Source organism: Nicotiana attenuata, unplaced genomic scaffold (assembly GCF_001879085.1).
Source record: "Nicotiana attenuata strain UT unplaced genomic scaffold, NIATTr2, whole genome shotgun sequence".
Lineage (NCBI taxonomy): Eukaryota > Viridiplantae > Streptophyta > Magnoliopsida > Solanales > Solanaceae > Nicotiana > Nicotiana attenuata.
The window spans coordinates 20,694-92,782 of NW_017672422.1; the positions used below are offsets into that span (position 1 = coordinate 20,694).

The 72,089-nt window shown below is 40.7% G+C and overlaps 3 protein-coding genes and 1 long non-coding RNA gene across 4 annotated transcripts; 2 read left to right on the plus strand and 2 right to left on the minus strand.

Annotated features, from left to right (window-relative positions):
• Positions 1–4,016: 4,016 nt before the first annotated feature.
• On the minus strand, positions 4,017–6,294 carry LOC109213133. Its single transcript, XR_002065960.1, has 2 exons — positions 6,155–6,294; positions 4,017–5,849 (listed from the first exon to the last, which is right to left on the minus strand). It is a non-coding gene; the product is annotated as an uncharacterized LOC109213133 (long non-coding RNA).
• A 3,803-nt stretch (positions 6,295–10,097) lies between these two features.
• LOC109213126 (50S ribosomal protein L18-like) lies at positions 10,098–13,008 on the plus strand. Its single transcript, XM_019376887.1, has 3 exons — positions 10,098–10,253; positions 12,461–12,613; positions 12,798–13,008. Exons 1-3 carry the CDS (start codon positions 10,098–10,100, stop codon positions 12,951–12,953), a joined length of 465 nt encoding a protein of 154 aa, XP_019232432.1. The 3' UTR covers positions 12,954–13,008.
• A 3,549-nt stretch (positions 13,009–16,557) lies between these two features.
• LOC109213134 (ras-related protein RABA3-like) lies at positions 16,558–18,898 on the plus strand. Its single transcript, XM_019376892.1, has 2 exons — positions 16,558–17,235; positions 18,175–18,898. The coding sequence occupies exons 1-2, from the start codon at positions 16,949–16,951 to the stop codon at positions 18,638–18,640; spliced, it is 753 nt and encodes a 250-aa protein (XP_019232437.1). The 5' UTR covers positions 16,558–16,948; the 3' UTR covers positions 18,641–18,898.
• Positions 18,899–55,833: 36,935 nt separating this feature from the next.
• On the minus strand, positions 55,834–57,782 carry LOC109213132 (AAA-ATPase At2g46620-like). The gene has a single exon (XM_019376891.1). It carries the CDS (start codon positions 57,552–57,554, stop codon positions 56,076–56,078), a length of 1,479 nt encoding a protein of 492 aa, XP_019232436.1. The 5' UTR covers positions 57,555–57,782; the 3' UTR covers positions 55,834–56,075.
• Between the last annotated feature and the right edge of the window lie 14,307 nt (positions 57,783–72,089).

Consider the following 72,089-nt stretch of genomic DNA (forward strand, 5'->3'; position numbering starts at 1 on the left):
GTTATCAATTAGGTGATGACTACCGGATGGGCCACTTGTAAAATTCATATCCGGCCGGTAACCCCTATTAAATATGTGAGCGTTAAGACAAATTCAATACAACAAATATATACATAATTAACACAAATGAAAATTAAAATTTACCACTCGTCTTGTGAGTTATGGAAAGCAGGGTTTAAAGTATTTTCTCGCTGCTCATTCACCGGCGGTGATAAGTTTAAATCAAAGATAACTCGTTCATCCGGAACTTGTCCGGCAAAAACTGTTCCAGAATAACCCCGCGATGACTGGGGGTTATCTCTACTACGCACAACCTCATTGTTTGGAACGTCTTCGACCTTCACGTACATCTCCAACATTGTGATTACAAGAAAATCCCGACATTCGTCCGGAGTCCTCAAAAAATCACTCAAAGTTTCATCATCGTCGATGTTAAACTCCGAGTAAAAAGCAACCCCTTGCGGAGTGACGGAATAAGGATATCTTCCGGTTACTTTAAATATTACGGAACGTTTCCTCACACTCATTTTTTTGCATAACAACGATATCAATGTATCGTACTCCATCGTCAGTGGCAATTTAACATGACACTTAGCAGGTAAACTGTAGCCCACGGAGTTATTCTCCATCACAACCTCACCACCCCAATATAATGAAACTCTTATCCTACGCTCTTCAGACATTATAAAAAAATGCTGGAGAATTTAACAACAACAAACGTCAAGAGTTAAAAAAAATTTTGAATGCATTTCTATGCGATTCTAACCTCTTTATATAGAAAATGGGGAGCCGGGAAGTTTTTTTTTTTTTACATATATAGCGCCAAATAAGTTGGCGCTTTATTTTGAATTATTGTACTGGTCAGGAAAAAAAAGGATATAACGCCACTATTTCTGGCGCTATATCACTGTCAGTGTATAACGCCAGAAATAGTGGCGCTATATCACTCTGACAGTGTATAACGCCAGAAATAGTGGCGCTATATATTTAACGGTGCTGTTACCGTTTATATATAGCGCCACTATTTCTGGCGCTATATATATTTTTGTTACCTTTTTTTTTTACACCTATTTATGTGTTTTGAGTCCAAAATAGCAACATTTTGGTTTCGGACTCCTGTAAAGGCCTTGAGAAAAAAGGACAAGAGAAAGTCCACTTCTTCCAATGAAACTGCACAAAACTACCCTTTACACAGAGGCACTGTTGCTGCAGCTTGAGTTGAACCAAATCTACATGGAGGAAATTGAAGAATTGTTATTCCATCCATTAATTACTACAGATACCAAAGAATGTAAAAATAATAAAAGGGGTGAAATAATATATAAAGAGTGAGATAGAGAGTTTTTTTTTTTTGATAGAGAGTGGTTAAGAAAAGTATAGAGATACAACGTATGCGTTGATATGTGTATTGGAGAGGGGCCCTGCCCTTTTGCTAGTTATGCTTTGTAATAAAAGTGATGGCTACAGTTTTGGTGGTTTGCCTAAGTTTTTTGGTACCACTTTTGTTATGGTTCCCTCGGCTGTTTTCATCTTTTGAAACTGATCATATGCTTCCGTCCTTTTGAGCCATGGATTAAAGTTGTGAGAAGAGAATTTAAAATATAAAAAAGATGATGAATATGTCTTAGTCATCTGTGAGTAATGTTCACGTTCAAAAATACTTTTTGAACTCTTTGAATTTCACACATGCATAATATAGTTTCTTGACAATGGAAATTCAATCAATCATCCTTGGACCAATTACCACTTCCCTTGTACTTACTCTATGAATGTGGATGAAATCCTACTATATGATATTATGTATTAATGACACATGACCAAAATTACTCAAGGCGCAAATTAAGGGAAATGCTTCAGAATTGGAGAAAGGAAAAAGGGAATATGAGTAATAGTTATCACGTTTTTTGTGGACTTGAGAGTTGGGAAGACTGAGCTGTATGATGGTGCATGGATTTGTAATAATGTCACGACGACCCAAATTGCATATTAAGCCGTGATGACTCCCAACACTATTGTTAGGCAAGCCAACACTAATCAAATAGTAAATTCTCATTTGAGTAGTTAGTACGTGATAACTTTCCATTATAGATTAAGGAATTTAGAGTTTAAAAATTTAAGCATATTTAAATGGAAGTAATAAATGCGAATCTCAATCATAAAGACAAGCCAAAACATCATAAGTCTACCAATGTGTGTGCCAAGACCTGGTGTCACAAGTGTGTGGCAATCTAGTAGAATATACATAACCATACTATCCTACTGTCTGGAAAAGGAATAGACAGGAACATAAAGACAAAAGAGAGACTGCAGCTGCTGTAGAACAACTCAAAAGAGCAGCTCACCGGAAAGTCTCAAGTTGAGGAGTCCACTCTATGCGTCGGACTGATGGCCAGATGCACCTGCCTCAAAGCCTGTACAATCAAGTACAGAAGTGCAGCATGAGTACATAGAAATATGTATCCAGTAAGTATCTCGCCTAACCTCGCAAAAGTAGTGACGAGCGGCCGACTCCGACACTTACTAGGGCCAACAAATATAATAATATGAAGTTCAATATTTTAATTCACAATGTATGTGGATAACAACAAGCTCAAACAAGAATAATACTGAAAATCCTTTCATCCAATTAATAAAACTAGCCACTTTCTTCATTTAAAACAAGTGACTTTTCAAGCAATGAATCATATGAATTATAAGGGTTACGGTTCTATTATCACACACAAATACCACCGAGGAAGTTCGGCCCGATCCAACATAAAAGTAAACTGTGCACCGCCGAGGGTCGAACGGCCCGAACCATATATACATTTACTATCCTGCCGAGGCAAACGGCCCGCTCCCATGAGAGTATTGGAAATAATCACCTCGCTCGCGACATATACTTGCGACGCGGTTAAGTATAAATATAACTTAATATTTTCCTCAATTCTTAACAAAATAAATATTTACTTGAAATCCTTAAAATCATAACATCTTCAACATAGTTCCATTCAATGCAAATCAACAATTATAATCGTATAACGGTACCCACAAAGCATGGTGTAAGCTTAGAACTACCCGGACATAACAGGAATAGTAGCTACGTACGGACTCTCGTCACTTTGTGCGTACGTAGCCCCCACAATTAATCATATATTAATTAAGTTTACCTAGGGGGAAATTTTCCTCTTACAAGGTTACAAAAGAGACTTACTTCGTTTCAAGCCTACTTCCTGTTATACCCCATTTAAATCGGGTGAAATTAGAGTATAACATATTAGCAATTCTGAGGTTTAATTAATTTTAAGAGAGTCGCCACCTAATTATTTTATGGTGAATTAGGACACCTATTTTAAAGCTTAAGTCAACTCTGTCTTATGGTCTTAACCTAAATATTCTAAGTAAGGGTTTTAAATATTTTAAAAAGAAGGTTTTTTAAAGCACCTTTTAAAATCCATTAATAACGGTTAACCGACCAAGCTTAGGTTAATAAGTATTGTATAAATATATCAAGAAATATCGTTTGAGGTATTTTGACAAAATATAACTTAGAATAGAGTAGTTTACCTTTGAAAGATTTTAATAAACTTTTGAAGAATATTATTACGTAAACAAAGCTTATAGCTAGTTAATATACATATACAAATTTGAAGGATATAGTCTCTTTAGAAAGACGTTTGCTGATGATTAAAATATTTTATTAAAAAAAGTACCCTTTTCTTTTCTTGTCTTGTGATAAAGGTTAAAGGTTTTTCTAACCTTTCAATTAACAAGAACGTATGCTAACAAAAAAAATCACGTTTTTGTATATTTTTTTTTAATTCACATTTTTCATGATGTTTCAAGAAACAATTGGACGATTCCAGTTGGAGCACGCCCTTTTCTTTTTCCAAAAAAAGATTGATTCAATTCTGAACTTATATGATAGCAACCTGAAATTTAAATGGTTTTTCAAAAATTCTGGAAGAGCACTATTATATAAAATAGATGATATCTACCAATAACCAAGTGAGAATACTAAGTGAAGAAGTCAGAAATAAATCAACAATCCCAAGTTAAATATAGAACTAAACTAATCAAAAGAATATAATCAAATTAATTAAAGATTCGAAACAGAGTAAATGTAAATAACAAAGGCCTCCATAGGCGACCCCAAGCTTTTTGCTTGTCCTTCTTCTAGATGTCCATCATAATCTAAGGCTCAATAGTAGTGACTCCATGCTGGTATGGGTTGAGTCTTGCATTAAGACTCATTGCTCCAAGTGCATATGCCAAACAAAGAAAAAGAAAAGACGAGAATTAGAAATAAAGGTGTTGACAATAAACTGAGAAAGAACAGTAAACTTTAAATTGGGTTCTAAACATACAGCAGGTTAATAAAAGAAATATTTCTTTTTAAAAACTTGAGTAATCTTATACCAGCAAATTCATTAATCTCTAAGTTTAGGCATATTGCCATAACCTAAATATTGAGTTAACAAAACTTTTTTTGTTCATTTGAGATCTAAAGATGAAACTGATTAATCTAGCCGACATGATTATCAGAACTTAGAACAACATGGCTTCTACTTCCATCTTAAGTCTTAAAATTAGATATTAAAATCCTAGCCGCGTGCTTTTTAGTAAACTGACAAAATGGCATCAGACTTTTAGGATCCTTAACACACATTAACACAAAACATGCATTCTTAATTTGTCTTAAAGTATTAAAACTAGATATCAAAGTATTCTAAATGGCATAATACCTATTAACATCGAAAGGAAATGGTAGTATTAGCTTTTTGAACTAATAGTAAACTAACACAACTTCACATGATATTGCAGGAAGCAAATTTTCTAAAGCACCCAAGAACTTACTTAGATAGGTTTCCAATATCATATGTTTGCTAGGTCTCCCCCAACTTCTTTCCATTTTAGTTATAAATCCAATTAAGATGATCACGGTAGGTACTTCTTAACAGAACTATTGTTTGGAGTGTGAACTAAAAAAGAGCTACTGCATTTCATGGATTATTTTCTTTGCAAATCATCCGGATAGCCAACAATCATTATATTAAGTTGCTTCAAACCGGGTTCTCTTAAGTGAAAAAATACCATCCAAAACTAATACATAAAAATTCGTTAACAAATCATCATTCAAACAGTAAGTTTTTTTTAGAAGTTCATCATAGCTTCTTAAAGACATGCTTTTTACTCTTAGACAAATTGCAGTTTTATATACAACGATTAGCCAAGTTTAGATATACTCATTAAAATACAAAAGGAGTATCGAATCATGGTACTCAACAACAAAACGTATAAATTCACTTTGTATTGCAGTCCAGCAAATCAAGAGAATTTACTTCTTATACTATCATTGTATTAAAGTAATTCTTAGACTTAAGTTTATTAGATGATTAGCCTTTTAAATGTTTTTTGCTAACTAACAGAACCAGTCAATTAAACAAGGAAATGTTCACCTCTAAGTTTTCTAAAAAAAATTAAAAGCAAATACGTTTGAATACATCAAACATATTTGTAAGCAAAACTAGCTTTGGGTATGCTGGGAAACATTCTAAGTTTATTATATTAAGAAACAAACATGGGACTATTTTTGGTATTTTAAATCTTCTCTTATTTTGTTCACATACAGCAAAAATACATAATTAGTCATTTTTATACTCAAATAATACCTTAGAGCATACTTTTTACGCATAAAACAAACTATAACTCCATCTTAAGAACGAATGTACATTTACTTCTAATCTAAGAAGAAAAAGAGAAAAAAAAAGTGAGAAGTTACTGACCTTTTGTGGTGCAGCGAACTTGGGCACGTCAAATAAGTCTATAGATTCTGGCTTCGGAGTTGAACTCGAGCTTACAACCGTGAACTTTGCAAAGAAAAATTCCTCTGTTATAGCAAAAAGTAATAGAGGCCACACAACTAAGAATTTTAGAGTATTTTTGAAGAATAAAATTGTTTGAAGTTGGCTCCAAGAGTTATCCTAAATTATTACCAAACCTCAGTATTTATAGAAGAACTACTAGGGCTTTTCTAGGGTTAATTTGGGCGGGATTCTTGAAGGAATTTTCATTCAAAATGAACGTTTTAAATTTGATCGTTGACCTTTCTTGGACGGACTTTGCAGACATCACGTGATTTGGTCAAAAAGGCATGACTTGTTCCAGTCCTTACCCGAATTGGCGAAGCTATGGTCTGCTTCAATTGGATTTTGATGTTGTCAAGCACAAACAAGAAAGAGGAAAGGGAATATCCTTTGGAATATCTAGATACCTAACGAGAGTAGAGAGACTTTTTTTCACAAGAATGGTGCGTCACTCCTCTGANTTCGCAGTCAACACAAATCAACCTTGGGGAGTGATAAAATAGAAAAACCTTTAAAAAAAATAAAGACAATGTTAGTAAGTGGTGGTTAAGTTTAAAAGCAAGTATATCACATAACAAACAAATCACGTAATAATACAAATAAGTCAAGCAATGATAAGCGTGTCCTAGTATGCACGGGACCTCTTTGTGCCAGAGGTAGGCCTAGCGAAAATTTGAGAGATAAACACACCATTATATATCATTACATTGCTCCTTAATCAGACATCCCAAAATAAACTTTCATTGATGATTCAAGCTTAGTACATAAATTAAAAGAGAAATACCAACATTGCCTTAGTCTAAAACGATTACAATGGCATAGCCTTAATTGAAATAAAGATTACAACATAGTTCTAATCTAGTTGACTGAGGATGGTTCTTCATTGCCCCTTAGCCTCTTCACTGCTCTGATTGCCTCATCAATTTTCTGGCGATTCTTCACAAGGTAAACCATGGCTAGCTTTCCTCCTTCGTCCAGTCCTTGGCAATAGCATTCTATGAATTGCTTCTCGAGGTCACCATCCAAATCTTTGAGTCCTTGCTCCATTTCCACAGCTTGTTGTTTCCACATTTCTATTTGTTGCTTCTGCATCTCCTCTCGTTGTCTCAACACTTCAATCTCTTTGTTTTCCTTCTCATGCTGCTCCTTGTGCTTTGCTTCAGACTCGGACACCCTTCTTTTCAGCCGGCGATACTTGATTTCAGCTTCGGCTGCCTTATCTTTGATTCGGCCACCCAGATTAATCCCTCTTGTGACAGAACCTTCAAGGTGGGCACGTAACCATTCTAAATAAAAAGTGTCACATCCAGCTTGGTACCTATCTGGTGCAATTGTATCCCTGACCATAGCTCTCTTGTTTCTCCACATCCTGAGAATTTCCTGTGCAAAAGGAATTTTATCATTATCATAGTCAATTCGATAATGATCCATGTTATCAACTTGCGGTATGACTTGCGTTCTTCCGGCTTGTCTCATAACTCGTAATGGAGCATATGGTTGAAGTCCTCGAAGCCCGATGAGAACCAAGTAAGGTAGCATTTTTCCACGGATTACAAAATTCTCAGATGGATACCAAGAAAACATCCATTGAATCGTGGTGTCATTCAACTTGCTAAGTAACTTGCCCCATCCTTTAACACTATTTAGATGCTTGAATGCAACCACTGGGATCATGTATGACGTGATATGATTAGCACCGTTTTGCTTGTAAAGCTCTTGGCTTCCACTGATCTTTAGGAGATGCCCCATAAACCACAACTGTAGCAATAAATTACATCCCTCAAAATGTTTAAATCCTTTCTTGCAAAGGCCTAAAGCTCGGTATATATCTGCGACAACCATCGGCACTATGGTGTATGGCTTTCCATCAATGCCATTAAATAATGCATCAGTAACCATGACAAGTCGGGTGTGAATCTCCTGCTTTGCTCCTCGGGGAAATACTAGGAGCCCGAGGAAACAAACTGAAAAAGCGAATACCCTTTTTTCACTCCAAGAAGCATGTGAGGAGAATACTTCTCGATGTCGTAGAAAAGCACCTGAACATCCAAAAATGTCAAACATATAGTCAAGGGGTATTTTGGATTCTTTCAAATGCTCTAGCCCAATTTCTTTCTCAAAACCAAACTTTTCAAGGAACTCTTTTATCGAGGGATTTTTTGGAATAATCATGCCAGCGTTCTGCCAAGAATGTATGCCTTTCCATAACAAACTCGCATTCTCTATGAAGCCTCCAATCTCTTCCAACAATGGAGTCATCTCATTTTCTCCAAATCTGAATACGGCCCTTTCTTCATCCCAAAAGGTGACTGCTGCCTCAATAATTTCCCTACATGCTGTGACTTCCATAAGTAACGGTAGATGACCCAGCTTCTTTCTTACTTCGAATTGTGCGCTTTCTCCTAAGTTTCTCCACCATGCCTTTAGTTTAGGAGGGATGTCCAACACCATGCCGATCTTTGGGTAGACAACTTGATTCATAATTTCCTGCATCACAGAAAAGATTAATCCTACCCGTTTCCCATTTAGGAGTAAGTGGTCCACATAATAGGTGTGTTTATCTTTCAAATAATGCACATAAAGGATGAATAAGTGTCACTCGGGGTTATAAACCCGCTTGGACATTTGGATAAGGCTAACTAATGGACTTAATACACCTAGGGTATTAAGCCTCCTAAGGTTGCGTGATGCATGCCCCTAAGAAGGGATTTGGTTTAGCTCTATCCTAGGTCGGCTAAGAGTGGGTTTTCTAGACTGGTCTTTTTCCAAGTCGACAACTTGAGAGTGGAAAGTTGTGACTGTCGATTGCACCGCTGATCGACTTACCCACAAACTTTCCCCCTAAAAGGTGTTTTTTGAAAAAGTGCACGGCCGCAAACCGCGTAACCGTTAGGTCTGTGCTCAGTGTGATTTTCCAAAAGTGGAGAAAGTGAAAATGGAATAACAGTTTATAAAAGATAGCAATTACATTTTACAAGAAGTAGCACATTTTCAAATAAGGTAACAAAGAAAGAAAAAATATTCACAAAAGCCATTTTTATTAACCTAAGTTTGTTATGGTTTAAAACCTAGAGTCCCCAGCAGAATCGCCAAGCTGTTATACCCCATTTAAATCGGGTCAAATTAGAGTATAACATATTAGCAATTCTGAGGTTTAATTAATTTTAAGAGAGTCGCCACCTAATTATTTTATGGTGAATTAGGACACCTGTTTTAAAGCTTAAGTCAATTCTGTCTTATGCTCTTAACCTAAAGATTCTAAGTAAGGGTTTTAAATATTTTAAAAGGAAGGTTTTTTAAAGCACCTTTTAAAATCCATTAATAACGGTTAACCGACCAAGCTTAGGTTAATAAGTACTGTATAAAAATATCAAGAAATATCGTTTGAGGTATTTTGACAAAATATAACTTAGAATAGAGTAGTTTACCTTTGAAAGACTTTAATAAACTTTTGAAGAATATTATTACATAAACAAAGCTTACAGCTAGTTAATATACATATATAAATTTGAAGGATATAGTCTCTTTAGAAAGACGTTTGCTGATGATTAAAATATTTTATTAAAAAAAGTACCCTTCTCTTTTCTTGTCTTCAAAAGGATAAAGGTTAATGGTTTATCTAACCTTTCAATTAACAAGAACGTATGCTAACAAAAAAAAATTCACGTTTTTTGTATATTTTTTTTTAATTCACATTTTTCATGATGTTACAAGAAACAATTGAACGACTCCAGTTGGAGCACGCCCTTTTCTTTTTCCAAAAAAAGATTGATTCAATTCTGAACTTATATGATAGCAACCTGAAATTTAAATGGGTTTTCAAAAATTCTGGAAGAGCACTATTATATAAAATAGATGATATCTACCAATAACCAAATGAGAATACTAAGTGAAGAATATAAATCAACAATCCCAAGTTAAATATAGAACTAAACTAATCAAAAGAATATAATCAAATTAATTAAAGATTCGAAACAGAGTAAATGTAAATAACAAAGGCCGCCATAGGCGACCCCAAGCTTTTTGCTTGTCCTTCTTCTAGATGTCCATCATAATCTAAGGCTCAATAGTAGTGACTCCATGCTGGTATGGGTTGAGTCTTGCATTAAGACTCATTGCTCCAAGTGCATATGCCAAACAAAGAAAAAGAAAAGACGAGAATTAGAAATAAAGGTGTTGACAATAAACTGAGATANCGTTGACCTTTCTTGGACGGACTTTGCAGACATCACGTGATTTGGTCAAAAAGGCATGACTTGTTCCAGTCCTTACCCGAATTGGCGAAGCTATGGTCTGCTTCAATTGGATTTTGATGTTGTCAAGCACAAACAAGAAAGAGGAAAGGGAATATCCTTTGGAATATCTAGATACCTAACGAGAGTAGAGAGACTTTTTTTCACAAGAATGGTGCGTCACTCCTCTGATTGAAAGATATAAGAGTTTGGAATTTTCTGAAAATGGAGAAGGGAGTGAGGCGTCTGTTTTGAGGGAGATAGAGAGAGGTTAGCAAATTTAGGTTATAAAAAAGCTGGGCTGTTGAATCTGTTATTGGGCTATTGAGAAATGATGGGCTGCTGAAATATGGTGATGTAAAGGCTTTGTTTGGGCCGAAAACCATGGCATTTCTTAATAGCTTGGACTCAATAAAATTTCTTAAATAAACACATATTTGCAGCAGTAAAACTAATATATCATTTTTTTTTTAAAAAAGAAAAAATAAAGAAAAAATAAATAAATAAAAGTTACGTTGAGTAATGAACTTATCCAAATATGAAATTCTTTCACCCAATAAATGGAACTTTCCCCTTCCTTTGGCCAAATATCACTCCTAATTATGTTGAATCTCTCCCAAAATTCAATAACTTTCTTCTTTTAATGGAGTCCAAAGACTTAGAGACGTGGTAGAGGTGTATGGATTACCATTATTTGCAAACAACTTGAAAATAGTCCATCGCGCTAATTACACAAATCGATTGACACGATTTGATTGCAATTTATCCACTATAAATTTCCTTGATGCTTCAATGTCTTTTAACTATGACCATTTAAAATAGCAATCATAAAAAAAATAAACATATCTTTCAAAAAATAAAAAAAACCTATGAAATGCCAAAAATATGTGTATAATATAGCACTATATATGGCGTGTTACATAATGTGTGTTTATGCGCATCACACACACACACACACACACTATATATATATATATATATATAGTGTGTGTGTGTGTGTATAAAACTAATACATATATAATGTGTATAAAAATTAAGGTATAATAATAACAACAACAATAATAATAATAATAACAATAATAATAATAGACCGATTAATTCAATAACTATAACAATAATAGTAATAAAAGGTAACAAATAATTAAGATAGAGCATTAATTAANAAATAAACATATCTTTAAAAAAAAAAAAAACCCTATGAAATGCCAAAAATATGTGTATAATATAGCACTATATATGGCGTGTTACATAATGTGTATTTATGCGCATCACACACACACACACACACACACACACACACACACATATATATATATATATATATATATATATATATATATATTAAACTAAATACATATATAATGTGTATAAAAATTAAGGTNTTTAGTTTTAGGTTGTTTTTGTTTTTCGATTCTTCTTTTCCAATTGTGTATATGTGAGGATTTTTTAGTTAGTTCTTTATGGTACTATTTGACGTATTGTAATTTAAGTAATTCTTTATGGTACTATTTGACGTATATATAATATATATATATATATATATATATATTAAACTAAATACATATATAATGTGTATAAAAATTAAGGTATATGCATTTAGTAATAATAATAACAATAATAATAATAATAATAATAATAATAACAATAATAATAATAATAATAATAATAATAATAATAATAACAATAATAATAATAGACCGATTAATTCAATAACTATAACAATAATAGTAATAAAAGGTAACAAATAATTAAGATAGAGCATTAATTAATGACTAGGGAGCACCAGAAAATTAATTAGAAGAAAGGTAGGACAAAATTGGGTATCAACAGGTAGAAAATTGACTAAGGTAAATTCAAAGAGTTTATTGGATTCTTGGCATATTTTTGTATTGAAGTAGCCAACAATGTCTTTGAATTTAACCTAAGGGGTTGATATTTCGTGCATTTCCCTATTACATAAGAACCGTCAGGCTTCGACAACATGGCTTTTCTATTAGGATACTCATATGTTATTTTTACTCACACATTGACATTTAAAACATTGCATATCTCTATGACTAGTAGGAATAAGTAGAGGATTTGTACCTTTGCCCTTGTTATCCATCTTGGCCTTGCCTTTGTAAACTTGTGGCTTAAGCTAGCTTCTCATCTTCGGGCTCAGTTCAAGCTGTCTACAAACATCTTTTGGCTTGTTCCAGTTTGATGAAGTTTGTTTGCCCTTTTCTTGATTTGTTCTTCCCCTTGGCTTGCTAAAAGCAATGCTTAATCTTAATTGTTCTCTAAAATCATTTCATGAACTCTCTCTCTCGCACAAACACACAGCATATACGTATAAATTTATTGATTCACTGTAATCATTAAACTTCTTTTCGGTCTTGGAAGTTTAATGGAACTCCTGAAAATCCAAGACTTTCAGTCTTCTGCTCAGAAAAACAGTTATATGCTACATTGGTAGATGACCAAAATAAGAAGTCCTTGTTTTACGGGAGCACTTTGCAAAAATCAATCCGGGGTGATCCACCATGCAGCACTGTAGTGAGTATCCTTAGCATATTAAGACATAATTACAAATATGTTAGTGCAAATTTTATAGTGAGTGGTATTTCAAGACTGCTTAATTTGAAGATGGGATCTCATTTTTCTATGTCTTCTTGTTCCAATGCATTTTGGAATTTTCAAGTCATAGCATCATCCCTGACTTTGTCCCTCTCAATCACAGGAAGCAGCGGAACGTGTCGGTGAGAAACTTGTGCAGACTAGTGTTGATCTCAACATCAATAAGATTTCATCTTATGATTGCAATGGTTTTGCTCGAGGAGAAAGAATGCAAGCGTTTGAGATTGCCATTTCTCGCCATGGTTTCCTGCCCAGATAGTTTCTTCCTTCTTTTCTATGTGAATTATTTATAGCCTTCAGAAGTCTGAAGCTTTCTCATAGGGGCTAGGGATGACAATAGGACAGGGCAGGGCGGTGCAGGTGAAGTATTGCCCTGCCACAAAATCAGCATGCCCTGCCCTATTTAACAGTGTTTCTCTTTTTCAACCTGCCCCGCCCTGCCCCGTTTAGCTTTTTTGTTTCTTTCCATTCTTTTAAGTTTGGAACTGTAACTATTCATGTTATTATAAAAAGAAAGATGAATATGATTTCCATGATAAATCCGATAACGGTATGGCTTCGGTTTACATGACGTAAAATTACTTTATTAAGAGCATGTCACTAAGGCTAAAATGGAATGATGTCTTTCTTTTAACAAGAGATTAAAAAGGAAAAGAGTGTCGTATAAAATGGAATATCATATCTGTACATGCAAAATTAACATTTTGACGTGGAAGACAGCAAACACAACGCTTTAATCAAAGAAGTTCAGAATCANCGAAAATATCAAAATTACATCTATATATCACCAGCTAATTCTTCTTTTTCCCTTTTAAGGATATTTTTTAGGCCTACAGAAGAAAGTCCGATCTGATTAACGTTATTCCTAAAGTTGACAATGGCATTTCCTACATAAACGTAAGTATGTAGTACTTACTCTATATGGTGTTTGGTTTAGAGAATAAATTGACAATAATAGTGTCGGTGTGCGGCCATTTCGAAGTAAATGTGATTCTCCCACTTTATCTTTTGACCACTCAATCATGACTTTTTACTTCATTGGGGAAATCTACAATTACCATATGATACGTCGTTATTGCACTCTGTTTTAAAAGGTAGCATTGGGACTCATCCGAGGCTCGCCCTAGGGCGAAGCATTCGTAAAACGCCCCTAAACTTATGTGTGATGCATAAATCCGTGATACTTACGCCTCGGTCATCGGGCTTACGCTCCGAACACGCCCAACGTCCGACGTACTGGAGAAGTTTTATTGTGTGTCTCACACAACTTACATTAGTTGTGTGAGGCTCCTTTTTGTCTCACAAATTTGGGCACTCCAATCTTACACTTTTGGGTCCACAAAAATTTGGGTCTACAAAACGGTGAGACAAAAAAGGAGCCTCACACAACTAGTATCAATTGTATGAGACACAAAATAAAATTTCCGACGTACTGGACTGTCTAATAGAACTTCTACGTAAGCTAACCACGCCTCTGCCCTCGGTAAAAGACACCCAATATTAGGGCTTTGGCCGTTGTAACATTGTTTTTGCTTTTCTAGCTTAACTTCTTTCGCCAAAGCGTCAGCGCATAGCATGATGGGTACATTTATGTCGTTATTTGAATTTGCCTGAAACAGTACATTAGACCCCCCACCCCCCCCCCCACCAACTCCCTCTTGATAATTTACGGGATATTATCACCTTTCACCAATAAAAATAACGAATAATTCTGTCCATGGAAGCTCAGATAAATGGAAAGATTTCACCTAATTTTTTTTTACTGGAATTTCAATCTTAATCTCTAAAATTTACACCCATTTGACTGTTAAACCACACTTATGGATGCCATGCTTCAATTATTCTTTTCTTTCAGTTTCCTTTTTTATTAGAGGGGAGGCAGAAACAAGGTCGATAAATATAAGGGGTTGCAACTTGGACAAAAAATAGGAAAAATAGTTACTTATGTTTTGGGTTGGTCTAAAATAATCCTTCAAATGTACAATTAAGCATTTTAGCCCTTTATATTAACCGAAACTGAGCACATTTGGCCCCCATTATAGTTAAAACATATTGAGTTGGTTATGTTTGACAGAATTGGTTCTTTAGAAGCACATAATTAAGCTGTTTAAACTAAAGAAACTAAGAGGCGGACTTTTCCCAATTCATGCCCAATTCCACGTTTAGTACCTTAAGAAAACTCTATTCAAGCAAATTGAACTCACTATATGTTTCTTTCTACCGTCGCAAATGAATTAATGTTGATATATCCTTAGAACCCTCGATAGCACCCTTTTATTGTTGAAATCCTAAAATTAGTTATTTCTTAATATACAAATTGGGAGAAATGAAATCACGAGAAGTCATCATGACTTAGTTTAAACAGCTCACAATTTCGTTAAACATAATTAGACCATGTGGTTTAAATATAACAAAAACAACAGGTGCTCAATTTGGTGAAAAAAAATATCTAAAACTGGCCACGTATACTTTTAAAGGACTCTTAGACTAACTCCTAAAAGATAAGGAACTATTATTTTTCCTCATATATCTAAAAATTGATGCAATAATTGTTGGATTTTATATAACAAGAGATGTGAATGGAAATTAAAATGAAGGTAAAAGATTTGGAGGGAAACGAGAAATTTGAAGTTGTTTCCTTTATTAATGCACTTTGTTCCTCATCAGAAAAAGGAAAGAAAATCTTTGTGCATATATAGAGAAGCACATCTTCTAGCTCTTAAAAAGTTGAGAAGAAGTGGTGCCTCGCGCTGTTGTCGCTCGCTCGGCTTCGGTCAATTGATAATTTTGTGGACCAAATTTATTTCCCGTTTTCCGTTATATATTTTTCTTTTTCCTGATATTTACGCACATATTTTATTTCGCGGATAATTTTCTAACGCCTAACGGTCGTTTTTTAATTAAAAATTCGCGACCAAATAGGTAAGTTTTCTGCCGAAATAGTATCTCATGTGAACAGGTACTCTCACACCTATTCAACCCAGACTGTTTGGCTATAAATTCAAAGGTTTGGTCTCACTTTTAGACCACCTAAATTTGCATATTCTCCCATCTCTCTTCTGCATTTCTGCATTGTTTTGCGAAAGCAAAAACATAAGTATCAGTGTGGTTTATTGCCGTTTATTGAGTTCGACGAAGTTCTGTAATTTTCATTGCCGGTATTACAGATTAGTTGTTCCGTTCTATTCTGGGAGGAATTAATCCAACAACCTTAGGCAACAGTGAGGGGATTAAATTACTTAAGGAAACACAGTTTTCTGTTGGGCTCAGAACGTTATTCATCTGATTCTGTTTCTGCCTTTTGTTTCTGGTTTCGTTTTATTTTGCAGAAATTATATTTTCGAATACAAATACTAACAATAGTATTCTGCACTTGCGGAGAATAATGAGTTTCCATGAGATATTACTCCCTCTGGTCCATAATAAGTGACCAATTTGCTTTTTTATTTTGGTCCAAAATAAGTGTCCATTTATATAATCAAGAAAAAATTTAATTTGTTCTTACAAAATTATCTTTATGTACATATCCCTAAAAAATTTTCTTACTCCTCACATTAAATATTTAATTAAGGGTAATTTAGTCATACTAGGTATTTTTGTATAAAATTTAGTATTTTTTTAATGGGCGTGCCTAAAGCAAATTGGTCACTTATTGTGTATCGGAGGGAGTATCATTTCAGTATGGCTAAGGGACCCATATTGTTGTCAAATGTAGGGTTACAAACCTAACCAAATAACTTTAGCTTTAGTTAAACACTTAAACTTTAATAATTGGATCAAAGTTGGTTGTAATTATAAGGCACACCTCGACAATCATAAGTTTCTTTCTTGAAAGGCTAATTGCTTCACATTTTTCCCGGGCATTTCGCCTGAAATTAAGACCCTACTACCCCACTTAAGAAACAAAGTAGTATATATGATATGAGTATGTGAGAATGAGATGGCAAAGCATTCTTTCAAAAACCAATGAACATTACTCTACAATATTGTACCCATAAATTGAAATTTTGACACAGACCGACATATATACACACATTTACTCAGTGATACAATCAAAACGAGTCATGTCAGGTTACTGTCCAGTGTCACCATATACAACTGTATCAGCCTTTGCGGACCAGTAAAGTAAAGAAGTTAAAATAAGCTCTTCTTCTTCTTCTTCTTTCTGACTCCCAACAGTCAACAGATCATTTGGTACAAAATCATTCTTGAGTTATTTTTGTGTATAGAAGCAGCCTGCAGCTGGTTTGCAACATGAACCAAGAAATGAGTGGCGTTATAGTTGAGGATCAGAAGCAGAAGCAAGAAATGAAAGGTGTGAATGGGGGTGTTCATGAGGATATTAAGATTGACTATGTGTTTAAGGTTGTGGTAATAGGGGACTCTGCTGTTGGGAAAACTCAGGTGCTGTCCAGGTTTGCCAAGAATGAGTTCTGTTTTGATTCCAAATCTACCATTGGTGTAGAGTTTCAGACTAGGACTGTCTCCATTCAGTCCAAAATCATCAAAGCCCAGATCTGGGACACTGCTGGCCAAGAAAGGTTTGCCTCTCTGTTTCTTTTCTCTCTTCTTCTCAATTGTGCTTATTAATTGGTTAATTCATTTTCACATAATGCCTGTTTTGGTTTCCTTTCCATTTAGTTTTATGATGACTTCTGGTTTGTTTGTTTTGCTCATATTTTTCAACTCAATATGATTTGGCTTTCCGCTGGGGCAATTACTAAGTCAATATTGTTGCCTAATAGGGTTAAATTTGAGAGATTATGGTTATGTTTAGTCAAGCTAAGTACAGTACTCCAGCAACATTTTTTGTAGAGTTAGTAAGTTGATTGAACCTACTACCTTTCACAATCCAATTTAATGAGGGCCCAACTCTTATTTGTTTCTGTCGCTACTAACGTATCGTGATATCGTGTTTTCCGACTATGACCACGTTACTTCAGCTACCACATGCCATTTTGCCCTCTCTAACAACTACATTAATGAAGCCGAGGATAGCAATTTCAACACACACATTGTACAGGTTGCTTTCCTGGTCATGTGGTTGTATCAATTAAATGTAATTTCTCACTCAAATTAATTATCATAAACCATCTATATTATGTGGCACTACTATACTATATTCAAGGAGCCGATGAGATCAATTTAAGTTGAATGGTGACATAATAATCTAGATGAGTGTTTTCTGACATCTTGAATTCTTCTGAGTAACATTAGTATATCTTGATTAACAAGTTTCGCAGCCATCCTAGTTATAGTACAATATGTAGAAAGACGAGAGTACAAACTTAAACAGGCAGTAAACCAGTGGCGGATGCGAGATTTTAAATGGCGGATGTCAAGTATGGCAGCGTCCATTACTTGTCACAATAAATGCAAACTTAGTACCAAGAAATTTAATTCTTGCCCAACTTAAGACAGTAGCTATACCCATACTTCCCTGCCTATAATGTACGTATGTTGGTCCTTGTATTGAACAGGTACAGAGCAGTGACAAGTGCATACTACAGAGGAGCACTAGGAGCTTTGTTAGTTTACGACATAACAAAGAGACAGAGCTTTGATCATGTAGCTAGATGGGTTGATGAACTCAGGGCTCATGCCGATAGTTCCATTGTGATCACATTGATCGGTAACAAAGCCGATCTAGTCGACTTGAGGGCAGTTCCAACTGAAGATGCAGTCGAATTTGCAGAGAGGCAAGGGCTGTTTTTTTCTGAGACATCAGCTCTTAGCGGCCACAATGTAGAGTCAGCATTCTTGAAACTATTGGAAGAAATATATAAAGTGGTGTCAAGGAAGACTTTGTTGATAGGTTCTGGTGCTAATGGAAATCACATCAAAGAAACCAATAATGGGTTGCTTAAAGGATTGAAAATTGATGTTATTTCTGGTTCTGATTTTGAGGTCAGTGAGATGAAGAAATTATCTTCTTGCTCTTGTTAATATTACTAGCTTTTGGGTTGTTTGAAATATATATTTGAACGAAAAGAAACTACGAAAGAGATAAATATGACAAGTATGTCAAAAATATGCTGGTATATGGAAATCTTGTAAAGAAGATTATTGCTCCCTCTTGGCTTTGTAGCGACTGATTAGATTATTTGGGGATGTGGAGTGGTTTGTGATCAATTTATTTGTATGCAGTTGATTCTGTACTGAACTTTATTTACATATTAATATGTACATGATTTTCTCAAAGTATCATAACAAGAAAAACCATACAGCAAAAATAAAAAGGAAACCAAGTCATGCCTCCACGACAGAAAAGTTTAGTGTATCAAATTTCACAGCATCAAAATATGTGTAAACTAGAAGCAAAACTTTGAAATGCATGGGTAGCTGCTTGTATAATCTTACAGTTTCACAGAGTGACTTCAAAATTTACAGAGTCAATTATAAAGTAGTTAGACATATCTTATTATATGCTTTCTGACGAAATTACTTCTCGCATGTTAGATGGGTTATTAGTTACAATGAAGCAAACTGCATATATTAATGTAAACCTTAGATAAAATACAAATTACTCTTCCAATACACAGACGCGTAAACACACAAAAATGTCAAGGAAAACGTAACTTTAAACCAAAAACAGGAAAGAAATTCCTCCTACAGTACTTTGTGCAAAATTAAAGTGGTTAAATGTCTAAATTTTAACCCTGTTAACACTCAAAAAATTACAAACGACTATAGGTAGCTCAAAGTCAAAACATGTGCAGTTGATTGTAAGCATAGTGTATTAGCACAGTTGATTGTAACTTGTAAGCATAGAGTGAACAAGAATGATAATGCGTCTGATTAATCTAAAGTATGAATTAAACTCAATATAAAAACAAAATTATATGAATGGAAGATCCGTAATATGTTATACTAATCGTACTATTTGTCCCAAAATGTTATACTCTGGTAAATTTCTTCTACTAGTTATGGAAAATTCTTACATTTCAAATAGTAAAAATAGTTTTCACTAACACTACGTTTAACTTCTTTTAATACGAATTAACTATTTTCCTCTTTTTACTGCACAATTATTAATGGCGCCTACATGTTCTTTTAATAAACTAAATAATTTTGTGTACAACTTTTCTCTTAGTAATCATGATTAATTAAAATCAACAACTATATTGGAATATAATGGCGGAAGTATATATATATTGTATAGGCTAAAATATGTTCGTATTAATTGTTCGCATGAGAAAGCGACACGTGGACCCGAAAACAAAAGACAATTAGGTCTGAAGGCAACAATCTCAAAGAGAATGGTATTCATAACGGCGAATTAAATATCTGCTACTCGGTAGCATTTAATGGAGAATATTTTATAGCATTAAGTGCACGGTCCGTTACAGAGAATAAGGCATTCACTGCCTACCGTACACATTCTTCAATGACCCTCATAATTGTCAATTAAGAGGGGCTTGATCCTAGGGCCTTGTTCCCTAGGTGTAACTATAAATAGTGAGCTCTACAGCCATTGTAAAGGACATGAATTTTCTCACAAGTTAATACTATACTTTGCTCAAAGCTTAATACTATTTTATCTTCTTGCTTATTAATATTGTTCTTATTGTCCCCGGAAGCTCCGCTCTCGGAATCGAGATTTCTGCTATTTTGTTTTATTTTTAAGGCTAAGTCTTACTTTCTTATTTAATTCATTTATCATTTTAGGATCAAATCGATTCACTTGTCTATAAGCCACGTATAAATTCAACTGTACCATTTTACGGGTAAACAGCCACCGTGGGGCTTAGACAGTTGTGTAATTGAGTTGGTCCTTGCATCTATTACTAATTCGTTTGATTATTTGTTCTTAGCAAAAATCATAGAAAATGGAAGATAACGGTGTCAATATCGTACATAACATTAAGGCCCAAGGAAATCAATCTCAGCACGAAGACTCAATCAGTGATACCCGCAATAAGGGGGATGAGGCCACGCCGGTCCACGGCGGGCAATATCCGCGACATGTTCGAGAAGCAATTCCTGATGATGCTGAAGACGAACACGTCGTTGAAACAGTAAGGATCTTGAGAGAGAAACAAAAAGCCATTATAGGCCATCTCTCACGACATGATAAGGTCATGGCGGAGTTGAAGCAAGCATTGTCAGGTGCTTCCAACAACGCGAATGGAGGAGGTCCAGTTCCTCCTGGTGCTCTCGCAAATAAAACAACGAAGAGGGTCGACAACAACACCTCGAGGGGCAAAATCGGCTTCGATGAGGCCGGGGGGAACGGTAGCAGATCCAGTAACAACAACGAGAATGATACTTTTAAAATCGAACTCATGCGGTTTATGAGGGAAATAAATGCCCGAATGGATTAGATTCCGAGCGCACCACCAGTGTTGAAAGGACCGGACTCAAAGAAATATACCAGTTGTCGTTCAAACCAAGCGCGGCACCAGAGTTGATCCCGAAGCGATTCAAAATGCTATACGTGCCGAAATATGATGGGACTTCAGATCCTCAGGAGCACATCACCACCTATACAACGGTAGTGAAGGGAAACAATTTAGCTCCGCACGAGATTGAGTCAGTCTTCTTGAAGAAATTCGGGGAGACCCTCACAAAGGGGGCCCTGACATGGTATTCACTCCTGCTCGAGCATTCCATAGATTCCTTCGAGATGCTCGCGGATTCTTTCATTAAGGCCCATGCCCGGGCCAGACAGGTATAGGCCTGAAAGGCCGACATATTCAGGATTGCACAAGGAGAGGCTGAATTGCTGCGGGAGTTTGTGACTAGATTCTAAAAATAAAGGATGCTACTCCCAGTCGTACCACACGAATGGTCAATAGAAGTATTTGCTAAAGGGTTGAATCCGCGAAGTTCTGATGCTTCCAAAAAATTGAAAGAAAATCTGCTCGAGTTCCAGGCAGCAACATGGGCGGATGTTCACAACCGGTACGAGTCAAAGATAAGAATTGAGGATGACCAGCTCGGTTTCCCAGAGTTGGCCAAGGGTCATGTCGAGAGAAGTACAAAGAGAAATTAAAGGATGATTTCGAGACAAATACGATCTTCAAGGGGTCATTTTTTGCCCTATAAACGGGCTGAAGGACGCGGCAGAGGTTTTCGGCGGATAGATTTGCTACAGATAGGAGAGTCGATCGCGACCGAAATAACAGGTCATTGCAGGACAAGGAGATATCAGGTTCTCGAGATTCCTCCTACCCCAGTCTTTCTGAATACAACTTGAACGTCAACATAGTGGAGCTGGTGTCGGCTATGAGGAACATTATAGAAGCACGGTTCTCGATGCCAATGAGATCCGATCCCAGCCAAAGAGATCCTAATTTACCATGGGACCAACGACCACCAGATAGGGGACTACTGACATGTGCGAGAAAGTGGTAGAGAATTCTTGAGTGATCGGGCTAAAAACAATTACGGCCACAATCGGGATAATGCAGAGCCTTCGAAAGCAGGAGAAGATCCTCCACGTTTGACGATCAACATGATTTATGGGGGGAACGAGATTAATGGTATGACACTTTCGGTGGCAAAAAAGACGAAGGTGTTAGTGACCCACGCTAAGGGACTTCGAGAACTTGCTGAGGACGATATTACTTTCACGGTGGAAGACGCAAATGGACTGCTACTGCCGCACAATGATGCATTAGTTATCTCTTTAAATATATTAGATTTTAAAAGTAAACATGTTTTGGCAGACCGAGGAAGTTCGGCCAATATTATCCAGTTGAGAGTGTTGGAGCAAGCCAAGCTCACCGGAAGTATCATACTGGCCACAAAACTCATCACCGGGTTTAATCTGGCAAGCGTGACAACCCGAGGAGAGATCCTACTACCCACAAACTCTGAGGGGGTGATGAAGATAACCCTTTTCGAGGTAGTGGACGGAGATATGGGTTACAATATTATCCTTAGGAGACCATGGTTGCACGAGATGATGGTCGTACCGTCAACATATCATCAATTTCTGAAGTTCCTAACTTCTGAGGGAATAAAACAAATAAGAAGAGACCAACCGACATCAAGGGAGATAAATGCAATCTCAGTTTCCAGTAGCAAAGGGAAGGAGCATGCAACATAGCAATTACAGGAACCGACGACTGCTCCCTGATCTCGTCCAATTCACACCTCAAATCAAGGATATGAAACGGTCGATTGCAATAGTAGTACCCAACATGAGTCGGGGTCAATTTCTACAGGGAGTTGTAAATGGGAGTTAGGAGTATATATTGTAGTACGTGAGTTTGAACTACCTCAATTTCACTTTCACAAATTGGGGTTGTTTTTACGTCTATTTTAAACTAAGATTGCAAAGTTAAGAAATGAAACCAAGAGATTGTTTTTTGTTGTTTTTCAAGTTTTGTAAAAAGCCTGGGGCTATGACCATCACCTAGGTGTTTGCCTAATGGGATATAAACCTTAATGCTTGTTTTGTTGATAGAGATGTATCGTAGCTATCAACCCTCAATTACCCACTCAACACCTCTCGGTCAGACAATGATTTTGCCCCATTTGGCTTTCTCAAGTCCAAATGGGTATTTGCTCAAAAGGGTTGATAAAAGCTCAAGTCGGGTTATTGCCATCTCTAGGTTGAACCCTTTAATTGGGATTATCAATCTCTCGATTGACCCAATTTCTTGTTAGCCAAGTTTTATTAAACTGTCTTTCTTTGTCAAGTAGAGACCAAGTCAAATAGGCATGAACTAATGTGTACAACCATTAATTCCACAAATTAAAGCATGAACAAGGCTAAATAATAAACACTCAACCATAAACAAGTATTAAATTAAACACCCATAAGGTTTACACACTAGGGTTGGGTCACAACCCTAGTAAAAATCTATCTACTCATCTTTGAAATTGAAGAAATAGAAGAAGAGATGCTAATTAAACTCATATTGTAAAATCAAAATGATAAAATCTATGCTAAAATATCACAAAATATGAAAGACTACTAAAAGAAGCAAAGAGAAACGGCTACTGTAGTTGCTGATGTAAAAAGTTGACCTAATTTTGTGAAACTCGTTTATTTATTCAGGGCTGAAAATTTCGAACAAATATGCCCTTCGGGAGGTTCTGCGGCCGCACAATTCCATATGCGGTCCGTAGAAGTGTTCATCTTGCAGGAGCTGGGATTCTGCGGCCTCACAATTCTCAATTGTGGCCGCGAGGCACTGCGGTCCGGAGATTTATCACTACGGTCGCAATGTGTTGTTCTGCGGCCGCACAATTCTTGTGCAGTCCGCAATCTTGAGGGACTTGGACTTTGGAAAATTGCACACCCTCTGAAGTTGATTTCCAATTCTTCAATTGCGGCCGTACAATTCCTTTACGGACCGTGTTTTGCTAGGAAGCCTGTTGGGTTTTTCTTTATTGTTTGCGGCCGCAGATGAAATTCTGCAGTCCTCACTTTGCAAGTTCTTGTGCCTTTTGTTGCCTTGTGTTTTGATTACTTCTTTTGAGTCGGATTTCACCTCGGGAGTCCAACTTCCAACATTCCTGCAATTTTGCACATTTCATCAGTTTCAGGAACACAATTAAACGCTTTTAGACTAAAACAAAAGCTAAAAGGCGCTAATAAGTAGTCAAAATCCCCACTTATCACTCCCGAGGCGAGCAAAGTCAACCAGGGGTGGATTCATTGGAATCCTATTAGGTACCGAGATACATCCAGGTATCGGAAGAAATGGACGCAACAAAATCCACAACGGAAGAACTTGAACAAGTCACATTGTTTGAAAAGTTCTTGGAGAGGAAGTTTCACTTGAGGACAGGACTAAACCCCCGAGCTCAGGTCTGGATTAATCGAATTCCTTAAATTTAATGTTGACTGTTTTGCATGGTCGCATGCGGATATGACTGGTATCCTACCGGAAGTGGCCGTACACAAACTAAGCTTGGATCCCAACCTCCCCCTGTTAAGATAGAAAAAACGTCCTATTGCCGAGGTCAGAAACAAATTCTTCAAAGAAGAGGTAACTCGTTTGCTTGATATCGGTTCAATCTAAGAGGTAAAGTATCTTGACTGGTTAGCTAACGTAGTAGTAGTTCCAAAGAGGAACAATAAATTTTGCATGTGCGTAGACTATAAGGATTTAAATAAGGCGTGCCCAAAGGGCTCGTTCCCATTGCGAAACATTGATCAAATGATTGATGCGACGGTCGGGCACGAGTTGGTGAGTTTCCTCGATGCTTACTCTGGGTACAACCAAATCAAGATGAACCCAGAGGATCAGGAAAAAACTTCGTTCATAATGAACTTCGGCACATATTGTTATAATATAATGCCTTTCGGGCTAAAAAATGCCGGAGCTACTTATCAACGGCTCATAAACAAAATGTTTGAAGAACAAATAGGGAAAACTATGGAGGTTTACATAGATGATATGCTGGTTAAGTCTTTGAATGCAGGTGATCATCTTAAACGCCTGCAAGAAACCTTTGACATCTTAAGGAAGCACAACATAACGCTTAATCCCGAGAAGCGTGCATTCGGGGTCAGCTCCGGTAAGTTCCTGGGATTCCTGGTGTCGCAATGGGGGATCGAGGTTAACCCCGATAAAATTAAAGCCATCGAAGAAATCCCAGACCAGCTAGCAAGCGTAAAAGAGGTTTAAAGGCAGATAGGGAGACTGGCCGTTTTGAGCAGATTCATTTCCCGATCTTAGGAGAAATGCCATCATTTCTTTGCACTCCTAAAAAAGAAGAATAACTTCGAATGGACTCCGGAATGTCAGTAGGCTTTGAAGGATTTGAAAAGATATTTGTCAAGTCCTCCTTTATTGACAAAACCGGAGGAAGGCGAACAACTACTGATCTACTTAGCGATTTCGGAGGTAGCGGTAAGTGCCGTTTTAGTCCGTGAGGACGAAGGTACTCAATCTCCTATTTATTATGTTAGTTAAATTTTAACGGGAGAAGAAATTCGCTACTCACATATGAAAGAATTGGCCTTACCTCTCGTAGTCGCCACTCGAAAGCTTAGGCCTTATTTCCAATGTTATCGGATAGCAGTGGTGACCACCTTTCCCTTGCAGAATATCCTTCATAAACCTGAACTATCGGGTAGGTTGGTCCAGTGGGCAATCGAAATGAGTGAATTTGACATAGAGTATAAACCTAGGACTAAGATTAAATCACAAGTTTTGCCAACTTTGTAGCCAATTTCAGTCCGGGACTGTTACTTTTGGCTACCAAATAAGCAGTGATGGTGTCAGAATCAACATCAGGAGTTTGGAACTTGTTCACAGACGGAGCTTCCAATATGAAGGGGTACGGGCTCGGCATAGTATTAACCATGCCCTCGGGAGAAACCCTAAGGCAGGCCATAAGAACTGTTCCACTGACTAACAATGAAGCTGAGTATGAAGCTTTGATTGCAGGACTCGAGCTGGCCCAAGGACTGGATTCCGAGGTTATAGAAATCAAATGCGACTCCCAATTGGTATGAAACCAGGTATACATTATCTTCGAAACCAAAGAGGAATGCATGCAACAGTATGTAGTGAAACTCTAGGCTCTGCTCGCTCGGTTAAGGTAATGGTCAATTACGACATCCCGAGGGAAGAGAATGCGGAAGCAGACACGCTAGCCAATCTGGGATTGTCCATGGAAATAAAGGGATCAGACTCCAGTACGGTCGTACAGCTTATGCATTCGATATTGGACGCAGACACCTATTACGAAGTAAATGCAACCAACTTGGTCTGGGACTGGAGAAATGAGATCATACATTATCTCGAGCACGGAAAACTGCCAAAAGATCCCAAGGCATCTCGGGCGCTGCGCACTAAAGCAGTTCGATACAGCTTTGAGGAGGTCGGTTGTATAGAAGATCTTTCCAAGGCCCATCCCGATGTTTGGGGGCTTCCGAAGCCAACTACGTTATGCGAGAACCACGAAGGGATCTGCGAGAATCACTTAAACACGGTTTCCATAGTGTTAAAGTTAATTAGGGCAGGACACTACTAGCCCCGGATGAAACAAGACGCCAAGGCTTATGTTCAAAATGCGATAAATGTCAATGCTACGCACTATTGGTACATCAACTGGCAGAGCCACTACACTCCGTTTTGGCGCCATGGCCGTTTGTGAAATAGGGGATGGATATAGTCGGTCTCTTGCTACTAGCCCCAGATTAGGTAAGATATCTTTTGATTTTAACTGACTATTTTTCTATGTGGGTTGAAGCAGGTCCCAATTAAAAGATCGACGAACGCGAAGTGGTAGATTTTTTGTGGGAGAATATAATTTGCAGATTCGGGATACCAAAAGAGATAGCCTGCAACAACGGGCCACAATTTATAGGCGCAAAGGTCCCAAAATTCCTTGAAGACTTAAAAATCAAAAGCATCACATCATCACCCTATCACCCGAGCGCAAACGGTCAAGCGGAATCAACAAACAAGTTGATTATCCAAAATCTCAAAAAGGTTGGAAGCGACCAAAGGCAAATGGCCCGAAGAGGTACCGGGAGTACTATGGGCATATCGAACAATGGAAAAATCAAGCACGTAGGAGACTCCTTTCTCTCTTGTGTACGGAGCGAAAGCCCTGATCCTGGTGGAAGTAGGAGAACCTACCCTAAGATATTTTCGGGCGGACGAAGAAACAAATAATAAACCAATGTTGGTCAAATTGAAGTTGCTCGACGAACGCAGGGACTTGGAGCATATAAGGATGGAAACCCAAAAGCAGAGAATAGAAAGATATTACAATCGAAGAGCCAACCTCCATTATTTCAAAGTAGGAGCTTAGTTTTGAGTAAAGTAACTCAAAACACCCGGGAGCTCAACGATAAAAGCTAGGTCCAACATGGAAAGTCCCCTACTGGGTTTCAGCTATCACCGAAAAAAGGTCATATGAATTAGAAAATCAATACGGAGTAAAGTTGCCGAGCAACTGGAATGTGTCACACCTCATGAGATGAGCCTCGCCTATACTGAAAGTATGTGCTACACTATTTTTCCCTTCGTCCAGTTTTTGTCCCAATCGGGTTTTTCTGGAAAGGTCTTTAACGAGGCAGCAATGGAAAGCATACTACGAAAGAAGCTCCATCATCATAAATAAGACCTTTCAACGACAAGGCATGCAAGTAACAAGCCACTGAGGAGCGGTTAGATAGTCTTTTGCTCGGTAGCAAAGTTCCTACCGGGAAATAAAGTTTGTTGTCGGAAAAAGATTACCCGATCGTTTATAAGTACAAGCCACTGAGGGATTGTTAAATAATCTTTGGCTCAATAGAAAACATTCCTAAGGGGAATTGAATCGACATGGAGATTATCTAACCATTCACCAGTCGAATTTACAAAGGAAAAAAACTTTCAGTGTTCCAATTCGCATTCTTCGCATTCGAACATTGGGGGAAATGATATGAGAATATGGCAACAAAGACTGCTACATCGACCGAAAATACGGAACCCAATAATGAAGTTGTATCATCGGGACCGGGGATTGCCTGGCCAGCCCCGTAGAAACACGTTGTGCAAATTAGCCACAAGTAATGGTAATTTTTTTTAGCATGACGAATGCTTATGTGATTTTAAAATGTAAGGAATAAAGTGAAGTCCTTTTATTTTTATCTTGTTTCTTGTTGAACGATGAATTAATTTTATCATTTGAAAGTTAAACAAGTACTTCAAATGCTAGTGCCGTAATGAACTGGAGACGTCCTCTTCAAGAGCACTGTAAACATAAGAGGGCCCTCTCTTATAAGTCCCTCACGGTAAAGGGTTGATTCCGGAAGAGCTTATGAACGAAACTCAAATGCTCTCGGGAAAAGATACACCTGAAGCCTTGCATAATTCGACGCAAAGAGAAAAACTTTCGTAAACACTTAAACAAAAAGTACGCAAAGAAAATGAACTTGCACAATACTAGAACGAAAAAGTACTTCTATTTGTAACAAACGTGCCAAGAAGCACGAGGACAAAAGTATAGAAAAGAAAGAAAAAACTAAGCTACTGCATCTCTGGATCTCGGAGGGAAAGAAACATCTGCACCCCCATGAGAAGTGGGTGGATGCACCGCCGGCCCAATATCTTGACCTTCACCATCGTGGCCTTCAGCATCATCACTTTCCGGTTCTTCTTCAGTTCCCAAGAACTCGGAACCGAAACCAGAACTAGAAGAGTCGGTAGCATCAGGCTAGACTGGAAGACCCCTTCGGGTGACTCCAGCTCACGGGCCTTGGCAAATTCGGCATCGAAGTCAATGACTCTCGTTTTGGCCTCTTACAAGGTTTTTCTCCTTATTGTATACATACAATATGTTTTTTCAAAAATGAAGGATGCCGCTCGGCGCTGAAGTTCTTCTTTAAGACGGTCGACCTCGGTTGAAATGTTATCCCGCTCAGATCTAGTGGCCCGGAGGCTGACATCAAGGTCACGGATAGTGGAGTTGAAAACTCTATTGTGCTCAATGACCCTTTTATGCCTCTCTTCCAACTGGGCATACTTATCCTCGGTACCAGTAACTTCTTTAGTTTTGGAGTTCAAGGCCACCTCCAAATTATTCAATCTTTTAGTAGAGGCAGCATCGCGATTGGATGCAGCAAGAACGACATTGTGGACCTCGACCCACTTTGGCCTAGCTTCTTCAAATTGCACCCTTAACTGGATGGTCTCCTGGCTAAGGGTCACTACTTCTTGCTCACTTTTCTGCAATCGAGCCTCCAATTCACTGGCCTCAGCAGCTCGTGCTTGTAGTTCTGAAACGTAGGCATCAATCTGATCCCGCTCGACCTACAAATGATCCCGCTCGGAGGTAAGTTCTTCCTTATCAAGAATCAACATTTGAAGGCCCTCAGAAGCAAGGAAATCAGCTTGTATAATAGAAATGTAGACTTAAAACCTTTCCACAACAACAATAGAAGAAACAATAAAAGGAGACAAAGATCGTACTGTCGCTGTGTTGTGCATGGCATTTTTCAACAAACACTCTCCCGAGAGAGATTGTATTTCATTCCTATCTTTTTATGAAGCCAAAGGCTTCATATAATTAGCAAGTTCCACCGGCCGGGATAGCAGATGGCATCCGGTAGAAATCGAGAGGGAGACACTCCTCCTCCTTCGAGGATCTTCAGAAGGGGCAGAATAGTTGTGCTCCAAATTCCCATGAACTTGGGATTGGGGAAGAGGGACATCCTCTTCTCGGACAACTACGTCCGGTGGAGATGATGTAATAAATGTTGGTGGCGAAGGCATAGTTGGTAAATAAGGAGATGAAGCTGGTGGCGTTGTAGGTTGCGAAGCAGCTGCAACAACAGTAGTGGTAGTTATTGGTTGCTCATCAACCGAGGACGGGAGAGACCCGGTACCTAGCCTCATGGTACAGGGAACAACGACTGGGACTTAGAAGTGAGAATTGGCATTTTCCACGACATTATGGTCTTGAGTTCCGAGGCATCATCCTCGGTTGGCGTGACTAGCTTAACAGATTGAGCATTCTGTTGAGCTGGTGAAGGTCGTCGTCTTCTATGTAGAGAAGCCCCCTCATCACTAGCTCCTTTATCATCGTCTATCACCACGGTGTTCATGGTCGGCTCGGTCGCGGCGCTCATCACCACAACATCCGTGGACGGCTCGGGCACTACACTCCTCGCCTTTATATTTTTTCCCTCGGCCGCGGAGGAACGACGCCTTTTTGGTTGCTTGTTTTCCGTCCGGGGACTCCGAGAAGAAGCACTTGCACCAGAAGTAGGCCTGGAGACACCTGTTCAAGTGAAAGCCTCCTGCAGCAGCCTCGCCACGTCAGACGGATCAGCCAAAACGTCCTCCTTGAGGACGACAACTGAGCCCTGGGGTAGACCTGAATTCAACAGGAGAGAAAGGTTAATCAATCTTCCTATACGAAAGGTAAAGACAAGATGTGTTCGACCTACCATTATTTTTGGCCTTACACCCATTTTTAAGGGCCAATTCTTTCTACATGCGGGTCTCGGGCTTAGTGACATCTAAAATCTTCTGGGCTCACTGGTCCGGGTCTTCAACCCTAGGTGGTGTCCACTGAGTTGCTGAAATAAGTGAAAGAATAGGTATCCATAACAACATGGGGTGATCTTTAACTATAAGAAAAGACAAACGGTGAACTTACGAGTACGGTTCCATAATTGCGGAAAGGATGGAGACATGGCCGGAATGGTATCCCTAGGGGCAAATGCAACTAACCGCTCCATCCATCCATGGTCATTGTCATCATCCATGCTGGTTAGCAAAGCATGATGGCCACGTTTGCTGAAATTTATCATTTCCCCGTGGAAAATCTTGAGGGATTAAAGGTTCATTAATCGAGCCAAAGATAGCTCTTCTCCCGTCTCCTGCATAGAGGCCGAAGACAAGTAATTATTCTCTACACAGAAGGACTTACGTGTGCTAGGCATACTTGGTAACGGATGCTTTACTCCACGATAACGGAGTCGGGCTCCCAGCTCAAGGAGAACGGTCCCAAAGTGAAAGGGTACGTGTACAAAATAAGTGAAACCTTCTTGGGTAAGGTTATCCGCTCCACCAGGTCAGGAGCGATAATGTTTAAATCATGGCAATGGCAGTCTTCCTTCATAGCAGGAATGCTGGAAGGACGGATGGAAGAAGGATACACGCCAACAGCCCATGGGCGAGGGTTAGCGGAAGGATACTTTTCTTCGAAGTCCTTAGTTGTGATGAGTTTTCTTGGAATAATGACGCTCACCGTGGGAGGAGCAGAATCATCAGTACTACCTTTTTTCTTTAAGGAACTAGGATTTCTGGAAGAAGAGGTCATTGTTATTAGAAGGGAGAAAAGGACTTTTTCTGAAGAAGAAGATTAGAGAAAGTTGAAGACAAATATGAGTTGAGTAAAGAGAGTTTGAGCGAGTTTGGAAAGTTATGGGGGACTATCTGTATTGGGTAAAATATGTTCGTATTAAATGTTTGCATGAGAAAGCGATACGTGGAGCCGAAGACAGAAGACGATCAGGTCTGAAGGCAACGATCTCGAAGAGAATAGTATTCATAAAGGCGAATTCAATACCTGCTACCCGGTAGCATTTAATGGAGATTACTCTATAGCATTAAGTGCACGGTCCGTTACAGAGAATATGGCACTCACTGCCTACCGTTACACATTCTTCAATGTCCCTCATAATTGTCATTTAAGAGGGGTTTAATTCTAGGCCTTGTTCCCTTGGTGCAACTATAAATAATGAGCTTTACAACCATTGTAAAGAACATGAATTTTCCAACATGCTAATACTATATTTTGCTCAAAAACTTAATACTATTCTATCTTCATGCTTATTAATATTGTTCGTATTGTCTCCGAAAGCTCCGCTCTCGGAACCACGATTTCTGCTATTTTATATCGATTTCAAGGCTAAGTCTTACTTTCTTGTTTAATTCATTTATCATTTTAGGATCAAATCGATTCACTTATTTATAAACCACGTATAAATTCAATTGTATCGTTTTACGGGTAAACATATATATATATATATATGTTAACAAAATATGGTTTTGTTCTTCAAAATAAAGACATGTTATAATCAAAAATAGCTTCATTTGAAATATAAAGCTTCTGTCGCAGCAAACTCGAAAGTAATTATCCCGAACTAAATTTAAACATTGACAGATAAAGTAAAATGAATCAAATCAAAAGAGTTTATTTAGTTAGAACACCAAAAAAGAAGGAATCAGTTTGTATAGAGTCAAATTTGACCGTCAACGTCTCTACGCCAATGGGTACGCCCAGTGAGTACACGTCAACTAACGTAAGGGTACGACTTGGACGTGGGGACAAAAGCCACATCGTTTAAGACTCAGTGTCTTCACTAGGAAAACTTTACCTTTCTTTGTATCTTTTTGATTATTTCGAGGGAGGTCTCCTACTATATAAGGGAGACCTTCACATTGTAAAAAGGAGAGGACTCTGGAATAATACAACTCTCTCATTTTCTCCTACTCTCTCTCTATCTCTATCTCTGACGAATACTTTCTCTTGAGTTCATATTATCATTTTACACTATTAGATCTACAACAAAAATTTCATTTTTCATCTCTAGGTCTATTATATTTGATTACGATTTACCCTTCCCTACTTTTGATTGTTTTTAAGCTTGCAAAGTGTATCGATAACTTTTGAGCCAAACAATTTGGCGGCGTCTGTGGGGATTTCGAGAATCAAAATCATAGTATCCACCTAGAGAGCAACCAACTACCATTCTCTACACCACACGAAAACAAAAGATGGCTGAAAATAGCACCAGAATGAAAGCGATAGTGGGTGTTACAGCCAATCTCCTTAATCCACTCAACGAAGCCGGTGACGAGGGCATTTTGAATGCAACCCCTAGCATCACGCCAGGTGCAGAGATCTCATCTTCCCCATCCGAAGATCTGACGATCTTGCATGTAAAAGGAGCTTCCACATCTGTGGCTAAGGAAGCACCCCCGGTGGTCAAGAAGCTACTGGAAGAATGGCTAACAAGCACTCTAAGTGGCTTGGTTGAGAAGTCACCGCAAAGTAACGCCACGTGTATATCAACGGTAGGTACCACTGCTGCCGTGGGTGAACCTGAAGTTGCACGAGCAAATAACAAACCCATCGAGGCACAGACCAACGACGGCACGCTAACAGCCATCCTAAAGAAGATGGAAGAAATGGAGAATGAAAACAAGGCACTCCGCGACCAAATGAAAGAACATCAGGAGAGGGTAGATAAGATCCCCGGTGCTCCCAAGTTGCTACCAAAATGCGACGTGCGGAGGTTCGTTGAACAAACATACACTGAAGAAGCTGCCCCTCACCCTATCCCAAAAACCTTCAAGATGCCACCCTACTTGAGGGTATATGACGGAGCCACAGATCCCGAGGATCATTTGATCCACTATGTCACTGCTGTAAAGGGCAACGACCTATCAAAAGAACAGGTACCATCGGTGCTGCTGAAGAAGTTTGGTGAGACGCTGACAGGAGGGGCCCTAAAGTGGTACTCTCAGCTACCAGCTAAGGCGATATCAACGTTCGAGGAAATGGCGGATAAGTTCGTCACCGCCCATGCAGGTGCAAAGAAAGCGGAAGCAAGGGTCAACGACATCTTCACCGTCAGGCAAACTGCAGGGGAGGGACACAGGGACTTCCTAGCCAGGTTTAATAGGGTAAGGATGAGTCGACCAAACGTATCGGAAGGTATGGCAGTCGCCGCTTTCCAGAACGGGCTAAACAGGGATGGTTCGAGGGCAACCAAGAAGCTACTAAACCGCCTCATGAAATATCCCCCTACCACATGGGAGGAAATCCACAACGCCTATTGCACTGAGGTACGAGCGGACGAGGATGATCTTAATGGGCCGACCCAACGGCTAACAACGATACACTCAGAAACAAGGAGGGATCGACGCAATGAAGGACAGCGAGAACAACTCCCACGCTCCAACAAAGACCGACACCAGCCATACACCAGATCCTCCCATCCACCACCAAGGCATACGGACGCGCTACATCGACACGTCGCCCCACTCCGAAACAAAAGAGGTACGCCTCCTTTATTATCCACCCATAACTTTTATGTGTCTCCTTCAGAAATAGTGTACGCACTGGAGAAGCTAGGCACCAAAATGCAGTGGCCGCAGAAGATGAAATCAGACCCTGCCACGAGGAAATCAAACGTCCTATGTGAGTTCCATCAGGAACGGGGACACAAAATCGAAGACTGCTTAGGCCTACGGCACGAGGTGGTCAAGATGCTGAACCAAGGATACCTTAGGGAATTACTCAGTGACAAAGGGAAAATCAACTTGGGACGCGGACGGGAACAACCCCACGGGCCGCCGAAGCCGCCCTCCCCAGCACGCACGATAAACATGATCATCGGAGGCGGCGACGACTTAGCGATCAATCACGTCAAGTTCTCCACCACGCACAAACTAAAGCAGACCATCGCCCATGAACGGTATGACGACTTCGAAGATAGTATCACCTTCGATAAGTCTGATGTCGACGGTTTGTCTTTCCCTCATTACGATGCTTTAGTTATCACTTTATGTATCGTGATACAGATGTTAAAAGAATCATGATTGATGACGGAAGCGGCGCCTGTATTATCCACCCGAGGGTCCTCGTACAAATGGGACTCGAGGATAAGGTAATACCGCGTTGCATAACACTAACTGGTTTTAACAATGCAGTGGAACGGACATTCGGAGAAATATCACTACTCGGTTTAGCAGGAGGAGTCACGCTGGAAACAACTTTCCACGTGATGAACCACGGTTAAACGGCGTACCAAGTGATCAAGTTCCCTACCCTATGGGGAGTATTCAGCATTCGAGGCGAGCCGCGCACCGTACAGGAATGCTACAAAATAGCTCAAGATTGCGCCCACACCCAACAGCTAAAGGGGGCGAGCGCTGAGGCATAGCAATTAGCTGTGTCGGGGACTAAGGTCAACCCGACAACGGACGCCATTAGAGACCCCGGCGTCGTGGAGGCCTGTAAAGAAATAGTCTAAGATCTCGGCCTAGTCCAATTGGACGACACCGACCTTACGAAGAAAGACTACATCGGGCACGGCCTCGCCAACCCAAGTAAGTATCGTGAATTCCTAACTAACCATGCAGATTTGTTCGCTTTTTCCCATTCAGATATGTCGAGAATCCCGCGAGACATCGCCACCCACAAGCTGAATGTCGATCCATTACATCCGCCCGTGCGACAGATGAGAAGGAAATTCAACGCTGCTATCAATGAAGCGGTCAGTAAGGAAGTAGACAAGTTACTGGCCAACCGCTCCATCAAAGAATCGAAGTACCCCCAGTGGGTCGCCAATGTCGTCATGGTCAAAAAGAAAAACGGGAAGTGGAGAATGTGTGTGGATTTCACTGATTTGAACAAAGCATGCCCAAAGGATTCATTCCCACTACCCCACATCGACCAATTGATCGATGCCACCGCAGGACATGAACTACTGAGCTTCTTAGATGCCTACTCCGGCTACAATCAAATCATGATGGCCGAGGAGGACCATGAGAAGACGACTTTCATCACCCACCAAGGGACTTACTGCTACAAGGTAATGCCCTTCGGGCTCAAAAATGCAGGGGCTACGTACCAAAAACTGGTCACTAAAATGTTCAAAGAGTAGCTTGGTAAGACTATGGAAGTCTATATCAACGATATGCTAGTGAAGTCGACAAGAAAAGAGGACCACGTCGACCATCTGAAAGAAGCCTTCGGGATATTGAGAAGGTACGGGATGAAACTGAACCCCGAGAAATGCGCCTTCGGCGTGACCTCAGGAAAATTCTTAGGATTTCTCGTATCACAACGAGGCATCGAGGTCAACCCAGATCAGATCAAGGCGATAGACACAATACTTGAGATGTTGAACAGCAAAAAATAGGTGCAAAAGCTGACGGGGCGAATAGCCGCCCTATCCAGGTTCATCTCACGATCCTCCGACAGGTGCCATAAATTTTTCAATGTGCCGAGAAAGGACGATGGGTTACAGTGGAATGAGGAATGCGTCGAAGCCTTGAGAAAATTGAAAGCATACCTATCTTCGCCACCACTGCTGGCCAAGCAAGTCCAGGCGAGCCCCTGCTGGTATATTTGGTCGTATCCGAGGTCGCCGTCAGCGCAGTCTTGGTTCGTGAAAACGAAGGTACGCAATCTCCTATTTACTATATTAGCAAAACCTTAGTGGACGCCGAAACACGGTATCCGCACCTCGAAAAATTAGCTTTGGCATTGGTAGTAGCTTCACGGAAGCTCCGACCCTATTTTCAGTGCCACCCCATAAAAGTAGTGATGACCTTCCCCTTGAGAAGCATCCTACATAAACCTGAGTTATCAGGCAGGCTCGCCAGATGGGCCATAGAGCTCAGCGAGCACGATATCTCATATCACCCAAGAAACGCCATCAAGTTGCAAGTATTTGCCGACTTTATAGCCGACTTCAGCGTAGAGATATTACCAAAGGCGGAACTAGAGGCACGTCGTGCCCCCTCCAACACCGACCTATGGACTCTTTACACTGATGGCGCCGCTAATGCATCGGGATCGGGATTGGGACTCGTTCTCGAGGTCCCCACGGGCGAAATAATTCGCCAATCCATATGATGCCCCGAGATGACTAACAACGAGGCAGAGTACGAGGCTGTTATTGCAGGTATGAAACTAGCCATCAAGTATGGAGCTCGACGACTCGTTCTCCATTGCGACTCCCAACTCGTGGTGAACCAGGTCACTGCGACTTACCAAATCAAGGAGCAGAGATTGCAAAAATACCAATCAGAAATCCACAGATTAATGACTGAGTTCGGCGAGTGCCGCTTCGAACAAGTTCCGAGGGCACGGAACGTTGAAGCAGATGGTCTAGCAAAATTGGCCGCAGCCACTAAAAGCTTCAACAAAGAAAGTGTGGTCACCCTCCTCCATTCAGCCATTGATCACCCTGAGGTACTCTCTTTAAATTTGACTTGGGACTGGCGCAACCAATTTGTATCCTATCTACAGGATGGAACGCTCCCACTCGACAAAAAAGAAGCCAAGAAGCTCCGCGTATAGGCCGCCCGGTATTGCCTGATAAACCACGAGCTCTACAAAAGGACGTTTGGCGGACCCCTAGCCAAATGCTTAGGGCCGCACCAAATGAGGCTAGTGCTCGAAGAGGTACACGAAGGTCACTACGGCGCCCACACAGGTAACCGCGCCCTCGTGCGCTGCATAATACGGGCCGGCTATTATTGGCCCACAATGAAGAAAGACGCAGCGGAATATGTTCGCCGATGCGAACAATGCCAAAAGTATGCCCCCATGATACACCAACCAAGAGAACCACTTCACTCAGTCACTTCCCCATGGCCTTTCATCAAATGGGGAATGGACATAGTCGGTCCCCTACCAGCGGGACGAGGAAAGGTACGATTTCTATTAGTTTTAACTGACTATTTTTCCAAGTGGGTGGAAGCAGGTGCGTACGCCCAAATACGCGAACAGGAAGTCATCGCCTTCATATGGAAGAATATCATCTGCCGTTTCGGCATCCCCAAGGAAATCAGCTGCGACAACGGACGACAGTTCATCGGCCAAAAGACGACAGAGTTCTTCGACAAATGGCATATTAAGCGAATACTCTCCACGCCATATCACCCCGCCGCCAACGGCCAAGCAGAGTCTTCCAATAAAACAATACTGAACATACTGAAGAAGAAACTCGAGAAAGCCAAAGGGCTATGGCCCGAGCTACTACCGGAAGTGTTGTGGGCACACCGGACCACACCCAAATCCTCCACAGGAGAAACACCATACTCACTGGTCTACGGAACCGACGCGGTCATACCAGTCGAAGTCGGCGAACCAAGCTTGAGGTATTCACATACCAGCGGAGCAGAGAACGACATAAACAGACTTCAAGACCTCGATGAGGCCGAGGAAAGAAGAGAAATGGCCCACATAAGAATGGTGGCTCAGAAACAACAAGTCGAAAGATACTACAACAAGAGAGCCAAAATAAGACCACTCAAAGTGGGAGACTACGTCCTCAAAGCCAAAACGTTGGCATCAAAAGACCCAAGCGAAGGAAAACTGGGCACCAACTGGGACGGACCCTACAAAATCACAGCAGCAGCAAGTAAAGGAGCATTTCAATTAGAAACAATGGAAGGAAAAACGCTCCAAAACAATTGGAACGTCGCCCACCTCAAGTATTTCCATTTCTGAAAGGCGTCTCCCGAGTCGCACTCTTTTTCCCTTACCCGAGTTTTGTCCCAATTGGGTTTTCTCGGGGAGGTTTTTAACGAGGCGGCAGAGGGGACACCTGGAGATATTTGCGGAACAAGTTTATCATACCAGCCACTCCATACGCTCTCCTGACTGACATGACAAAGGGACTGGACTAGCATGATCTCCAATGTATAAATGGCTAAGGCCATCTCCAATGTATGAACGGCTAAGGCCATCTCCAATGAATGAACGGCTAAGGCCATCTCCAATGTATGAACGGCTAAGGCCATCTCCAATGTATGAACGGCTAAGGCCATCTCCAACGTGCAAACGGCTAAGGCCATCTCCAACGTTCAAACGGCTAAGGCCATCTCCAATGAATGAACGGCTAAGGCCATCTCCGATGTATGAACGGCTAAGGCCATCTCTGATGTATGAACGGCTAAGGCCATCTCCGATGTATGAACGGCTAAGGCCATCTCCAATGTATAAACGGCTAAGGCCATCTCCAATGTATAAACGGCTAAGGCCATCTCCAACGTGCAAACGGCTAAGGCCATCTCCAACGTGCAAACGGCTAAGGCCATCTCCAAATGTATAAACGGCTAAGGCCATCGTCGTCGATAAGTCAACCCAGCTCGACTACGACAAACTAGTAATTCGACGACAATCGAAGTTACGTACATGGCTAAGGCCATCAACAGTATTATGGCTCAGGCCATCGTTGTCAATAAGTCAACCCAGCTCGACTACGATAAGCAAGTAATTCGACGACAGTCAAAATTACATACACGGCTAAGGCCATCAACAGTATTATGGCTAAGGCCATTGTCATCAACAAATCGACCCAGCTCGACCACTACAAACAAGTAATTCGACGACAGTCGAAGTTACGTACATGGCTAAGGCCATCGACAGTATTATGGCTAAGGCCATCGTCGCCAACAGTCGCTAATCCTGTTCGACTACAACGAAAGGCACTCAAATAACAATTGAAGTGATGTCATTATTAGCTAAAGCCACCACTATCTAGCATCGAAGCCGCATCCTATCGGCGGATAACACAGACAGCGTTCGAGAAACACACTGAAAATCCTACAAGTAAGTGAGCATCCGCTCTGCGGAGACGAGGTACCGAAAATAAAAGATACAAAAGTCCCTTAGAATAACAGCAAAAGTACGACTTTCATTATCATTCAAAAAATGCATGTACACCTGACCTTACAAAAGGTCCCATTTACATTCAAAAATACAACAAAACAAAATATATACAAGTCCTAAGAGGCTTCGCCGCTTCGACCGTCGTCCCCCGCCTGACCGCCACCTTGTTCATCGCCGCTCCCGGGTTGATAAGTTGCAGAGATCCAAGAGCCGGATTCTACACGGTTGACGTCTTCGGAGTTATAGCCCGCCCGGTCTGGGGAGTCAGAACTATACCCACAGGTTTCGCGGGCGACGCGGGCTACGCGCCGTTACTTCTGAACCTCCGCCTCAGTGGCTCGACTCGCAGCCAAGAACTCCTCAAATACGACTAATCTGGCCTCGGCGTATACCCACATATCATGCGCCTCACGATGCGCATCCTCATCAGGCCTTGGTGCAACAGTCCGCTTAAGGACTTCAATCTCAGCCGCCCTGGCATCGACTTCGGCGATCAAAGCAGCGACCTTGGTCCGCAAATCAGCAGCTTCCGCCGCTACCCCACGGCTAACCTCTAATTCTTCTTCCTTCGACTGAAGAAGAGTCTCCAGCTCAATGTTCCGAGCCAGAGCAGTCATCAGCTGCTCATCGACCTGCTCCAGCTCGGCCACCCTCCGTTTTAGTTGGGCCTCCGACTGTTCAAGGCCCTCACGGAACACCCGAAATTCCGGGTCCTGCTTAAGTAGGTCCGCCAGCGCCCGATGCTTGGCACGGCACCGTTGGTACTTCTTCGCCATCTTGTTGAAAGTGGCTGCCTTCTTTTGCGCCCGCCGCCTCCTCTCCACCTCCAAAATGAGAGTCTAAAAAGGAGAAGAAAAAGAGGAAAGGCAAGTCAGTACGCATTAAAGTTAGCCTTACGGCACACAAAGAAAACTGAAAGCTACCTGCAAGGCCGCACCAGCAACCCTCCGGGATAGATCCCCGTCACTAACACCCTTCAGCATTTCACGCTCAGCAGTCGCACATAACAGGTTCATATCCGTTGCGGCCTGCTCGCTATGTTGTAACAGGCTATGCCCTCCTAGGATCATAATTCGGCGGTTGGACCTACCCGCCGTCATCTCCACATGGGCTGGACCCCTCGTTAACCCATCTGCATCTCCACGGGCGGCCTCAGTGTCCGCCCTCTCGGCACCATCACCCACTTCTCCAACAGTAGCCGACGAACCGCTCTACGGAACACGGGCTATGCTGGCGTCGGCAACAGCTCTCCTTTGGGGAACCGACCTCCCAGAACGGATAGCATCGGCCATAAAAACCGGCCTCGACACTTGACGGGGTTCACTTACCCTCTCGTCTTCAGTCGCTATCCCCTTGCCCGTTATCAACCGCCGTCTCTTTCTCTCTAGCGGCTCCTCACCTTAGAAGTCTCCTCCATAGACCGCGGGGACGGCGCTGAAGGAGTGGCTTCACTTGCGGACGCCGCCATAGGCGCAGCCTCCTGCTGAGGAACCTCTGGAGCGCCATCACTGAACGAGCCGCAAGGTATGTCTCCGCCATCAGAGTCGGTCTCCGCCCTAGGCGAGGTAACGACGACCTTCTTCTTCTTGGGGGCGCTCCGACCTTCCAACACGAGTAAGTCAGGTAACAAAACCTAAGGGAGCTTCCAAACCAAGGCCGAAGAATTACCTGACGGGCCGTACTGTTGAAGAAATGCAGCCCAGGTACGGCATTCCTCCGCATAAGGTATCAATCTTTCCACCCACGATTTAATACTGTCAATAAACTGGGGTGGAGAAGCCCTCGCTACAAAAAAAAAAAAAAAAGAAATCACAGTGGCCGAATGGTCAAGGTCACGAACAGTCATGAATTCTGCAAATAAAGGTACTCACGTTCTGGGTTCCATCTTTCCGGGAATCCTTCAGGGTTAGACACCAGGTGCTCTGTTTTTATGTAGAAGTACCTACGCCAGAAGAGGCGGTTGGCCTTGTCGTCAGACTTAACTACCAAACCCTTCGCGCCGCGGCTTTTCAATTGCAACATGGTACCCCTCAGGTAACCAGGGCTGAATAACTGTAAAAGATGATGAACTGAGACGCCGCACTCAGCCTTAGCTGCGTACGTGGTCAGAATCTTGCACACCTTTAAGGTGTAAGGAGTACGCTGAGCCGGACACACATTGAAAAAACGGCAAAGCTCCTCCGCTAGAGGGTAAATCGGGAGACTATAACCGATTAAAAACCGGTACTCGTAAAATGTGAAGTACCCAGGCCTGTGCACATTGGCATAGTCCATCCCAGCCGGAGCTATTTCCACATGGTCAGGAATGTTGTGTGTCGCTCGAAGGTTGTCTAGATGAGATTGCAATAAATCACTATGCTCCCAGGGAAGGGCTGGACTTTTCGTTTGAAAATCCTTTCGAATATGCATTTCCTTTGGGAGGACGTTGTCTACAGTAAGGGGAACGAGGGTCTTTTTCACTTCCTCCTCCTCGCAGCCAGAGGAAGGCGGAACCCTAGATGGGTCAGTGTCCTTGGTCTTTTTACCACCTTGACGACGTTTTACCATGATGATTCTATTGTGGAAATAAGGCACTAACGACGAGAAATATGACTTCAAAGAAGTGGAGGAGTCTCACACGAAATAACGGTTACAAGAAAGAAAGGCAAAGAAGTAAACCAGAAAATGTTTTCAAAAGGTTTGAAAGATGAATCGGATTGAACCTCTCACCCATTTATAGGGTTAGGTTGCACAGAAATCGAAGAGTCATGATTCAAAACGTGCGCGGGAAACCAAAATGTCACATCATCCTTTGAACCGCCTCGGGAGTAAGTATAGTAATAACAAATACAGGCGATGACGTCATTCTGAAAAGGAAGCCACGCGTCAGTGGCTCAACAACGTCATACATTTCGCCTCATGCACGTTGCCGCCCCAGGTCGAGGTCAAATTCTCCTAAGACGAGGTTTGCATTTCCGCCCATTGAAGACGCCTACCGAATGCGCCTCCAACGAACGGAGGGACTAACTGTATAGGGTCAAATTTGACGGTCAACGTCTCTACGCCAACGGGTACGCCCAGTGAGTATACGTCAACTAACGTAAGGGTACGACTTGGACGTGGGAACAAAAACAACATCGTTTAAGACTCAGTGTCTTCGCTAGGAAAACTTTACCTTTCTTTGTATCTTTTTGATTATTTCGAGGGAGGTCTCCTACTATATAAGGGAGACCTTCACATTGTAAAAAGGAGAGGACTCTGGAATAATACAACTCTCTCATTTTCTCCTACTCTCTCTCTATCTCTATCTGTGACGAATACTTTCTCTTGAGTTCATATTATCATTTTACACTATTAGATCTACAACAACAACTTCATTTTTCATCTCTAGGTCTATTATATTTGATTACGATTTACCCTTCCCTACTTTTGATTGTTTTTAAGCTTGCAAAGTGTATCGATAACTTTTGAGCCAAACACAGTTATTGAACAATATATGCCCCATTCAATGAAGCCGCTAGTTGAAACTTGGATGAAGGAAATTGTCATTGAGTAATGTTAGGACTTAGGCAGAAGAATCATTAGACCACCTAACAGAAATGCCTAGCTAATCGTTCAATTTCCAACCTAATTACTCTCATTGACCCTCCTTCATGAAAATAATTTGACGGAATGGCGGTTAAAAGATCACAATTTGTAAAGTAACATCTCGAGCAAAGATTTAATGACATTTTAATCACCGATACCTGATTGAGTTATTTTTTCTCATGTTCTATTTAAAAATAAAACTCTCGATATACCAAATCAACAGTATTTTATACCTTATACAAATGGTGATGTTGATTTTATTCAATTTGTTCAAAAGGAAAAAACAATATGTACCTCCCTCAAAGAATATGTTCTTTGAGTGAATTAGGGCCCGTATAGCCATAAAAAAAAAAAATAAATAAAAAAAAAAAATTCAATTTTTTCTTTCAAAAAATTTTCATTTTTTTAAAAATCAATGCTAGGCAATGAAAATTTTAAATTTTACTTAAAGTTGAATTTCGGAATTTGAAAAAACTATAAAAAGCTGTTTTTCAAAATTTTCACTTCAAATTACTCACAAAAATTTAAAAACGGTTCCAAATTGTATTCATGTCCAAATGCAACACTAATTTTCAAATAGTATTTTTACTTATTTTTATTTTTTTCCAAAATTTCATCGCCTAATTCTTATGTCCAAACGCCCACTTACTTTTTAAGAAACTGAAGTTGGCTACCTGTTTCTTGTATACCCTTGAGTAGTTAAGGTATGACTTTAAAAAATCTGAATGAGAAGTGTATTGCATTTCTTCCCAAAAGAAGAAAATTAGAAAAGAAAAGAAGAAACATATATTAAAGCTGCCGCTTGCCTGTTATGAAAGGTCTCCTGTAACTTCGTGATGCTTTTAAGGAAATAGCATATGTGTCTTTTAGAGTTGTAATCATACATAAGTGTGTACAATCCTTATCAATGATGTTACTAATAATGAGTAGCAGTTGGAGTAGGAGCAAGAATAGGACCCTTGCTTTCCGAAAATGTATAGTATTAAGTATTAAATACACACCTCCGCATTGATTATAGGGGAACAATGTACTTATATCCATGCCATTCAAGTATCTCATTCAATCTGTGCCCAAATTTATGTTGGGTGGCTCTAAATCTATGTTTAAGGAGCTGTCTAAGTTGATGATTTGATTAAAATTGGACTAAATAAGTTTTGCAGTGGACCAAGGACGGACATGTTACGTTACATTTGAAATAACAAAAGTTTCTGCCTTTTTTCTTTTCTTGGTTTAGCATGTGGCAACCTGTCTGCCAATACCTAAGAAAGAAAATGGTATTGCTTCTTTGTTCTTTCTATAAGGTATTCCTAGAGGATAACCCCATACTAATTACAAAATCGTTTATAGTTAGGTCTAAATCCGTATTGACTTGTTGATTTAATTGTTATCCGTTTTTTAGGGTAAACAGTTTGGCGCCCCTCGTGGGGCTAATTTAAAAAGATGTCAAACTGTCAGGAAAGCTTAAAGATGTCAAACTCTCAGTGTGCTCACCTAAATGTTGATGCTGGATCTGGCCACCATGGCGAGAACAACAATATGGTGCCTAGCAACGAGGTTCACCCTGCTGACCGCAACCGGGTCCAGGTCGCAGATCCAATCGATGCCAACTCCCATGTGGCCGACGACGCTAACTTTCCCACCGATCCGGAAAACAGCATACGCGGGGAAGCCAGGTCAGTAGCCAAGGATACACACGGCGGTGAAGGCGATGGGATCAACTTGCGGGTGATCTTCAAAATGCTACGGGCTCAACAGGCAGCGATAGCCCAGTTGCAGAACCAAAGTCGCGCTCCCAGTAGAGTTGAGCCCGAACCATACCGGGAAAAACACTCACAGAAATGAACAGTCACAGCAAGGCAGAGTGAAGCTGAATCCGGGACCAAACCCGAGATAATAAAGATGCTCGAGGAATTGACGAAATGGGAAGAGTCGGGGAAAAAGAAAATGGAAGCTAACGACAAAAAGGTGGAGACCTGTAACTCCAGGGTCAACCAAATCCCAGGAGCACCACCGATACTAAAAGGCCTGGGTTCCAAGAAGTTTGTCCAAAAGCCTTTCCCCCCGTGCGCAGCTTCGAAGCCGGTCCCTAAGAAGTTCCGTATGCCCGAAATCCCGAGGTATAATGGAACGACTAATCCAAATGAACATGTGACCTCCTACACATGCACCATCAAGGGAAACAACTTGGAGGATGATGATATCGAATCTGTTTTGCTAAAAAAGTTCGGAGAGACCTTGTCGAAAGGAGCTATGATATGGTATAACAACTTACCCCCTAATTCTATTGACTCATTTGCCATGCTTGCAAATGCCTTTGTAAAAGCGCACGCTGGAGCCATCAAGTTCGAGACCAGGAACTCAGACCTTTCCAAGGTAAAGCAAAGAGATAACGAGATGCTCAGGGAGTTCGTGCCAAGGTTTCATATGGAACAGATGGATCTGCCTCCGTCGCAGACGATTGGGCCGTTCAAGCATTCACCCAAGGACTCCCTCAAAGCTCGTTGGCTTCCTAGCAGTTGAGTAAAATTTGATAGAATACCCGGCAGTAACTTGGGTCGACGTCTATAATAGGTACCAATCAAAAATCAGGGTCGAAGATGATCAGCTCGGGGCCCCTTCTGGGTCCATTTACCCTGTCAGGACAAGTGATAGATCCAAAAGAGCCATCAATCACAAACCAAGATCGAACAGAGATCGGTATAAACCATACAATAGAGATCGAATGAGCAGTGGGTCTGGACGCAACCCTGTGAGAAGTGAAAGAAGGAGTGATCGAGGTCAAAACAATCGGGGACTCATGAGCAAGAACGGTTTTGATAGACCTATCGGGTCCAAGGAAGCGCCAAGGTTATCGAAATAAAACTTCAACGTCGATGCTGTCGGTATCGTATCAGCCATCGGACGTGTCAAAGATACTAAGCGGCCTCGACCATTGTAGTCTGATCCTGCCCAAAAGGCCCCTAGTCTAATGTGTAAATATCATGGCACCCACAGCCGCAGAACCGAAGACTGCCGACAACTGAGAGAAGAACTAGCCTGGTTATTCAACAACGGGCACCTCCAAAAATTTCTAAGTGATCGAGCCAAAAATCACTTCAGAAATAGGGATGCCAACAAACAGATCGAGCAAGAGGAACCTCAGCATGTCATTAACATGATCATTAGTGGAGTTGAATCCCCCAAGGGCCGATGTTATAACGCATTAAAGTATCCATTACAAGGGAAAAACGGACTCGAGACTATGTACGGAGGGAACCATATCTTTCAACGATGAGGACGCTGAAGGCATCGTGCAACCACACAATGATGCACTGGTAATATATGTACTCATAAATAAATCTCGAGGGAAGTGTGTATTAATTGATCCAGGTAGCTCGGCCAATATCATCAGATCGAGGGTCGTGGAACTGCTGGGTTTGCAAGACCAAATAGTGCCTGCACTCCGAGTTTTGAACGGATTCAACATGGCATGCGAGACCACTAAAGGGGAGATAACCCTACCGGTAAACACCGCCGGGACCATTCATGACACAAAGTTCTACGTGATCGAAAGAGATATGAGGTACAATGGTTTATTCAGGCGGCCATGGATTCACAACATGAGGGCAGTACCCTCGACGCTATATCAGGCGTTGCAATTTCCTACACCGGGGGGAGGGGGGATCAAAACAGTTTATGGGGAACAACTAGCTACAAAAGAAATGTCCGCGGTCGATGAGGTGGTCCCTATTTCCGCACTTTCAATATCAAAAAGCCTGAGCTCAGTCACCAAGGAAGAAACCAAATAGTAATCACCGACGCCGGCCCCAATCGACCAGGAAAGCAAGAGAGAGGCGAGGAACGACTACGGAGTCCTGAGGTCTTTCATAGCCCCTGACGATTCTGATGCCACCAAGTCAACAGTTGAGGAGCTGGAGCAAGTCAGATTGATTGAGCACATGCCCGATCGAAAGGTATACCTGGGCGCGGGACTAACTCCAAGATCAGGAAAAAACTCATGGAATTTCGTTTAGCTAAAATAGATTGCTTCGCATGGTCCCATCTTGACATGACAGGGATCCCGCCGGAAATAACTACTCAAATTGAGCTTGGATCCAAAGTTTCACCCGGTTAAACAGAAGAGGAGGTCTCAGTCTAAAGTCAAGCATACGTTCATAAAAAATGAGGCATCTAAACTTCATAAAATAGGCTCCATTCGAGAATTTAAGTATCCGGATTTGTTAGCAAACGTAGTGGTAGTGCCTAAAAAGGGAAATAAAGTAAGAATGTGTGTAGACTATAAAGACTTAAATAAGGCAATAAGGCATGCCCAAAAACTCTTTCCCTTTGCCTAACATCGATCGCATGATCGATGCAATGGCCGGCCACGAGATACTCAACTTTCTCGACACCTACTTCGGGTACAACCAAATTCGGATGGACCCGGGAGACCAAGAAAAAACTTCCTTCATCACTAAATACGGCACCTACTGTTATAACGTTCCATTCAGGCAAAAAAATACCAATGCCACTTACCAACGCCTAGTAAATCGAACGTTCGAAGAACAAATAGGAAAATTAATGGAGGTTTATATTGACAACATGTTATTTAAGTCCTTACGAGCAAAGGACCATTTGAAACATTTGCAGGAAACCTTCAGCATATTGAAGAAATACAATATGAAGCTGAACCCGGAGAAATGCGCATTCGTAGTCTGATCCGGGAAGTTCCTCGGATTCATGGTGTCGAACCGGGGAATCGAGATCAATCCCAACAAGATTAGGTCCATAGAGGACATCACTGTGGTGGACAATGTCAAGGTCGTTCAAAGGCTTACCGGGTGCGTAGCCGCCTTGGGTCGATTCATTTCAAGGTCCTCCGATAAGAGCCATCAGTTCTTCCCGTAATTGAAGAAGAAGAATAACTTCTCATGGACCCCGGAGTTCCAACAAGCCTTGGAAGAACTCAAGCAGTACCTTTTAAGCCTGCCTTTGCTTCATACTCCGAAGGCAGAGGAAGGGGAAGGTACGCAATTTCCTATCTACTATGTTAGTAGGACTCTAGGCGAGGCCGAAACAAGGTATCCTCAGATGGAAAATTGGCGCTCGCTTTGCTAAGCGCCTCCAGGAAGTTAAAGCCATATTTTCAATGCCATCTCATATGTGTCATAACTACCTACCCATTGAGATAACATAATGCATAAACCCGAGCTCTTGGGACGATTCGCCAAATAGGTCGTGGAAATCAGCGGTTACGATATCGAATATCGACCCCGAGCCGCCCTCAAATTGCCAAATTTTGGTAGACTTCGTGGCCGACTTCATGTTGACCCAAATACCCACGGTCGAAAGGGAATTGTTGTTGAACTCGGGACTTCCTCGGGGATCTAGACCCTCTTTACGGAGGGTATCTCTAACGCAAAGGTGTCCGGACTAGGCATCGTGTTGAAGCTACCGACGGGTAATGCAGTTAGGCAATCTATTAGAACTATAAAATTGACTAACAACGAGGCCAAGTATGAGGCTATGATTGTAGGTCACGAACTGGCTAAAATCCTGGGGGCTGGGGTGATCGAAGCTAAGTGTGATTCCCTCCCTATGGTGAATCAAGTCAATGGGACGTTCGAAGTCAAAGAGGAACGCATGCGAAGATACCTGGATAAACTACAGGTAACGCTACATCGGTTCAAGGAGTGGACCCTGCAACATGTACCTCGGGATCAAAACAGAGAAGCCGATGCTCTTGCTAACTTGGGATCGTCGGTTGATGATGATAAATTCAGCTCAAGAATGGTCGTACAACTCATAAAATCGATAGTGGAAGAAGGCCACGCCGAGATAAACTCGACAAGCTTAACCTGGGACTGGAGAAACAAGTATATAGATTACTTGAAGACCGGGAAGCTGCCCTCGGATCCTATAGAATCGAGAGCTCTGCGCACAAAGGCGGCCAGGTTCAACCTATCCGAAGACAACACCCTATTTAGGAGAACGTTCGATAACTCACTTGCCATATGTCTGGGACCGGGAGATCCGAATATGTCTTGAGGGAAGTTCACGAAGGCACCTGCGGGAACCATTCGGGTGCCGAATCATTGGTTTGTAAGATAATCAGAGCCGGCTACTATTGGATCTATATGGAGAAGGATAAGAAGGAGTTTGTGCAAAAACACGACAGATGTTAGAGGCACGCATCGATGATTCATCAGCCTAGGGAGCTACTACATTCGGTCTTGTCACCTTGGCCATTCATGAAATGGGGAATGGACATCGTCGGTCCCCTGCCATGGGCACCCGGTAAGGCTCGATTTATATTATTTATGACTGACTATTTTTCTAAATGGATAGAAGCCCAGGCATTTGAGAAAGTCAGGGAGAAAGAAGTTATTGATTTTATTTGGGACCACATAATATGCTGGTTCGGAATGCCGACTGAGATCGTGTGCCACAATAGGAAGCAGTTCATCGGAAGTAAGGTGAGCAAGTTTTTCGAGGGCCATAAGATCAAAAGGATCCTATCAACACCCTATCACCCTAGTGGGAACGGGCAGGCAGAGTCTACGAACAAGACCATACTCCAAAACCTTAAGAAGAGATTGACCGACGCCAAAGAAAAATGGAAGGAAATTTTGCCCGAAGTCCTGTGGGCATATCATACGACCTCAAAATCTAATATCGGGGCCACCCCGTTCTCGTTAGTCTACGGTGCCGAAGCGCTAATATTAGTCGAAGTAGGAGAACTAAGTTTTAGGTTCTGATATGCGACTAAAGAGTCAAACGATGAAGCTTTGAGCACGAGGCTGGAACTATTAGACGAAAGGCGCGAGGCCTCCTTCGTTCGGTTGGTCGCCCAAAAAATAACGGATCGAAATGTATTAGAACCGGAGAGCCAACCTCCGACACTTCAAAATTGGGGACTTGGTGTTAAGAAAGGAAAAACTGAACACCCAGAACCCGAACGAAGGGAAGATGGGACCAAATTGGGAAGGTCCATATCGAATTATCGAGATTACATGCAAAGGATCATACAAACTCGAAGCAGGGAACGGTGAGCGACTACCGAACAACTAGAACATAACCTACTTAAAGCGATACTACTGCTAAGATACGACCCCATTCATTCTTTCCTTCATATGTCTTACGAATCGGACTAACACTTGCAGGCGACAGCCAAAGAATGATGCGACTATTAGGCCTGAAAGCACACGTTGCACTTTTTTTTCCCTTGAACCGGTTTTTTCCTAAATGGGTTTTCCGACAAGGTTTTTAACGAGGCAACAGTAGGTCGTGCTAACTTAGAATTGAAGACCAGCTATGAACCGGAGTCGAGGGTCACATCAACAGTATTCGAGCCCTCTCGATGATCGACCTCGAATACTGGGGGCCATCACCCTCGGATAATGATTTTAGCAAGGAAGGAAACTTTGAGTTTGAACAGTCTAGGCTCGGTGGATAGGATTTATTGTAAGGGCTTTATTGTAAGGGTCAAACGGTCAAATGAACCGTGCCCAGATAGACCACTTAAGCCATAACACGAAGCTTGTACACATTTGCAATCTTGTATGTTGCGCGCAGAAATGAAAGAAAGTTTTCACCTTGCGGATACATATTTTGTCCCTTAAGAATATTACTTTTTGTTCCTTAAGGATATCGAGCCCAAGGGCCGCCTCTATCTAGATCCAAGAGATCACCCCCACTCGGGGACTATCGTCCAAGGCAAGTTCGGATGGCTCGGGTGTCAAAGCCCGAAGGCACAAAAGGCTACTAAGCAGTGCCTAAACTTAAAAGACTACGGCCACCGCCCACTCGGGGACTGTCATCCAAGGAAAGTTCCAACGACTCGGGTATCGAAGCCCGAAGGTACAAAACCTATTAGGCAGTACCTGAACTTAAAAGGCTATGGCCTCCCTAGAAACGGCTCGGAGACGTCTGTAGCCCGTAATTAAAACATAAGGCCTTCAAAAATTCCAAACCGGTTCAAAGGCTACCATCGACAATACATTTAAAAATATCTAAATAAGCACATCGGGGAACGCTTCCGGTCATACCGTGCCCCACGAGTTTCAAACAAAAATCACATCGAGAACGAGTCTTGTCTTGTTTGAAGCTCCGAACAAGACCTTAGTACTAAGTTTTATTCCGTGTTACGGCATTTGAAATCTTTGCAATCATAAAGAGGAAGCCAAAAAAAAGGAACTCGATAATTGCCAAGGGAAGAAAGCCTTATATACATTCCAAATAAAGTCTTTACAAAGGCCAATGATAAGGGACTCAACAAAATGAACAAAATACAAAAATAGAGAAAAATTCCTAATGCGCCTAAGCTCGATCTTCACCAGAACCCGCCTCGTCACCGAGGCCGTCAGGGTCTTGTCCATCCTCGAGGTCAAGAAAGTCTTTAGAGCCCTACTCATCCTCGAGGTCAACAAAGCCTTTAGAGCCCTACTCATCCTCGGGGTCATCCAGTTTCTTGGCCTCAGCCTCGAGCCTTTATGCATCTTTAATCTTGGCTGACAGGTTGAAACCACAAGCATGGACCTCCTCAAGAGTCTGCCTTCGGGACAGCCACATCACGTACTCAACAGTAACTTTCAGGCAGTCATGGGCTGCCTCGGCATCGACCTTGTACTGGGCCACCATCTCTTTAGCATTAGCCCTGGTTATTTTCGACATAGACTTTATTGATTCGAGCTCCTGGCCAAGGGTGTCCCGTTCAATAGCAGTTGAGGCCAATTGAGCTTGGAGGTCCACGGTTTGTCTAGCCCATGCTTTGGCTTTCTCTTTCGCCACTCGGAGTTGGACCTTCATCGATGCCAGCTGCTCCCGGGCAATATCCTTCTCTGTAGCCAATTGGTCCATTTTTCCTTTCCACCCGTCAGCCATGGCCTTGACCTCGTTCATCTCGGCTCGCAGTTGGTCGATCATGTCAACCTTTTGTTGAACCTGCGAGGTTTGGCTGTTAGTCGCCATGACTAACTCGTCATCACTAACTTCAAAAATCTTTACTTGTTCCACCAGGTCAACATGCTCCTTCTAAGCTGCGTCCAACTCAGCTCGGAGACTCTTGACCGCTTCTTCATGTTGATCACTGAAAAGCTTATATGTGTCCCTCTTCTCAGCAAACTCCTTGACCTCGGCCTCGAGCTGGTTAACCTTAGCCTTGTACCGAAGAAAACTTTCATGATGAAGTACCGATGCCTGCAAAAATATGATAAATAAAGGGCATGAGAGATATCAAAGACTAAAATTCGAAGATGAAAGAATGTAATGACGCATTACCCGGTTCAGCGCTTTTTGTACTTCGTTGACAAGCACGTCGTGTCCACCTCGTTCATTTTTATCTGCTCTTCTTCGATTACCAAGCACCGGAGGTAGCTAGCTACTCTAACGGGGGCGGAAAGAACCCGAGCATCCTACGGGATGATGATGATTATTCAGCGCTTTCGACCGGGATCCATGCTCGAAGAACGGAACCGGTTGATTAATTTCGGGCTCAGGCTCGGCCACCCAACCTTCACAGATGGGTCTTTCTTCGGCACCTCCAAATCACCCAACCCAGAGAAGTCTTCCAGGGCAGTTGAGTCCACACCTTCAAAAAAGTAACGGAGGGGGTCGTCCACACCATGGCCCCTATCGTTAGATGGCTCCTTCGCCGATCAGGTTTCGTCAAACTTGAACATAGATTCGGTGAATGAAGGTGACCCTGAAATTTCTATGACGTCGGGCGAAGCGGAACCGGTGTCTCGAGAAGCCTCAGCCCTCGTATGTACATCGACCTCCCGAACCTGAGGAAGATCGGCCTTTGTTGTCTCCTCCTCGGTTGCTGCCCACTCTTCAGGGCAGGTCGGTTCGCGGACCACAAAAAGATCATCCTCCTCGGGCTCAACCCTGAGCCGATTGAGCGAGTCTGTATAGAGAGCTCGATAATTGGAGCTCTCCTTTGGCTTATGAGCCAATCTTCTCTTTTGTTTTTTCTTGTCTGAGCTCAGGGAGCCCAGAGCCTTTCTTTTTTTCTTCTTCTTCTCTCATTGCATCCCCAAGCTGCCCAAAATAGAGGAATCAACAGGAAAGTCCTCGTCCCCGACCGGAGGCCTTAGCTCGATGGTCTTAGGCAAGCGTGCGAAAAGAAAATAAAGTAAATAAGAACGTGATATTAGAAGGAGAAGCCTAATGTAACTTATTCAGGAAAGAAATCTTACCGTTGAAACGAGCCTCCCAACGTCCCTTCGAGAGTTTGCACCACGAGCGCTTGGAGTAAGGCATCTGTGAGACGATACCCTCGACCCACTCCTTCAGCCGAGGGACAACGTTTGGGACTCGAGCCATAGTTGCACCACCATAAATACCAATGAGAAAAAAGAAAATGAATATAAAATCAACATTTAAAGGAAATTTATGCTTACGTGATGCATTCCACCTCTCGGGAAATGGCCTAAATTCGGCGGGGATCAAGTCCTAGGTCCTCACCCGTACAAAGCGCCCCTGCCAGCCTTGATCCCGGTCCTCATTGATGCTTTAGAACGGGGCTTTGCTAGCCCGGCATACGAGCTTTATCAGCCCCCCTCGAAAAATTCGGGGACTGTACATATGGAGTAAATGATCGACGGTGAGCCGACATGAGTCGATCTTGTTCACGAAGAATTGAAGGAGGACAGCGATGGGTGGATTTGACCGAGGCATACTTCGTACCTCTTATAGAAGTCTGTGATGACCGGATCCACCGGGCCCAGTGAGAAGGAATAAGTGTAAACACTTAGATATCCCTTGACATGGGTAGTAATGGCCTCCTCAGGGTAGGGGACCATTATGTCCTTACCGGCCCAGCTACAGTCCTTTCGGACCTTAGGGAGGACATCTTCGGTGATCGAGCATATATAACTCGGTGCCTTCTCACGCCGACCCTGCACCGAAGAGGGTTTCTAAACCTTAAAGTCATAAGCAACCGAACAACCCCCGGGAATGAACATTTTTAAGGGAAGTTCGACAACCGTTTCATCGGTAGCCACATCAGCAGCGGACCTCTCCATGTCGACCACATCGGGAGTGGTTTCAGCGGTCGGTTGAGAGAAAGAAGCAACTTTTTAGGGAACAGATTTGAAAGTTTTGCCATTGTTATCTAGAAAAAGCTTGAGAAAATATGAAAAAAGGACGAAAGATGAAGGGCCAAGTGCGGCGATTTGGATAGAAAATGAGTAAAAATTTGAAACTTACTGAAATTTCTTGAAAAACGGAGGTAAAAATTCTAGAATATGAAGAAGGGTAGAAGACTCTAGGGTAGAAGCTTGAACTTAAAGTAAAAAATGAACAAAAGAGGGGGGATATTTATAGAGGCTTCACGACGTTTCATGTTCTGAGATGGCCAACTGGTGGCTGACACGCGTTTGAGGTCATAATGACATGACTGACGAGGTCATAATGACATATTATTGGAGAAGGAATCAAAGTACATATATCGTTTCTCGTTGTTTCCGGAAACTTACTCTCCAAAAAGTGAGGGAACTAACTGTATACGGGTAAAACCGAGCCTTTTGGACGCCTCGGTTCTCTATGAAGTAAATGGAGCAGAAATGCAAATGTGAGACGTCGGAATCGAGGTAAGAATCTCCTCGAGCCGAGGCCCAGCCAAACACCTGCCCTCAGAGGAATCAGAGTCACGCCCTTCAGGCCGATTCGAACCCTTAAACTTCGGAGAACATTATCCGACGATCGAGCACGACTAACAAAAGGCCGTGATATCCGTGACCAGTCGGATATCACGGCGTGAATCTCGACACGTATCAGTAGAGATCCAGTGATTAGTTAAATGGTAGATTTTTACCTTTTATGGAATTGTATTTAGAGTATGACTCCCCTACTATATAAAGGGAGGTCTGATTATTTATTAAACACATTGTAACACGCGCATCAAGGCAATATACTCTCATTTTCTCTATTATTCAAAGTTCTTACTTTTGTTCATCAGAGCTTCGTTATTGTGAATTCGAGATTGAGGGCAAGCATTCCATTAAGGTTGTAACCGAGTCCGAAATCATTCCTCTTAAGTGGTTTGACAATTCATTACGTCCTTTAAGTAGGGGTGGATTTATAAGAAAGTATACCGGGCATGTGAACCCTTAGTCTCTCTACCAGACTAGATATTTTATGTATATATTTTTTAGAATTGTTCTAATATTATCTGCTGGCATCCATGCTCAAAAGAGGCTAAATAGTGCACTTGGTTGAATGTTGAGTTATGTACCTAGAGGAGCACGGATTGAATCCTAGTTAATACTTTCTTTCTCTCTTTTTTTTAGTGCACCCATATTATAAAAATCCTAGATCCACCTCTGCCTTTAAGGAAAATAAATGAAAATGCATTTTGTTATTTTATTTATAATAATAGCATTTTAAAAAATCGTGGGAAATGATTTGGAAAATAAATAATTAATAAGAAGGGTTAAACATCAAAAAAAACATTATCTTTTTCTTGATTTGTTGAAATGAACACGTAAAAATAAAAATATATATTTAATATAGTGGAGATGGAGTGTATTATAAAATATCTACTTATCAGAGAATAGAGTAAGACTTCCCCTATTTAACCTTTTTTGTTTTTTAGGTTATATCTAAAGGGAATCTCAAATGCCATTTTACTTTGGAGAATTACTTTAGAGTTATCCCCCAAAAAAGGAAGAAAAAGGAAGAGTTTTAGATGATATTTCCACTATCTACAAGAATTCAAGAAATTGATACGATAGAAAGATACACATTGGGAAGCAGGAGAGCCGCAAACTTTAACCTTATTTATCCATTATCTAAAACTTTCTTCTAACTATACTTAATAGAATTTATCATAATCTTCATTTACAATTCGTAAGCTTGTGAGAGCTGAACCACATATTCATCTTTAGACAAACGCTAAACCAAAAAAGAAAAAAAACGTACAAGACAAAGACTTTATAAATTATAACTGAAAAAATGAGGTTGAAAAACAATTAGGAAAAGAAAATAAGAGAAACATCTATCACCGTTCGATCATCTCGGAGTCATGATCGAACGAATCAGGCTTCTTACAACTTTTCATCCTCAACAGCCCGTACAACTTCCGGAACTCCTTCGCCACAGGAACAGAGTCCTTCCAGTTGACGCCACCTGTCTCCTCCGCTTGCGGCGACGGCGACGGGAACGGCAGCGCTGGTGACGATGCACTGTCACTCAACCGTTTTCCCCTCCCTGCGATCTTTCCCTCCGTTCCGTTAGACTGTAACGCCGTGATGACGGACTTCAAAGCCCTGCTCGGGGAGCTCCGATTGACCATCATCAACTCGCCAATCGCAGCCGGACTCATGGTTGCGCCGCTCTGGAAAATCTCCTCCACTTGCGGAAACAGCTTGTGCTCCTTTACACCCAAATAATTATTCGCTAAAGACCTAAAAGAATTAAAATCACATAAAGGGAAGTGTATGTGTACATCAATTCTACCAGGCCTTAACATCACTGGATCAATATGCTCTTTGCTGTTCATTGTAAAAACCATAATCTTCTCATCGCCACAACATGAATTTACAATACCATCCATAAAATTAAGCAACCCAGAAAAACTTGTGGTAATTAATTTCTCGTTGATCAAACGATCCAGATCTTCGATTACGATTAAGGATCGGCTTGTGGTTTGTAGCAAAAGGAGTTTGAGATCAGAATCATCAGAAACCCTAGATAAATCAACGTCGTAAACATCGTAGTTCAGGAAATTCGCCATGGCGCCAATGAAGCTTGATTTTCCAGTACCAGAGGGACCGTACAGAAGGTAATTACGCTTCCAAGCACGGCCCATTTTGTGATAGTAATTTTGGGATTTGGTAAACGTTTCAAGATCGGATTTTACCTTGTTTTTGAGGTCGGTGTCCATAGCTATGGTGTCCAAAGTCGCAGGATGTGTAAATGGAACAGATCTCCACCGTCCCTTTATGGGATTTTCGGACGGCCCATTGTTTATGAACAATTTTAATTCTCTTCTTCGCTGTTCGATATCGTCAGAGACTGTATGAATATGCTGAAAATATGGAGGGAGAATTCTGCGCTTATCTTTCTTCTTAATCCTCAGCAAGAAACTCCGGTTACAAACTCCATTATTAAATCTTTCAACTTTGTTTACCCAGGAAATTCTGGCTCCGAGGAATTCGTCTTCAATTACCTGATTGTCGTCTAAAGATAAGATGATATCAGTAGATTTTTTACCGGAGAATAGATTGGTGAAGTTTGAATCTTCGACTGATGGCAAAGAATTGACATAAAGGGAAACTCTCCGGTAAAATTGATTGTCCTGGCCATTTTCATTCAGCTCTGCAACTTTAAGATACTGGTGAACGTGAATTCTGTCATCGACCCAATTTGCCCATTTCCGCAAAACAAAAATCAAAGCTGTTCTGTACAGGATAAATCTAACAAGAAATAAAAAGCAAGGAACCAAGAACAAAAGGAAAAGTATATTTACAACCCACATGGTGATAAATTAAGCTTCAAACAAAATTAAAGTCGGAATCTTTCGTCGGAAAATTAGGAAAAAGAGCTCGATATTAAGCTTTGTTTCTCAGGGAAACTAATAATATCATCTTTTGGTATCCTGCGGAGAAGAGGGTTTAGAGATATATAAATATATCCGGAGAAAGCGAAGTATTCGGTGAAGAAGGGTTATCTAAGGAGAAAGTGAAGGGAAGGTGGTTTATATATATAGTTTAGTTTAATTAAAACAGTATTGTTTGGTGTGAGATGGTTACTCTTTGGTAGCAACTTTCCAGCCAAGAAATTTAAGGCCCCTTTGCTGGACTAACTAGTGGACAGTTGAGACTACGTCCCCCTCCGTATACAGTCAAATAGAAAACATATAGTATTATAATACAACATGAGATTTGATTTCCGAAAAAATTTACGTTTATAGAGAAGTGTTATTATATAAAAAAGATGTTATAGAAAAGTCTAACTATATCAGAGAATGATAAATTGAAAGTACAAATACCTTTGATGGGACACTATTAACATTTACTTGCACTCAATTTACGTCTAATTAACGCTCTGATTGGATCATTGTTCCCTATCGTTTTATAATATATTGTATTGTATCGTATCGTATTGTACCGTATCGTTTTATGAATATAATGTTTGGATAGATTGTATTATTTGTTATTGTTATATAATATTTGGTTGTTTGATTTGACTGTATCGTACTGTACTGTAACTGATAAGTTTACTAAAATACCCTCAATTATTTAAATATTATATTTATCAATAAGTTGATATGATATTTATGTCATATAAATAAGTCATGACATGTATTTACTATAGATATTTATTATTTTATCATTATAAATTACTAGTCATATTTATTTATCCTTCTTAAATCACTTAACAACAAATAAATCAATATCATACTCTGTCCGGTCCACTTTAATTTAATTTTTGGTTATTTTTCACACGTATAAATTCATCTTTTAACATAAATTAATAATAAAATTGACTATTTTAGCCTTAATTTGTATATAGGAAATACAACATATCCTAGGCTCTTTACTTCAAGGACAAATAGAAAAGAAAAAAGAAGAAGAAGATAATTCATTCTTGATATCTGAAAAAATTAATATTGTGGACCACGAAAAAAAAGTCAAAAATCCAAATAAAGTGGACAGGAGAAAGTACGCCCATAATAAGTGACTTTTTTGTCTGACACACCCTTAAAAAAAATTAACTCTTAGAGAAAAAAAGATGTATTCACTAAATTACCCATAATTAACTGTTACCTTGATATGTTGGGATATGTAAATAATGGTAAATTTTGAAAAAAAAATTAATTTCTTCTTGATTATGTAAAGGTCACTTATTTTGGACCAAAATAAAAAGGTCAAAAGGTCACTTATTATGGATCGGAAGAGTATAATTTAACTTAATTAGACAAATATTATTTCAATCGAGACAAAACGTTGTTTATTTTGAAAGTACCAATTAAATTTTCAATTTTCCTTCTATAACAAATTAAAATCGTACTGTAACTACATAACCTTATGAACTCATTTTTGACATTCTATAATGAATAAAATGCAAATATTCAATAAATGGGGGCTAACTATACCATATTCTCCTCAATAATTTGAATTCACCGGGCACTAAGATCAAGACGACGATTTTTATGTGTTTTTGTTTCCTTGTGGAATTAGTACAAGAATTGAATGAATGGGTAGGTTCACCTAGCCAATAGGTTTATAGCTCCTTTCATACTACGACCCCAATTGGCAATTAATGAGTTACCCTATTTCCTTGACGTCTAACCACTTGGTATGATAAGCTAAGCTATATTCCTTTTTATTGCTAAGCATCAACAGTTGAGGTTTCAAAAATACGCTGTGCATTTAAGGCAATCGTTTACATATTGAAATACGTTTTCATAGTAGTAGATTCAAGAATAGTAAAAATAGCACGGGCTAGCCAGTTTTCGGACTGGTTATTCAAAAATAGCCAGCGTTTGCAAAGTCATCGAAAAACAGTCACTATTTTGCTGCAACACAGAAATTTCAACCATAATATACTGGAGATCAGTACACCCGTGTATGAATTTCCATCATATTATGCTGGAACTCCAACACGCAGAAAGTTCCAGTATATTATGCTGGACCGGTATATTATACTGGAAGTTCCAGTATATTATACTGGAGAATTTTTCCGGATTTTGAAAAGTGTTTTCGTTCAGATTTATCTTTACATAAAAAGTGACTAAATTTCGATTACTTTTGAAACCGTAGCTATTTTTGAATGACCACTTGTAAAGCTGACTATTTTTGAATTTCTCCCTCAAGAATAAGCACTAACCCGATACAGTAAAAACAACTTTTTACGCCAATGATATAATGTCAGAAACTTACACAAAAATATCCCAAATAAGTCTCAACTTACCAACTTCTAGCCATTAGTCATAGACTTATCAAAACTAGCCAAGCACATATAAAAATTAAAGAACCAAATAAATAGGGTTCTTTCTCTCAAAGAATCAGATGCAAAAAACTCCTTCCATATTTTTAAGCGTGATTAGCAACATGAGATGCACGACGGAAAGGAAATTTCATGGATGAGTAGCAAATAAGGTGATGAAATATAAAAAAAAATACAATATTCCAAAAATCGAGCAAAAAGGAACTTTTTTAATGGGTATAGTTGAAATTCATCAAAAATATATAGATAAGTCAATATACAAAATTTGAGGAAGATTGGAAGTGATTTGGACTGGTTTTGTAGCAAAATTCGTAATTAAATCGAGTCCAAAAAATTCTTCTGCGACACATGTATCAAAAATGTATCACACATGTATCTCACACACAGTATACATAGATATACATGTGATACACAATTGATACAAATATGATATATATGTGATACACAAATGATACACAGTGTGATACATATATTATTTTTTTTATGTTCAGTTTTTACTTCGAATTTTTAATTCAAACCACCTCAAAACTTCACCAAATCATTCCAAAATTGAGATTCAAGCTCCTTAAGATGTACCCGATCTATTCTAATAACACCCACTCAAAAGAAAGCAAAAATTTGAAATTCTTTTGCTACAAATAGCTAATTGGCTAATATTAGTAATATTTTATGAATTGGCCAATTTTTGTAATAAGCTACTAAATGGACATAGCTGGTAGTTTCCCTATAATGTCATATCCAGGGCTTTTAAAAAAGTCGTCGATCTCGAAAATCTGAATTCATTACCTTAAATGTTTGGATTGAACACTCAGTATTTTTTGCCACTGATAGAAGCTTAGGGTCCACCAAACTGTATAGAGAACTTGGTTCTCTATCAGTTCTCACAGAACACACATAATGAAAGATAAGTAAATGACATAGCAGAGTTTTACGTGGAAAACTCTCAGCTCACCGGATTAAAAACCACGACCTACACTCGTAGGATTTCAACTTCACTACTGAGCGAACTTCAGATTACAAACTATTGTAACCTAGGAATTAAACTCTTAATCCCTCACTCACTTGTAATAACTCTATTATAAGCCTCTTTGTAATAACTCTATTACAAAGCTCACAACTCGACTAACTCTAGCCAAGACACAAACACAAGGTTTATAGTTTTACAAATGATTTTCCTACACAATGCTTCTAGCTAAACTAAGTTGAAATACAAGCAGATCACTCTAACAAAGGTACAACACAACTAAGGACATATGGTAACGCAGTGGTGGAAACTAGTCCTTGTTCTGTTGCTCTTCGTTCTTGAAGGCTTGAAGTCACTTGCAAGATTGCAGCACACTTGAGAGAAAAGCTTGATGATTTTCCAAGTGTTCAAGTGTGTGTTTTTCTATTGCTTCATGTTGATAATATGCGATTGATGTCACTTGGATGATGCAAGCAATTTATCCTGTACAAGGTATTCCCATAAAGTGACTGCTGCACTATTTGCCCTGTTTCGTGTGTGTAGAGGAACAGTTGCAACAACTTTACAACTGTGAGGAGCTGACTGGTACAGTCAGCAAGGGAACTGATGTCTATCTGTTCCCTCTGTCATCTCTTTGACTCTAATTGTTGGAACTTGTGCCCGACTTGAGACTTATTGTTCTTAAGCACTTTGAGAATATGTAACAGGTTCCCAATCTAATTTTTATCATTAAGTTTGTTAGATCATCAAAATTTAACAAGTCACATAACTTATCACACATTATATCATATCTACAAACTTTGATAAATAAGACATAAAGGGTATTGAAATATGATGATCTCTCACAACAGAGACATAACGTCATCTAAATGGATTTGTAAATGTATTGCACCAACTGTTTATTACTTTAAAATTTTGAGTTCAATTTTTATTTTCTTTGTATAGTCTTTTTTGTATCAAAAAAAAAAATTGTCACCTTAATTTTAACTTCTTGACTTCCAGGTCTAATCTAACAGCTGATTCTCTCAAAAAGTCAAAACAAACTGCCAAGTGGCAATTTAACTCTAATTGTTTTGAATATTGATGACTGACCAGCTGATCCATTTTCCCATTGAATCAAAGAACATGGAAATCTTTCAAATGGAGTGAAAATGACCCCGCTTGGCTTTGCCATATATATGACTAGACTAAAGATTATCTTTTGAAATAAGAACTCTTCAAAGATTAAACGGGTAAGTAACCCCTGATTTAGTCCAAAATCCAATTTCTGATGATAATTAACTAATATTAATTCAAAAACGACAAGCTGGATTAGCTAAGCCATGGGTCCCAATTCGATCCCTTTTTGGCCAAGCCGAAAGGCAGATTTGTCCGCAAAAAGGTCTACCCGCGCCTCCTCTTTTTTCCTTTTTGTTTCCTCAAAAAAGTCTCCTTGCATTAGTCAAATTCCCTGTAAAAATTCCTTCTTATTCAATATTGTTTAGGAAAAACAAAAACAAATCATTATTTTATATTAATTCGTGTTATTTCAGTCCAACATTTACGAAAACAACATTCCATGATTTGAACTTTTGTCTTTTTTCTTACTTATTGACCTAAGAAAATACACTAACACCGTTCAATTTCAGATACCATATAGGCTTAACCTATTATAGATTGAATAACCTGTTCGGCCAAGCTTCTAAAATTTGTTTATTTTGAAAAATGTCTTTCTCAAAAATACTTTAAAAAAAAGTATGTTTGGTTAGAAATAGTTTGTGTTAGGCTAATCAATTTAAAAAATACTTTTGAGCAACAATTAATGTTTGGTCAAGTTTTTAAAAAATGCTTATAAATGTATTTCTCTCAAAAGTACTTTTCTTGGAGAAAAATTACATTTGTCTGCTTCTCCTCAAAAATATTTTTTTCTTCAAAAAGTTTGGCCAAACACCTTAGTTTTGGCAAAACATCACTTTTGGCAAAAAAAAAAAAAAACCACTTTAATAAAAAAAACGTTTAGGCCAAACATGCTAAAAGTTGGGTATTCAGTTACGTGGGTATATAAAAAAAAGTACATGCATCTAGTGTTTCTAAACTATATTAATACATACTTTGGTAAAATAAAAAATAAAAAAATTACATACTTTTGTGATGTCCTCAAATCCATGTAACATACTTCTTCCGTATCAATTTAGATGAGCTAGTTTGACTCGGCACAAAGTTTAAGAAGAAAAAAAAGACAGACTTTTGGGATTTGTGGTCTTAAAAGCTTAAAGGATAAAAACTTTGTGGGGTCATGATATTTGTGTGATTATAAAAGCTTCTCATCAAGGGTAAAATGAGTAAAATGAATAGCTTAAAGTTTAATTATTTTCAAATTTAGAAAGTGTCATTTATTTTGAAACAGACTAAAAAGAAAATTATCTCACCTAATTTGAAACGAAAGGAGTAGTTAACTACTTAGAATTTTTTTTCGGATAACAGTCCAATCCGAGATTCCGAGTAGATTAGGGGTGTGCATTCGATNGACTAGGTAAGAAGGTATATAGAATAAGGGTTAAAAAAAAAAAAAAATTTTTTCTATCTCTTATCGGTTTATCGATAAACCGATAACCGAAGAGGACAAAATCGAAATCGAAATCGATAACTCGATAAGGAAAATTTCGAAATCGAAATCGAAAACGATAAATCAATAAACCGATATCGATAAACCGATAACAAATAATCGATTCGATTTATCGATAAACCGATTCGAATGCACAACCGTAGAGTAGATTGATCGCTAGTCGCTACCTTCTAAATGCTAGCATAACTTATCAAACGTTTTCTTAAATTCGTAACTCTCCCTCCAAAACAAACTAGAAATGGGCAGTAATGCAAGTTTCAACTTTCACATTTCACACACACACAGTTGTGCGTATATACAACCTGATAATAACGACACTTGCGTTTTATATTTGATTATACCCCGTCTATTTACTTTTACTTATTCATTATTGATTTTTAACATTTCTTAAAAAATAATAAATAAAGTGCATAATAATATTATTTTTGAATCTACTTGCAACGTAGTTGCAAATCCTGTGGTCTAGAATTCTTTACCCCTTTTCATTTCCCAAAATTATACTGATATGTTGTTTGGCTCGAAAGTTATCGATATACTTTGCAAGCTTAAAAACAATCAAAAGTAAGAAAGGGTAAATCGTAATCAAATATAATAGACCTAGAGATGAAAAATGAAGTTGTTGTAGATCTAATAGTGATAATATGAACTCAAGAGGAAGTATTCGTTAGAGATATCAATAGAGAGCATGAGAAAATGAGAGAGTTGTATTATTCCAGAGTCCTCCCTTTTACAATGTGAAGGTCTCCCTTATATAATAGGAGACCTTCCTTGAAATAATAAAAAAAATTATAAAAATAGGTAACGCTTTCCTAGTGAAGATACTGAGTCCTAAACGATGTCGCTTTTGTCCCCACGTCCGAGTCGTACCCTTACGTTAGCTGGCGTATACTCGCTTTTGGCTCTCTTGTTGTAGTATCTTTCGACTTGTTGTTTCTGAGCCACCAATCTTATGTGGGCCGAGGAAAGAAGAGAAATGGCCCACATAAGATTGGTGGCTCAGAAACAACAAGTCGAAAGATACTACAACAAGAGAGCCAAAAGCGAGTATACGCCAGCTAACGTAAGGGTACGACTCGGACGTGGGGACAAAAGCGACATCGTTTAGGACTCAGTATCTTCACTAGGAAAGCGTTACCTATTTTTATAATTTTTTTTATTATTTCGAGGAAGGTCTCCTATTATATAAGGGAGACCTTCACATTGTAAAAGGGAGGACTCTGGAATAATACAACTCTCTCATTTTCTCATACTCTCTATTGCTATCTCTAACGAATACTTCCTCTTGAGTTCATATTATCACTATTAGATCTACAACAACAACTTCATTTTTCATCTCTAGGTCTATTATATTTGATTACGATTTACCCTTTCTTACTTTTGATTATTTTTAAGCTTGCAAAGTATATCGATAACTTTCGAGCCAAACAATTTGGCGCCGTCTGTGGGGATTTCGAGAATCAAAATCATAGTATCCACCTAGAGAGCAACCAACTACCATTCTCTGCACCACACGAAAACAAAAGATGGCTGAAAATAACACCAGAATGAAAGAGATAGTGGGTGTTACAACCAATCTCCTTGATCCTCTCAACGAGGCCGGTGACGAGGGCATCTTGAATGCAGCCCCTAGCATCACGCCAGGTGCAGAGATCTCATCTTCTCCATCTGAAGATCTGACGATCTTGCGTGAAAAAGGAGCTTCCACATCTGCGGCTAAGGAAGCACCCGTGGTGGTCAAGAAGCTACTGGAAGAATGGCTAACAAGCACTCTAAGTGGCTTGGTTGAGAAGTCACCGCACAGTAACGACAGGTGTATACCAACGGTAGGTACCACTGCTGCCATGGGTGAACCTGAAGCTGCACGAGCAAATAACAAACCCATCGAGGCACAGACCAACGATGGCACGCTAACAGCCATCCTAAAGAAGATGGAAGAAATGGAGAATGAAAATAAGGCACTCCGCGACCAAATGAAAGAACATTAGGAGAGGGTAGACAAGATCCCCGACGCTCCCAAGTTGCTACCAAAACGAGACATGGGGAGGTTCGTTAAACAACCATACATTGAAGAAGCTGCCCCTCACCCTATCCCAAAAGCCTTCAAGATGCCACCCTACTTGAAGGTATATGATGGAACCACAGATCCCGAGGATCATTTAATCCACTATGTCACTGCTGTAAAGGGCAACGACCTATCAAAAGAACAGGTACCATCGGTGCTGCTGAAGAAGTTTGGCGAGATGTTGACGGGAGAGGCCCTAACGTGGTACTCTCAGCTACCAGCTAAGGCGATATCAACGTTCGAGGAAATGGCGGATAAGTTCGTCACCGCCCATGCAGGTGCAAAGAAAGCGGAAGCAAGGGTCAACGACATCTTCGCTGTCAGGCAAACCACAGGGGAGGGACTCAGGGACTTCCTAGCCAGGTTTAATAGGGTAAGGATGAGTCTACCAAACGTATCGGAAGGCATGGCAGTCGCCGCTTTCCAGAACGGGCTAAACAGGAATGGTTCGAGGGCAACCAAGAAGCTACTAAGCCGCCTCATGAAATATCCCCCTACCACATGGGAGGAGATCCACAACGCCTATTGCGCTGAAGTACGAGCGGACGAGGATGATCTTAATGGGCCGACCCAACGGCTAACAACGATACACTCAGAAACAATGAGGGATCGACGCAACGAAGGACGGCGAGAACAACTCCCACGCTCCAACAAAGTCCGACACCAGCCATACACCAGATCCTCTCATCCACCACCAAGGCATACGGACGCGCTACAGCGACACGTCGCCCCGCTCCGAAATGAAAGAGGTACACCTCCTTTATTATCCGCCCATAACTTTTGTGTGTCTCCTTCAAAAATAGTGTACGCACTGGAGAAGCTGGGCACCAAAGTGCAGTGGCTGCAGAAGATGAAATCAGACCCTGCCACAAGGAAATCAAACGTCCTATGTGAGTTCCATCAGGAACGGGGGCACAAAACCGAAGACTGCATAGGCCTACGGCAAGAGGTGGTCAGGATGCTGAACCAGGGATACCTGAGGGAATTACTCGGTGACAAAGGGAAAATCAACTTCGCACGCGGACGGGAACAACCCCACGGGCCGCCAAAGCCGCCCTCCCCAGCACGCACGATAAACATGATCGTCGGAGATGCCGACGACTTAGCGATCAATCACGTCAAGTTCACCACCACGCACAAACTAAAGCGGACCATCGCTCATGAACGGTATGACGACTTCGAAGATAGTATCACCTTCGATAAGTCTGATGCCGACGGTTTGTCTTTCCCTCATTACGATGCTTTAGTTATCACTTTACGTATCGCTGATACGGATGTTAAAAGAATCATGATTGACGACGGAAGTGGCGCCTGTATTATCCACCCGAGGGTCCTCGTGCAAATGGGACTCGAGGATAAGGAAATACCGCGTTGCATAACACTAACTGGTTTTAACAATGCAGTGGAACGGACATCCGAAGAAATATCATTGCCCGTTTTAGCAGGAGGAGTCACGCTGGAAACAACTTTCCACGTGATGAACCAGGAAACGGCGTACAACGTCATCATAGGGCGCCCGTGGATACACGCCATGCGAGCGGTCCCTTCAAGCTTTTACCAAGTGATCAAATTCCCCACCCCATGGGTGGTATTCAGCATTCGAGGCGAGCCGCGCACCGCACAGGAATGCTACAAAATAGCTCAAGATTGCGCCCACACCCAACAACAGAGGGGAACGAGCGCGGAGGCATAGCAATTAGCTGTGTCGGGGACTAAGGTCAACCCGACAACGGACGCCGTTAGAGACCCCGACGTTGTGGAGGCCTGCAAAGCAACGGTCGAAGATCTCGACCCAGTCTATTTGGACGACACCGACCTTACGAATAAAACCTACATCGGGCATGGCCTCGCCAACCCAAGTAAGTGTCGTGAATTCTTAACTAACCATGCAGATTTGTTCGCTTTTTCCCATTCAGATATGCCGGGAATCCTACGAGACATCGCCACCCACAAGCTGAATGTCGATCCATTACATCCGCCCGTGCGATAGATGAGAAGGAAATTCAACGCCGCTATCAATGAAGCGGTCAGCGAGGAAGTAAACAAGTTACTGGCCAAAGGCTCCATCAGAGAATCGAAGTACCCCCAGTGGGTCGCCAATGTCGTCATGGTCAAAAAGAAAAATAGGAAGTGGAGAATGTGTGTGGATTTCACCGATCTGAACAAAGCATGCCCAAAGGATTCATTCCCACTACCCCACATCGACTAATTGATCGGCGCCACCGCAAGACATGAACTGTTGAGCTTCTTAGATGCCTACTCCGACTACAATAAAATCATGATGGCTGAGGAGGACCAGGAGAAGACGACTTTCATCACCCACCAATGGACTTACTGCTACAAAGTAATGCCCTTCGGGCTCAAAAATGCAGGGGCTACGTACCAAAGGCTGGTCACCAAAATGTTCAAAGAGCAGCTCGGTAAGACTATGTAAGTCTATATCGACGATATGCTGGTGAAGTCGACAAGAAAAGAGGAACACATCGACCAATCTGAAAGAAGCCTTCGGGATATTGAGAAGGTACGGGATGAAACTGAATCCCGAGAAATGCGCCTTCAGCGTGGCCTCAGGAAAATTCTTAGGATTTCTGGTATCTCAACGAGGCATCGAGGCCAACCCAGATCAGATCATGGCGATAAACGCGATACCTGAGATGATGAACAGCAAAAAACATGTGCAAAAGCTGACCGGGCGAATAGCCGCCCTATCCAGGTTCATCTCACGATCCTCCGACAGGTGCCATAAATTTTTCAATGTGCTGAGAAAGGGCAATGGGTTACAGTGGAATGAAGAATGCGTCGAAGCCTTGAGAAAATTGAAAGCATACCTATCTTCACCACCACTGCTGGCCAAAGCAAGTCCAGGCGAGCCCCTGCTGGTATATTTGGCCGTATCCGTGGTCGCCGTCAGCAGAGTCTTGGTTTGTGAAAACAAAGGTACGCAATCCCCTATTTACTATATCAGCAATTGGACGCCGAAACACGGTATCCACACCTTGAAAAATTAGCTTTGGCATTGGTCGTAGCTTCTCGGAAGCTCCGACCCTATTTTCAGTGCCACCCCATAAAAGTAGTGACGACCTTCCCCTTAAGAAGCATCCTACATAAGCCTGAGTTATCAGGCAGGCTCGCCAGATGGGCCATAGAGCTCAGCGAGCACGATATCTCATATCACCCAAGAAACGCCATCAAGTCGCAAGTACTTGCCGACTTTATAGCCGACTTCAGCGCAGAGATACTACCAAAGGCGGAACTAGAGGCACGTCATGCCCCCTCCAACACCGACCTATGGACTCTTTACACTGAGGGCGCCGCTAATGCCTCGGGATCGGGACTGGGACTCGTCTCGAGGTCCCCACGGGCAAAATAATTTGCTAGTCCATACGATGTTCCGAGATGACTAACAATGAGGCCGAGTACGAGGCTGTTATTGCAGGTATAAAACTAGCCATCAAGTATGGAGCCGGACGACTCATTCTCCATTGCGACTCCCAACTCATGGTGAATCAGGTCACCGGGACGTACCAAATCAAGGAGCAGAGATTGCAGAAATACCAGACAGAAATCCACAGATTAATGACCGAGTTCGACGAGTGCCGCTTCGAACAAGTTCCGAGGGCACGAAACGTTGAAGCAGACGGTCTAGCAAAATTGGCCGCAGCCACTAAAAACTTCAACAAAGAAAGCATGGTCACCCTCCTCCATTCAGCCATTGTTCACACTGAGGTACTCTCCTTAAATTTGACTTGGGACTGGCACAACCAGTTTGTATCCTATCTGCAGGATGGAACGCTCCCACCCGACAAAAAGAAGCCAAGAAGCTCCGTGTATAGGCCGCCCAGTATTGCCTGATATGGACCAAGTGCCTAGGGCCGTACCAAACGAGGCCAGTGCTCGAAGAGGTACACGAAGGTCACTGCGGCGCCCACACAGGCAACCGCGCCCTTGTGTGTTGCATAATACGGGCAGGCTATTATTGGCCAACTATGAAGAAAGACGCAGCAGAATATGTTCGCCGATGCGAACAGTGCCAAAAGTATGCCCCCATGATACACCAACCAGGAGAACCACTCCACTCAGTCACTTCCCCATGGCCTTTCATCAAATGGGGAATGGACATAGTCGGTCCACTACCAGCGGGACGAGGAAAGATACGATTTCTATTAGTTTTAACTGACTATTTTTCCAAGTGGGTGGAAGCAGGTGCGTACGCCCAAATACGCGAACAGGAAGTCATCGCCTTCATATGGAAGAATATCATCTGCCGTTTCGGCATCCCCAAGGAAATCAGCTGCGACAACGGGCGACAGTTCATCGGCCAAAAAACAACAGAGTTCTTCGACAATGGCATTTTAAGCGAATACTCTCCACGCCATATCACCCCGCCGCCAACGGCCAAGCAGAGTCTTCCAATAAAAGCATACTGAACATACTGAAGAAGAAACTCGAGGAAGCCAAAGGGCTATGGCCCGAGCTACTGCCGGAAGTGTTGTGGGCGCACCGGACCTCACCAAAGTCCTCCACAGGAGAAACACCGTACTCTCTGGTTTATGGAACCGACGCGGTCATACCAGTCGAAATCGGCAAACCAAGCTTGAGGTATTCACATACCAGCGGAGCAGAGAACGACATAAACAGACTTCAAGACCTCGATGAGGCCGAGGAAAGAAGAGAAATGGCCCACATAAGATTGGTGGCTCAGAAACAACAAGTCGAAAGATACTACAACAAGAGAGCCAAAAGCGAGTATACGCCAGCTAACGTAAGGGTACGACTCGGACGTGGGGACAAAAGCGACATCGTTTAGGACTCAGTATCTTCACTAGGAAAGCGTTACCTATTTTTATAATTTTTTTTATTATTTCGAGGAAGGTCTCCTATTATATATGGGAGACCTTCACATTGTAAAAGGGAGGACTCTGGAATAATACAACTCTCTCATTTTCTCATACTCTCTATTGCTATCTCTAACGAATACTTCCTCTTGAGTTCATATTATCACTATTAGATCTACAACAACTACTTCATTTTTCATCTCTAGGTCTATTATATTTGATTACGATTTACCCTTTCTTACTTTTGATTGTTTTTAAGCTTGCAAAGTATATCGATAACTTTCGAGCCAAACATATGCGGATCCAAAATTTAAAGCTTACGGGTTCCTATAACGACCTTAAGTAAATATACAATAAGTAACTGAGTTCACAATCAAATATTTATGAATATTTAGTGTATTTTTTAATACATATACAAGGTATATGCAAAAGCTACTATGTTCACGGGAACCCACATTCAATAGTCTGGATCCGGATATCATATGACCTTTAAATTGAAATTCATTACTCCATTTAAATGAAAAAAGCCATGATAGTTTTATTTTATTTTAGTACTAATGTTTTCCATGTAAAAGGGAAATTAATGAGCACAACAATAAATATTAGGTTAATTTGAGCCACATAAATAATACTACTAGATGGTACATATCTTTAACGCAATGAATGTGGTCCAAACAATATATTAGCCTGTTAGTGTATCATATCATTGTTAGAATTTGTCGTGGAACCAGCGCCGATACTGCTATCCTACTCATTCATTTTCAATTCAATGTTTATTTTCTTAAAAAGAAATGTGAAGGTTTAGAAATTATCGAAAAGAAACAGTTATACAAAAAGGAATTATAAAAAAGTTGATAACCATAATGTAATAATCTTTTTTCAGAAAACTGGGGATTCCAATATTCGTATGCTTCCAACGATAGAGAATTAGACAACTAAGCATATTCCCCATAACCTACAATATTATTCGACAGAAATGTCAACTTCATGATATTTTAGTCACTATGCCACGATTTTCCAATTAATTTGTTTTATTATCGCCGTTCTTTTTATTTTAATCAATGTATTTGTCGTCTCTTCATAAAACAGCGGACGCGTACAAAACGTGTAAGCTATAGATTTAGTTCTATAACACGAAACAAACACATATATGACCGTTTTGTTTTAGCTTTGTTCTTTTTATTTTTCCCCGCTGTAATCTCCTTCCATTATATCTCGACTATATATCATAAGGTAAAAATAGTATTTCACTATTTGAGTAATTGTTTTAAATCTATGAGTTCAGTTAGTGATTTAGTATTAGAACAGATCTAAAAAAATCATTATTTTCTTTTTTAATCTATCGTTACATACCAATGCAGGCTAGTTGGAATAATTCTCTTTTTTGGTTACCTACTCGTTTCCATTTTCTGTTTGACAATTCTCATAGGATTTGGGGTTAAAATTGGACCTATTCCACTTAAATGACTTTGCCCGCACGATAACACTCTCTTTGATTTTAATTTCTTGCAACAATAAATATCTACTCCATAAGTTTATCCTTAAAGAAAAATTAAGGAAAACATCAACTATAGGTAACTTATCGAATATGTCTT

Coding starts and splice junctions, on each gene's coding strand:
- LOC109213126 (XM_019376887.1), top strand. CDS start 10,098: ATGACTTGTTCCAGTCCTTACCCGAATTGGCGAAGCTATGGTCTGCTT. Junction 10,254..12,460: donor GACTTTTTTTCACAAGAATG/GTGCGTCACTCC, acceptor CGGTCTTGGAAG/TTTAATGGAACTCCTGAAAA. Junction 12,614..12,797: donor ATCCACCATGCAGCACTGTA/GTGAGTATCCTT, acceptor TCTCAATCACAG/GAAGCAGCGGAACGTGTCGG.
- LOC109213134 (XM_019376892.1), top strand. CDS start 16,949: ATGAACCAAGAAATGAGTGGCGTTATAGTTGAGGATCAGAAGCAGAAG. Junction 17,236..18,174: donor GACACTGCTGGCCAAGAAAG/GTTTGCCTCTCT, acceptor TGTATTGAACAG/GTACAGAGCAGTGACAAGTG.
- LOC109213132 (XM_019376891.1), bottom strand. CDS start 57,554: ATGTGGGTTGTAAATATACTTTTCCTTTTGTTCTTGGTTCCTTGCTTT.